Source organism: Hemiscyllium ocellatum, chromosome 2, assembly GCF_020745735.1.
Source record: "Hemiscyllium ocellatum isolate sHemOce1 chromosome 2, sHemOce1.pat.X.cur, whole genome shotgun sequence".
Lineage (NCBI taxonomy): Eukaryota > Metazoa > Chordata > Chondrichthyes > Orectolobiformes > Hemiscylliidae > Hemiscyllium > Hemiscyllium ocellatum.
Genome location: NC_083402.1, coordinates 144,737,523 through 144,809,611, shown reverse-complemented (window position 1 = coordinate 144,809,611; position 72,089 = coordinate 144,737,523).

The window sequence follows — 72,089 nt, the reverse complement described above, 5'->3', positions numbered from 1 at the left end:
TTGCCTCTCTCTGCTTTGTCTTCATGTCTTCACTTTACATTTCCAGTGACTGTACCTCTCCTTTCTGTCTGGCAGCATGCATTCTAATTTGCTTATAACTACTGCTTTCAGGTTTAGGATTACTAAATCAAATGGACTAATGAATACTCAAGAAAGTTACAATTGATCCCTTTACAATTGCTGCAAACTCTTCAAAATGCCTTACAAACATTCTTAAAAATCAACAGTTTCCACAGACATTCTGCTGCTTCCGGTTCAAATAATGTCATAAACTAAATAGAGAATTTGTGAAACTTCTGCAGAATTTCAATCTGCTAATCTTTTCATTCTTTAAGTTAATCTTGATTGCATACTTATTTCGAGTAAAAAATGAGGTCTGCAGATGCTGGAGATCACAGCTGAAAATGTGTTGCTGGTCAAAGCACAGCAGGCCAGGCAGCATCTCAGGAATAGGGAGTTCGACGTTTCGAGCATAAGCCCTTCATCAGGAATGAGAGAGAGTAGCCAAGCTGGCTAAGATAAAAGGTAGGGAGGAGGGACTTGGGGGAGGGGCGATGGAGGTGGGATAGGTGGAAGGAGGTCAAGGTGAGGGTGATAGGCCGGAGTGGGGTGGGGGCGGAGAGGTCAGGAAGGAGATTGCAGGTTAGGAGGGCGGTGCTGAGCTGAGGGAACCGACTGAGACAAGGTGGGGGGAGGGGAAATGAGGAAACTGGAGAAATCTGAATTCATACCTTGTGGTTGGAGGGTTCCCAGGCGGAAGATGAGGCGCTCCTCCTCCAGCCGTCGTGTTGTTATGTTCTGCCGGTGGAGGAGTCCAAGGACCTGCATGTCCTCGGTGGAGTGGGAGGGAGAGTTAAAGTGTTGAGCCACGGGGTGGTTGGGTTGGTTGGTCCGGGCGGCCCAGAGGTGTTCTCTGAAGCGTTCCGCAAGTAAGCGGCCTGTCTCCCCAATATAGAGGAGGCCACATCGGGTGCAGCGGATGCAATAAATGATGTGTGTGGAGGTACAGGTGAACTTGTGGCGGATATGGAAGGATCCCTTGGGGCCTTGGAGGGAAGTGAGTGTGGAGGTGTGGGCACAAGTTTTACATTTCCTGCGGTTGCAGGGGAAAGTGCGGGGGTGGAGGTTGGGTTGGTGGGGGGTGTGGATCTGACGAGGGAGTCACGAAGGGAGTGGTCCTTGCGGAAGGCTGATAGGGGAGGGGAGGGAAATATATCCTTGGTGGTGGGGTCTGTTTGGAGGTGGCGGAAATGACGGTGGATGATACGTTGTATGCGGAGGTTGGTGGGGTGGTAGGTGAGAACCAGTGGGGTTCTGTCTTGGTGGCGGTTGGAGGAGCGGGGCTCAAGGGCGGAGGAGCGGGAAGTGGAGGAGATGCGGTGGAGGGCATCGTCGATCACGTCTGTGGGGAATCTGCGGTCCTTGAAGAAGAAGGCCATCTGGGCTTGCGGTGTTGGAATTGGTCCTCCTGGGAGCAGATGCGGCGGAGACGAAGGAATTGGGAATATGGGATGGAGTTTTTGCAGGGGGCAGGGTGGGAGGAGGTGTAGTCCAGGTAGCTGTGGGAGTCAGTCGGTTTATAGTAGATGTCTGTGTTGAGTCGGTCGCCCAAGATAGAGATGGAAAGGTCTAGGAAGGGGAGGGAGGAGGCTGAGACAGTCCAGGTGAATTTCAGGTCAGGATGGAAGGTGTTAGTAAAGTTGATGAACTGTTCAACCTCTTCGCCTCGTGCTCCCACAAGGAGGTTGAACAGTTCATCAACTTTACTAACACCGACCTGAAATTCACCTGGACTGTCTCAGACTCCTCCCTCCCCTTCCTAGACCTTTCCATCTCTATCTCGGGCGACCGACTCAACACAGACATCTACTATAAACCGACTGACTCCCACAGCTACCTGGACTACACCTCCTCCCACCCTGCCCCCTGCAAAAACTCCATCCCATATTCCCAATTCCTTTGTCTCCGCCGCATCTGCTCCCAGGAGGACCAGTTCCAACACCGCACAGCCCAGATGGCCTCCTTCTTCAAGGACCGCAGATTCCCCACAGACGTGATCGACGATGCCCTCCACCGCATCTCCTCCACTTCCCGCTCCTCCGCCCTTGAGCCCCGCTCCTCCAACCACCACCAAGACAGAACCCCACTGGTTCTCACCTACCACCCCACCAACCTCCGCATACAACGTATCATCCGCCGTCATTTCCGCCACCTCCAAACGGACCCCACCACCAAGGATATATTTCCCTCCCCTCCCCTATCAGCCTTCCGCAAGGACCACTCCCTTCGTGACTCCCTCGTCAGATCCACACCCCCCACCAACCCAACCTCCACCCCCGGCACTTTCCCCTGCAACCGCAGGAAATGTAAAACTTGCGCCCACACCTCCACACTCACTTCCCTCCAAGGCCCCAAGGGATCCTTCCATATCCGCCACAAGTTCACCTGTACCTCCACACACATCATCTGTTGCATCCGCTGCACCCGATATGGCCTCCTCTATATTGGGGAGACAGGCCGCTTACTTGCGGAACGCTTCAGAGAACACCTCTGGGCCGCCCGGACCAACCAACCCAACCACCCCGTGGCTCAACACTTTAACTCTCCCTCCCACTCCACCGAGGACATGCAGGTCCTCGGACTCCTCCACCGGCAGAACATAACAACACGACGGCTGGAGGAGGAGCGCCTCATCTTCCGCCTGGGAACCCTCCAACCACAAGGTATGAATTCAGATTTCTCCAGTTTCCTCATTTCCCCTCCCCCCACCTTGTCTCAGTCGGTTCCCTCAGCTCAGCACCGCCCTCCTAACCTGCAATCTCCTTCCTGACCTCTCCGCCCCCACCCCACTCTGGCCTATCACCCTCACCTTGACCTCCTTCCACCTATCCCACCTCCATCGCCCCTCCCCCAAGTCCCTCCTCCCTACCTTTTATCTTAGCCTGCTTGGCTACTCTCTCTCATTCCTGGGCCGTGCGGTGTTGGAACTGGTGCTTATGCTCGAAACGTCGAATTCCCTATTCTTGAGATGCTGCCTGGCCTGCTGTGCTTTGACCAGCAACACATTTTCAGCTGCATACTTATTTCCACAATAACACCAAGGTTGGTGAGTTCACAGTAATACTACAACATTTTCTCTTGCCAAATCTTAATGGCTGAGTGAACTGAAGTACCTCTGGATGTTGGAAATGGTTTTGAGTAAGTTAATTCTCCACTTTGTGAGTGGTTGGTTGATCTATCACAGGTTGCTGAGGGAAGGACTGATTCAACTTGAGGTAATTGTGACAGTAATCTTCCAATCATCCTGAGATATGAATTTAGCAATTATTGCCTGACAATAGAAGTAGAGAAATGTTTAGAGAGAAAAAATGTGTAATTATAATTTGGAAAACTAATGGGCTAATAAATAAGTGCCAACACAAATTTAAACATGATTATATGAAAGCACCAAATAGATACATTACAACGCTTAATATAACTGTTAGAGGCTGACCCATCATCTACGGTTTTCTTTAAAAAAGTCAAAAATAGTGTCAAGCTCAAAGAAAACACATGCCACTGTGCAAGAATAGATGGCCGGCCAGAAGATTGAACTGAATATTTTAGGAAGTATCTAATTAGAAAAAGATTAATAAGAGGAAAACAGAGCATGAGAGAGAAAGTTAGCCAAACATTTCAAAATAGAAAGGAAAAGTTTCTTCAGACCTTTCAAAATGAAAAGAATTAAAGTAAGTTTCAGTCAGATGGTAACTGAGTCCAGGAATTAATGGAGCGTAAGGAGATTGCTGATTAATTGAATGGACATTTTGTCCCAGTGTTCACTGGAGAGGATACAAGTATTGTCCTCGAACTAGGTGGAAATCAGGAATTGAAGGGAGAAGAAAATCAAGAAAATTGTGATTACCAGGGAATTAGTGCTGAGTAAATAGTTGGGATTGTGTGTTACCAAGTTCTCTAGACCTGATGGTTTTCATTCTAGGGCCTTAAAAGAAGTAACTAATGTGATAATTGATACATTTGTCCAAAACAAGTTGGATTCAGGGGAGTTTTCTTTGCATTGGAAAACAGCTGATGCATATTCTTTATTCAAAAGGTGAGGGAGAAATTTTCTAAAAAGTGCAATTAGCTTAACATCTGTCATAAGGAAGATGTCAGAAGCTATTATTAAAGAAATTGAAACAAGGCACTTTGATGTATTCAAGGTAATCTGGTTGAGCTAATATGGTTTTGTCAAAAGAGAAATCATGTTTTAATGAATTTATTGGAGATCTCTAAAGAAGTAACTTGTGTTGTGGATAAAAAGTCATCAAGTGAATGTACTGTACACAGATTTTCAGAAGGCATCTGATAAGATGTTGCCTCAATGCTTATTCTGAAAAACAAATGCTGATGGTGTTGGGGATATCGTTCAATTGATAGAGGTATAGCTGTTTGACAAGAAGCAGAGAATAGGAATAAATGGGTCTTTTTTCAGGTTGGCAGGATGCCACAAGTGGTGTGACACAGGGTTTGATGCTAGGGCCTTGGATCTTTTGCACTGTATATAATTATTTAGATTAATGGATCGAAGGTTTGGTAACTAAATTTACTGATGACAAAGATAGGCAGGAAAGTGAGTTGTGAAGAGAACGTAAGGAGTCCACAAAGTGAGGTAGATAGGTGGAGTGAGTGGGCAAACATTTGACAAATGGAATGCAATGTGGTAAAGTGTGAAATTGCCAATTATGGCAGAAATAATGTTCAAACAGTGAGAGGGCAGCGCTCTGAGTTGCAATGAGATTGGGTATCCTAGTGCATGGATCATAGATTTATATGCAGGTCCAGTAAATAAACCAGAAAGCTAATAGAACATTATATTTTATAACAAGAGGAACTGAATGCAAAAGTGTGGAGATTATGCTTCATTTATACAGTGTTTTCGTCATATTACATCTGGTGTACTGTGTACAGTACTAGTCAGCATACTTGCAGAAAGATGTTAGTGCATTGGAAATAGAGAAAACAGGAGCAGGAGAAGGCCATTTGGCCCAATGAGCTTCCATCCAGTAATCCTTTGATCCCTTTGGCCCTAAGATCTACACCTAACTCCTACTTGAAACATTCAATATTCATTTACTAGACTAATGCCTGGAATGAGCGATTTGACTTATGAGGAAAGGCTGGATGAGATAGGCCTGTATCCTCTGGAGCTTAGAAGAGTCAGAAGTGACTTAATTAAAATGTATAAGATCCCGAGGGAACTCGACCAGGGGGAATGTGGAAAGGATGTTCCTTCTCGTGGGAGAGCCTAATTTAAAAATAAGGGGTCACCAATTTAAGACAGAGATGAAGAAGCATTTTTTTTCTCTCTCAGTGGGTTGAGAATCCTTGGAATTCCCTTCCTCAAAAAGATGCAGAATCTTTAATTATTTTTATTGCGGTGTGAGTTATATTCTTGATTCCCGTGGGATAAATAATTATCAGGGATATGCAGAGTTCAGCTTAAAATCAGATCAGTCATGGTATTATTAAATAGTAGTGCAGGCTCCAAGGGCTGAATGGCCTACTCATTATCCATAAGTAATTTGTTAATATGTATGGGGTGGCATGGTGGCTCAGTGGTTAGCACTGCTGCTTCACAGCACCAGCGACCTGGGTTCGATTCCCAGCTTGGGTTACTGTCTGTGTGGAGTTTGCACATTCTCCCTGTGTCTGCATGGGTTTCCTCCCACTGTCCAAAGGTATGCACGCCAGGCGAATTGGCTATGCTAAATTGTCCATAGTGTTAGGTACATTATTCAGCGCTAAATAGGCTGGGTGGTTGCTTTTCGAAGGGTCGGTGTGGACATGTTTGGCCGAAGGGCCTGTTTCCCCACTGTAGGGAATCTAATCTAAATTATTGAAGGTGACTTAAGTTGATTGGGTTTATGCTGAAGTAATGGAGAGGTTCCTTGAAGGTAGTGCCATCATATAATGCCTTTAGTTGCAACAGGCACTTTGTAAAATGTCACATAATAAACTTATCAAAATGGAATCCAATGGGATTTGCAAGAGCTCATGACTCACTGGATACAAAATGGGTAAGGGCTAGAAAGTGGTGGGTGGTGGTAAATGATCAAAAAGTGGAATTTCTCACCGGTTGGTATGAAACCCATTTTTTGATACATGTTAATGAACTGGCTGTGGGTACAGGGAGGGCAGCTTCAAAGTTCCCAGGTAACATTAAACTCAGAAATGTAGTAAACAATGAGGAGGATAGTAACAAACAACAGTAGAACATAAGCTGACTGGTTAAATAGGTGAACAGCTGACAGCTGAGATTGAACATGTGAGCATGAGAAATATAAAGAGGAGAAAGCTATCTGGATCTTTGGCATTGCTCTACTCATGAATAAGCTCACTGTCAATTTTTGGCCTTAACGTCACCTTCCTGCACTTATCACCATTCCTCAAATGACTTAAAAAGATCTATCAACTTTTGTCTTCTTTAAGCTGAAATACTCAGTATCCACAGCGATCTGGGACAAGCAATTGGAAAAATGCAAAATTCTGAATGACCAATTTAATTTTTAAATGTTTTGTCCTGAGACTGTGACCCATGATCTTAATTCCCCAGCGAGCAAACCAGCACTTACTTTGGCTGGTTTCTGAAAAAGCTATTATAACTTTTGATTAGATCATCTCTAATTCTTCTAAACTTAATAGATTATAGCCTACTTGATTGCTCCTTATCGGAAGATTCCTTCATAACAAGAACCAGTCAAATGAACCTTTGCTGCAGCTTTTCTAGGGTTGGTAAGTTTCTCCTGAAGTAGACCAAAACTGCATACAGCCCTCCCAGTGAAGCCTGATTGATTCCATTCACAGTAAAAAATGAGGTCTGCAGATGCTGGAGATCACAGCTGCAAATGTGTTGCTGGTCAAAGCACAGCAGGTTAGGCAGCATCTCAGGAATAGAGAATTCGACGTTTCGAGCATAAGCCCTTCATCAGGAAATCTATACCTTTATATGTCAATCCTTTTGCAAGAAAATGGTAACTTCCTAGTTGCATGCTATGCATGGATGTTAATTTTCTATGATTCTTGTATTACAAGAACATTAGGCAAGTTGTTGGAGGGAATCCTGAGGGACAAAATGTACATGTTTTTGGAAATGCAAGGACTGATTAGGGATAGTCAACACGGCTTCGTGCGTGGGAAATCATGTCGCACAAAGTTGATTGAGTTTTTTGAAGAAGTAACAAAGAAGATTGATGAGGGCAGAGCAGTAGATGTGAACTAAATGGACTTCAGTAAGGCGTTCGACAAGATTCCCCATGGGAGACTGATTAGCAAGGTTAGATCTCATGGAATACAGGGAGAACTAGCTCTTTGGATATAGAACTGGCTCAAAGGTAGAAGACAGAGGATGGTGGGGGAGGGTTGTTTTTCAGACTGGAGGCCTGTGACCAGTGGAGTGCCACAAGGATCGGTGCTGGGTCCTCTGCTTTTTGTCATTTATATAAAGGATTTGGATATGAGCATAAGAGATACAGTTAGTGAGCTTGCAGATGACACCAAAATTGGAGATGTAGTGGACAGCGAAGAGAGTTACCTCAGATTACAACAGGATCTGGACCAGATGGGCCAATGGGCTGAGAAGTGGCAGATGGAGGTTAATTCAGATAAATGCGAGGTTCTACATTTTGGGAAAGCAAATCTTAGCAGGACTTTTACACTTAATGGTAAGGTCCTAGGGTGTGTTGCTGAACAAAGATACCTTGGAGTGCAGGTTCATAGCTCCTTGAAAGTAGAGTCGCAGGTAGATAGGATAGCGAAGAAGGCATTTGGTATGCTTACCTTTATTGGTCAGAGTATTGAATACAGGAGTTGGGAGGTCATGTTGTGTCTGTACAGGACATTGGTTAAGCCATTGTTGGAATATTGCGTGCAATTCTGGTCTCCTTCATATCTGAATGATGTTGTGAACCTTAAAAGGGTTTAGAAAAGATTGACAAGGATGTTGCCAGGGTTGGAGGATTTGAGCTATAGGGAGAAGTTAAACAGGCTGGGGCTGTTTTCCCTGGAGCGTCGGATGCTGAGGGGTGACCTTATAGAGGTTTACAAAATTATGAGGGGCATAGATAGGATAAATAGACAAAATTGTTTCCCTGGGGTGGGGGAGTCCAGAACTAGAGGCATAGGTTTAGGGTGAGAGGGGAAAGATATAAAAGGGACCTAAGGGGCAACTTTTTCACGCAGAGGGTGGTAAATGTATGGAATGAGCTGCCAGAGGAAGTGGTGGAGGCTGGTACAATTGCAACATTTAAGAGGCATTTGGATGGGTATATCTATAGGAAGGGTTTGGAGGGATATAGGCCGGGTGCTGGCAGGTGGGACTAGATTGGTTGGGATATATGGTCGGCATGGACGGGTTGGACCGAAGGGTCTGTTTCCATGCTGTACATCTCTATGACTCTACTGTTTCTTGTAGTATACTGTTAACTAAAGCCAATTAAGATCAATCCTATCACCTTGGCCTCTTCTAAACTTCAATGAATACAAGCCCAGACTGTCTAATATTTCCCCAGATCATATCTTGGCCATTTCAGGTATTAGATGGCAAACTCTGAACTACCTCCAATGCATTTACATTAAAGTGACCAATGCTGCAGACAATGCTTCAGATGTGATCTCACTCGTACCTCACATGACACCTCCCTATTTATGTATCTTTTTATATCCTCTACTTGTGCATCCAACACCCCTCAGATTAAATAAAGATGCAATTAGCTTTCCTAATTGTCATTACCCATGCACTAACCTTTTGCAATTCATGTAGTAGGAAACTTCGATCCCTCTTCATCTCCGAGCTCTCAATCTTTCCCCCTTTAGAGAACATGCATAATTTTTATTCATCCTGCCAAAATTTCTGCATTTCCTACATGATGCACTATTTCTCACTTCCGTAACCCATCTGCATCTTTCTCTAGCTTCACTATGTCCTCTGCACAATTTACTTTCCTACCTAGAAAATTTGGTAATCGTATTTTCAGTCCCTTCATCAAAGTCGCCATAAATTGAATGTGGTTGCGGCCCCAGGAAAGCTACCTATGGCTCAGTACTCATTGCATCTGACACCTTGAACAGAACCCATTAATTTTACCCACACAACAACCCAAATATTCCCCGCTTCTGGTTCACCAGCCAACCTTCTATTCATGCCAACACTACCATCTACATCCTGAGCTTATATTTTATGAACAACCTTTGATGAGAAACATTATCAAATGTGGAAATCTAAATAGAGTATAAAGTTATAAATCACACAACACCAGGTTATAGTTCAACAGGTTTATTTGGAAGCTCTAGCTCCTTCATCAGGTGGTTGTGGAGTATAAGCTCATAAGACACAGAATTGAAAGCAAAGGTTCACAGTGTGATGTGACTGAAATTATATATTGAAAAAGACCTGGACTATTTGTTAAGTCTCTCATCTTTTAGAATGAATGTGTTAGTTTCAGCTCTTTCATATGTAAATCACAGAACGTTCCTAAAGTTCCATTCTCAAGTGAACTTTAACAATTAATGTCATGTCGGTCCAGAAGATGCATTTACAGAATCTAACATGGATTCATGCAGTTTTTGAGCAAAATAAAATGTAATTCTGCAAGTACAAATTCACCCCACAAACGTGTGTGTGTGTGAGTGTGTGTGATATAGGTTTGAATGAGAGGTGAGGGTGTGAATGTCTGTGAGAGAGTGTGTGCATATGTGTGAGTTTAAGTGTGAGTGTAAAGGGGTATATGCCTGTGAGAGGGTGCGTGCGTGCGTATGAGTGTGGGTGTGTATACGTGAGCATATGAGAGAGACCTTGTGTATGAGAGAGGGTCTGCATGAGTGTATGGGTCTGTATGAGTGTGCGTGTGTCTGTACAAGTGTATGTGTGCAGGAGTGTGTGTGTGTGTCTGTCTGTCTGTGTGCGTCTGTGCACCTGTGTGTGTGTGTGTGTGCGCGTCTGTGTATTTATGTGTGTCTGTGTGAGTGTATAGTGTAGTGGGATCACCTGTAGTGTGAAATGAACCCAAGGTCCTGGTTGAGGCCATCCCCATGGGCACCAAACTTGGCTATTGATCTCTGCTTGGTCACCTTGTATCGTTGCCTCCCCAAAGTCCAGCTTGGAGGACGGTCACCTGAAGGTCCGAGATTAAATGCTGAAGCGTTCCCCGACTGGGAGGGAACACTCCTGTCTGTTGATTGTTGTGTGGTGTCCATTTATCCGTTGCCATAGCCTCTGCTCGGCCTCGCCAATGTACCTTGCCTCAGGGCATCCTTGCCTGCAGCGTATGAGATAGACAACGTTGGCTGTGTCATATGAGTACCACCCATGTACATGGTGGGAGGTGTCCCCACATGTAGTGGTGGTATCCATGTCTGACACGTCTTGCAGCACCTACCGTGATAGAGTTGTATGGAGTTGAACTGAGAGCCGGGCAGTTTGCTACGAACAAGGATCTGTTTGAGATTTGGTGGTTGTTTAAAGGCGCGCAATGGAGGTATGGGGAAGGTCTTGGCGAAGTGCTCATCCTCATTGATAATGAGCATCAGGTGACCATCCTCCAAGCTAGACTTTGGGACAGGCAATAACTTAAAGTGGGCAAGCAGAGGCTGATAGCCAAGTTTGGTACCCATGGGGATGGCCTTAACTCGGACCTTGGGTTCATGTCACACTACAGGTGGCTCCACTGCATTACACACACACACACACACGTGCACACACGTGCACACACACTCTCACAGGCAGACACACAGAGACCCTGACACACACACACTCCTACACACACACATACACATGCACACACACTTGTACAGAGACACGCAACAATCGTATAGACTCATACACTTATGCAGATCCTCTCTCATACACACGGTTTCTCTCATATGCTCACATATACACACCCTCACCCACACTCATATGCACGCACGCGCCCTCTCATAGACTTATACCTCTTTACACTCACACTCATACACATATACACACTGCCTCACAGACACTCATACCCACCCCCAACACACACACACACACACACACACACACACACGTTTGTGGGGTGAATTAACACTTGCAGAACTACATTTTATTTTGTTCGAAACTGCATGAATCCATGTTAGATTCTGTAAATCCATCATTTGGATTAGAATCAGTCTGACCATTGTGGCACAGACAGCCTCACACAGGGCAGCTCACTCCTTCAATGCATTTTCTGGCCAGAGAACTCCAACAGATTTTCAAAAATGGTTTCCCTTTTACAAAACCATGTTAACTCTTCCTGATTTCCTTGAATTTAACATTTCACACAGCAAATTATCCCTATGGCTGAAGCAATCTCTAGATCTTGGAGCTTGAGATGCAGGTGAGGCCACTATGATGCATCTATGAAGCTAGGAGGATTGTGAGTAGCTATGTGTCAGGAAGTCACACTCAAGAAGATACAGGCAGAGAGGGAGTGGATGCCCACCACAAGCAGGGGGACAGGCATGTAATGAGGGAATCTTGCTGGCAAACCATTTCTTGGCCTTTGAAAGCAGTGAGAGTGGTGTGGAGGCCAATCAGAGCTGAAGCAGAAGTGGTCCACACGCTCAGGAGGGAGAAGGTGGGGTATAAAGTGTGGAAAGGCAACAGTCTTTTAGAATAACACCCAGCAATATCTCTGTGATATATGTTAAACTAACTGGCCTGTAGTTTATTTTCTGTCTCTCTCCCTTTTTGAACAAAGTTGTTATACTTGCTATCTTTCAATCTATGGGAACTTAGCTGAATTGGATGCATTTTGGACAATGTACCAATTCTTTTAATAGCCACTTTGGTTAAAACCCTAGGATGAAGTCCACCAGGACCCATGCATTTGACAGCTCACAGCTCCAACAATTCACTCAGCACCACTTCACTGGGTATTGTCATTTACCTGAGATTCTCCCTCCTTTCCTTGTTTTGGAGCTTTTCCCCATTCACAGAGTCACAGAGATGTACAGCACGGAAACAGACCCTTCGGTCCAACCCGTCCATGTCGACCAGATTTCCCAACCCAATCTAGTCCCACCTGCCAACACCCGGCCTATATCCCTCCAAACCCTTCCTATTCATATATCCTCTTAAATGCCTCTTAAATGTTGCAAATGTACCAGCCTCTACCACTTCCTCTGGCAGCTCATTCCATACACGTACCACCCTCTGCGTGAAAAAGTTGCCCCTTAGGTCCCTTTTATATCTTTCCCCTCTCACCCTAAACCTATGCCCTCTAGTTCTGGACTCCCCCACCCCAGGGGAACAGTTTTGTCTATTATCCTATCCATGCCCCTCATAAGTTTGTAAACCTCTATAAGGTGGGTGCCTCTGACGCTCCAGGGAAACACCCCCAGCCTATTCAGCCTCTCCATACAGCTCAAATCCTCCAACCCTGGCAACATCCTTGTCAATCTTTTCTCAACCCTTTCAAGGTTCACAACATCTTTCTGATAGGAAGGAGACCAGAATTGCATGTAATATTCCAACAGTAGTCTAACCAATGCCCTGTACAGCCGCAACACGAGCTCCCAACTCCTATTATCAATACTTTGACCAATGAAGGAAAGCATATTAAAACGCCTTCTTCACCATCCTATCGACCTGCAACTCCACGTTCAAGGGGCTATGAACCTGCACTCCAAGGTCTCTTTGTTCAGCAACACTCTCGAGGACCTTACCATTAAGTGTATAAGTCCTGCTAAGATTTGCTTTCCCAAAATGCAGCACTTCGCATTTATCTGAATTAAACTCCATCTGTCACTTCTCCCTTTTTGGATATTCTCTGCTGTTTTAAGTCATCTGCCCAATTCTCTGATTTAAAGTTTGATATTTTCTTTTAACTTTTTTTAATTTAATGATAAGTGATGGCTCTAACCCTTGGAACTTTTCTTATATGTTGGAATGTTTTTATTCTGTGTATTTTAAAATATTGCCTTAAATGTCAACTGTATCTCTGTTGACCTAATCTTTGACCTAACTTGCCAATTCACTTTAGCCCACACTGTTTTTCATGCCCTCATTATTGCACTATTGAAGTTTTAAAAAAATTCTATGAAGCACTTTTCTGTCTAAAACAGAATGTGAAGTTCAATTATATTTTAGCCACTGCTACCTAGAGATACCTTCACTGTGGAGATCATTAATTAATCCTATCTCATTGCATAAAATCAGGTCAAATAGCAGATCTAAATGGCTCCAGACCACATTGTTCCCAGAAACTATCCGAAAACATTATTGGCTACGTTGGCATATTTGACCTTTGTAGATCAATTTCTCCCATAATTTTTGCCATGCCTTTCTGGCAAGACCCATTATTTCTTCCTTAATGCACTACTTATTCAGGTGGGCACTGTTATACTCCTGTACATGATATCCAATCCATTACCAATCCTGGTTTCTTAAGCTTAGGTCATTCTTCTGTATTGTTATATTAAATTAACAGAGCCACCTTCCACCTTTTCCTAGCTTCCTTTCCTTTCTAAATGTCCTGTGTCCTTTAAAATTCAGGTCCCTATCCAAATCATGCTACAGTCATGTCTCTTTAATAATCACCAGATTGTTCTTATTTCATTCTAGTTGTGGTCTCAGATAAGATGTTTCTTTTTTAATGACATGCACATTCAGGTACAAAGGCTTTAGTTTTATTCTTCTGTTTCACCATTGCTTCAAGTCTTATCAATAAGTGTATTCTTAAATTTATACTCTCTATCCCTCCCATCCATGGTCTGTTAGGGTCTCAATTGTAGAGGGATTGTCACTTCAAATTTTCAATTCCCTCTGTGTTAGTTGTTTTGGGATTTCTGCAAAGATTTGACATTAACTTCAATCCATGCGGCTGAATGACTTTGTGGCCATGAGAATATCTGAACCCTGAGCTTATTTTAGATGTAAGGGTGTTACTGGATGACAAGGAAATTATGAAGCTATACACTTGTTTATGAAAGCATGTAAAGGTAAGCCTGGCTTGACCTCAATGATAAGGTAGCTTAAGTGCAGAACAAAATTAAGAATCTATTGGACAAATGTGGACTAACAAAGGAAAGCCAACTTTGATTTGTAAGAGCAAATTAGTGTTCAACTCATTTGATTGAGTCTCTTGATGAATTAACAAAAGAGGGTTGAGGGTAATGTAGTTAATGTGATGTATATGAACTTCCAAAAGGCTTTTCATAAAATGGCTTATAATGGGCTCCTCAGAATGTCAAACGTGGTTGAGAATAAGTGACAGTGACAACATGGATATGGAATTCGATGAGCGGCAGGAATGGGAAACTAGCTCGTCATGCCGTCATGGAATCATACAGCTTTGAAATTGGCCCTTCTGTCCATCATGTTTATACCGACCAGTAAACACCAAATTATAGTGCTCTCATTTACCTGTACTTATTCCATTGTATACAATGCCCTGGCATTTTAATTCTCTGCATCACAAAATAGTTATCTACTCAACCGAACTGTGAGCGTGTTGGCTCATTTGGCTGGATGGATGGCTGGTTTGTGATGCAGAGTGATACCAAAATTGTGGGCATATCATACCATACAAAGTGCGTTAGGGTAATAGAACAGAGTGAAGAACACAAAGTTACAGCTGCAAAGAAGGTACACAAAGAGCGAAGTCAACTTGAGATTTGAAATTTGAGAGGTCAGAAGTCTAATAACAACGGGCAAGAAACTGTTCTTGAATCTATTGGTACAAGTGTTTAAGATTTTGTACCTTTTGCCTGATGGAAGAGGTTGGAAGAGATTATAACTGAGGTGGAAGGGGTCTTTGATGATGTTGTCTTTTCAAGGCAGTGAGAAGTGTAGGTGGAGTCAATGGATGGAAGGTTGGCTTGCGTGATGGTCTGGGCTGCGTTCACAACTCTCTGTAGTTTCTTATGGTCCTGGGCAGTGCAGTTACCATACTAAGCCATTGATGCAGCTGGTTAGAACACTTTCTCTGGTGCATCTATAAAAGTTGGTAAGAGCTGAGTTGAATTCAAAAGCATGGATGTTCACTTTGAAATGGTGAGTGTGTTCTGAATATTGAATTAAACTTAAAGGGCAGGCTCAGCTGCCTGAATGGAAAGGAAGGGAGACAGCATGTTCCACAACAGATACATGTAAGAATTGGCTGTTAAATGGATACCTGAGTTTTGCTTGCTGTTTTGATAATGATTCAAATTTAACCAATTAATTTAAATTATGTCCAGATAGCAGAAGCCAATGAAATTTGAATTTTATTGTTTTGACACCTGGAAACCAATCAAACATAAGAATTTAAATATAAGAATCATGGGGGTGGGGGTGTGGGGGGGGATGGTGTATAAACTTGGCATTTTGAAAATTATAAGGAGAGCAACTGCCACTGAACAGCAGAGCCACTGCCATTGAGCTGCTAAGCTAACTTCTCAACTAGCGTCTTGTTCTCAAAAAATGAAAAATTACTCTCTATTAAAAGGTACCTTTTCCTGTAAAACATACCCTTTGTAAAAAGAAAGAAGACTCAGCAGACAGATGATTGAAGACAGCAGAGAAGGCAGAGACTGTGTGGGCTTGAGATTAAGTTAACGTAATGTTTAATAAGTGCGTTAATGGAACAGCATGTTAATAGGATTGTGTTCAGTTAAAGATAAGAGTGTTCAGTTTGATCATTGTTCTGTTTAGTATTTGCTATTAGAGTTAGGAAAATAAATTGTTATTTTTCTTTAAGTAGTGGAAATTAGGAGTCCTTTGTTACTCACTCAGATTTTAACAGATTACGAGGTGAGGCAAGCTTTTCTGGATGTTCAGTTTTAATAGACAGAGAGGGTTTGACCTCTGCGTTGTAAGAGAGTCTTTATGGACATACTGAATTTCATTTGCCTGCTGAGGAAATTGAGGCACTGTTGTGCATCAATGTGGCTGGTCCAGGAGAGATTGTTGCTGATCGTCACTCCTAGGAACTTGACAGTCTTGGCCATCTCCACCACAGCTCCACTGATTTAGATAGGGGTGTGTCCTCCCGCTTGCTTCCTGAAGTCAATGACCAGCTTTTTAGTTTTGCTGACATTTTGGGAGAGATTGTTATCTTTAAACCACACCATGCCATGCATAATTTGAGTGTTGTTGCCAGAGTCCTGCTATAATTGCAACACAAATCCAACCGAACATATATGGCAAGTGAAGAAGACTTAATCATTCATATAGTATGTAACACTTCACAAAATTATTTGCACAGAAGGCAGGTTTTATCTGTCTTGCTTTCCCAATGACAGGCAGTTGCTAGACTTATTTGGAACAAGCTGCCAAGATGTATCCATGGACATCTGTCCCGGGTCAGTGGTGGCACTTCTTTGTCAAGTCTTATTTTAAGGCTTTCAGACTTGAATTTCAATCCAATTTTGAGAACCGATGTTTGGAGCCTGGGACCGTAATGTATTTTGTCACTTATGGAATACAAGTTACAAATATTTAACTCAGCTGAGTAGAAGCTCAGAGCCCAAGTCACAATACCAAGATACCTGTGAAACATGAACAATGAAGGCAGATGGCAGCAAGACAAGACCTGTCATTGTCCCATTGAAGAGAGAAGGGAAGAGGCAGAACAATGGATTGTCAGCAGCATCACTCTGCAGAAAAGTGAACAAACAGCTAATTGAAAGTTACTACAACAGATCTCATGTTAAAAGCCCTGAGGCAAAAGATTCTTCTCAAAAAAATTACTTGCAGTTTCTCCTCTTCGAACCCAATAGTGGTGCATAAACATAAAACTGGTTGTTCAAGATTGGTGATTAGGGAATTAAAAATTGCCCCTGCAACTGATTAAAATCCCTGGACATAAACTCAAATTCTAGGCTTCGTTGTCCAGCGTGAGACTGAAGGGACAGTACATAATTCCAGGCAATGGCTGAATGGTGTTTCCACTGGACTATTAATCCAGATACTCTGGCAATGTCCAGGGGACCCCAGTTTTGAATTTTGCCAGGGCAGATGGTGGAATTTGAATTCAGTGAAAACAATCTGCATTAAGGGTTAAATGATGACCATGAATGTGTTGTTGATTGTTGGACAAACCCATGTGATTCCCTAATGTTCTTTGGTGAAGTAAATTGCTATCCATGCCTGGTCAGGTCTAGATGTACTCAGACCCACAACAATGTGGTTGACTCCACAACTGCCCTCTGGGCAATTAGGGCTGAAATTGTGTTGCTGGAAAAGCGCAGCAGGTCAGGCAGCATCCAAGGAACAGGAGAATCGATGTTTCGGGCATAAGCCCTTCTTCAAGAATGAAGAAGGGCTTATGCCCGAAACATCGATTCTCCTGTTCCTTGGATGCTGCCTGACCTGCTGTGCTTTTCCAGCAACACAATTTCAGCTCTGATCTCCAGCATCTGCAGTCCTCACTTTCTCCTCTGGGCAATTAGGGACAGGCAAGAAATGCTGGTCTATTCCGTAATGCCCTCATCCCGAGAATGAATAAAAAAAAAATCCCATTTGAAATGAGACAGCAAACAGAAGTTGTTTTTGTTCTTACAGCTGATGACAAAATATACCACAGGAGCATTAAATTAAGAGCAGATTAGTTGACCTGCTCCGTTGCTCAATATTTATTCCTCAACCACTACCATCAAGAAATCTTTTGCTATTATTTCATGCCATTTGCCTGCTATATTTTCTAAATTACATTTCCAAAGTACCTTATTGGCGATGAGACACTTTGGCACATCAGATCATAACTGACAGGAAATAAATGTAAATTCTTTCTCTCTTTCATCGAATCACACGTAAATGAGCTTTCTTCCTACTGACTGGAAACTTCAGTGGAATCAGCAGCTAAAGATGTGGAAGGCAGAGGCAGTGATAACAGGGGTGAGGAACAAAAAATGTTTGCAACTCATACACTAGTTTGGGAGTTGAACCTTCCCTTTGTTCAAGACCCAAGACCAGTAATAACCAAAGAAATAGATTTAACCATTCTATTATCTAAGTTGTTATTAGCAAAGATTAAATTCTGCAGTATTTGTTACACTGCTATCCTGTTTCATTTGTAATCTGGAATCCAATTCAGTGCAAATTGATGGGATGGATGTTGGTCTACTCTGATAGCTATAAGGAGCCTAAACTCAATGGATCTGAGCAATCTAAACCATTTCGAAGGGAGCACCAACCCACAGCACAAAACTGCCCTTAATTCAGCACAAATTGCTATTAAATTGGTTGTGTCAGTCAGAAAGCCCAAAAGGATATGTATTGTGGGGATATCTGATAAATGCAGTAAAGGCCCCTCTGATAAAGAGCTGAAGCATATTATTAGAGGTAAATACATTGAATTATATCCTGTAACTGACCTGTGCTACAACTAGTATGTGAGCACTTGATGTCATTATCTAGTGCAGAAAATAAAAGTTTTATTTTTTGACATCTGTCACTGTGTGCAGAGCAAAATTAACTTGAAGCATTGTAAATATATTTTTGCAGCTGAGGTTTCAGGCTCTTTGTTTCCTATTTGAACTGCATATGGTAAGTGCAAAAAATTATATCACACTTGAGTCTTGGTGAGTAGTCCATGGAAGTTTAATTTTGACAGTTTAAAACTGGGTGTCATAATTTTTAAGCAGGATCAATAGTTTAATTTAATCAGTTCTCCTCAAGGAGGATTAAGGTCTGTGGTGAATTATTTGAAATTCAGAGCTATCTGGAGACAAGGGTATCTGAAAATGCCACTTTATGGCAATGTGGAGGACAGAAGCATTACAGTGCAGTGATGCTGACACCAGACATTTACTCACAGGAAGGGTGAAAGCCATTGAAAAGACAGTCTTTACCAAGATAACCTTCCAAAAGCCTGGATTTAACAAATACTACAGTCTAAGCATCTACAATATGAACTTACCATAAATTAGATGAGCACCAGCAAGTGGACAAATTTTAAACCTCCTTATGGGCAGAATATATATCACAGGGATGTTCTTTCTGAAGTGAATGATGATATGAGTGTTTGTGTCAACCAGGTGAGCTGAGTGAGGCCAGGACATTAGATTTCCTGACATATAGAGGGAATGCGCCTGTATATGTACTTCAGCAAGCAATGTCACATGGGTCACGTATGAGGCATCTGTGCTCCACACGACTCTCAAATTGGACCCTACCTACCTCTATTAATGGTGCTATTTAAATGGATGCAAGATGGTATCGGATATGGTCAACTCCTTGTGAATTCCTAAGTGCAGATCTAAGCTTCCAATTTCCTATAATCATTCTCCTTGTCTATGCTACTTCACTGTGATCTGCCTGTATTGCTTGCAAGACAAAGCTTTTCACTGTGCCTTGGTACATGTGACAATAAATTCAATTCAATTCAATTCAATACACAAGACAATTTTTGAGACCAGAGTGTTGCTGGAAAAAGCACAGCAGGTCAGGCAGCATCTGAGGAGCAGGAAAATCAACGTTCTGGGCAAAAGCCCTTCATCAGTAGATTCCTGATGAAGGGCTTTTGCCCAAAACATCGAGTTTCCTGCTTCTCGGATGCTGCCTGACCTGCTGTGCTTTTCCAGCACCACTCTAATCTTGACCCTAATATCCAACGTCTGCAGCACCCACGTCTGCAGCACCCACTTCTGCCTAAGCTTTGAGACTATACAATTCACAGTCCAATCTGAATTCACTGGTTGTATATGTTGTGAATTGCATAGGTAACACATGCTTAGCTACAGGCAACCATTATTAAATAACTTTAAATGCACCTCCCGATCAGGTAGGGTAAATTAACAAAATACTCACATTCTGCACTGCACTACAATTCCTAAGAACACTAATAGCTATTATTACTTCCACTTTTCTAATATTCTTGTAGGTCTAGCCCTTTACCATTAGCAGGCTAATCTTGAATGCAGAATTAAAAATATTTGAGATTGAGTTGCAAATCTGACACAGAATATGTAACAACACTGCTGTCATCCACAAAGTGTAGACCCTGTAGGCTTACTTACAATCAGTTTAATTTCAGCGTGAAGGTTGCTAAGGCTAAACAGCTTTCCATCTAGACAGAATTTAACACTGACACTGCGGAGAAGTGAACAGCCAACATACATTTCAAACATTGAGAGAGCTATTGCCGAACCCTGCCGGGCCACGCTCTGGGTTTCGAGTGCTCAGATCTCCCTCTTAAGATGATAGCAGTCATATCATCATGAAAGAATCGTGGGATTTTGAAGAATGATCCACAGATCCTCATGATTTACTGAGGCAAATGTCTTGGTTAACTCTTTTAAATGAAGAGCACCTGGCGTCGCTCTTGATATTTTTCTTAGATTTGTCCAGCAACAAAGACCTGAAGTTCTCCTTGAAACACAGCTGGATTGATGTTAATGACTGGAATGAGCTAAGTATCAATCATTCAGGATGCTGATAATGTGTCCGTAAAGATTCATCATACTTTGTGTTGCAATGTCTCAATGAGGATGTACAGTACTAGCAGGGAAGAAGTGAATAGGGAGGCACAGTGGTTCAGTGGTTAGCACTGCTGCCTCACACTAGCAGAGACCTGGGGTCAAAACTTGCCTCGGGAGACTGTCTGTGTGGAGCTTGCACATTTTCCCTGTGCCTGTGGGGATTTCCTCTGTGTGCTCTGCTTACCTCCTGCAGTTTGGGTGTATTGGCCATGCTACATTGCCCATAGTGTTCATGGATGTGTAAGCTAGGTGCATTAGTCAGGGGTAAATGTAGAGGAATGGGTCTGGATGGGATACTCTTCAGAGGGTTGGTGTGGGCTTGCTGGATCAAGTGGCCTGTTTCCACACTGTAGGGATTCTATTCTATAGAGCAAACCCTACAAACTGGATCCCACTTTGTAGGATCTGCTGCCACATTACAATTAATAGCCAGAGGCAGGAAGGATGTTTTCTGAAACCTGGTGCTCACTATTGCAGAGTCATTGGGGACAAGCAGAGTCATTGGGGACATCTAAGCGACTTCTCGACGTGCACGTGGATAGCAGTGAATTGAGGGGTGCGTAGGTTGTTACTATATTTTAGATGAGGATTAAATATCGGCACAACATCGTGAGCCAAAGGGCCTGTTCTGTGCTGTACTTTTCTATGTTCTATGTACTCTCGTTTTTGTGCAATAAGGATTAATCATTGGTGTTTATAATGGAGAAATAAAATCCTTGCAGCAAAGATCAGGGCAAAGAGCAGGCCTCACTGACCAAATGTTTTTACATTTTCTGTCTATTATTTCATACCTGGGATAGGGAGCCAGAATTCCTTCTTAAAGACACTATTTGAATGTTCCAATTGTTTTTACCCCTGGTTATCAGTTTGATCTTGCAGAAGAAATAGAATCTTCCTAAACTATAAATGCTATTGGACTAGCTGTAATCTTCTTTAACCGCACCTAGATCTCAACCTCTGCTTGAATAATTGCCAATGCTGAATATTTGCATAAGACTGTGAGACATAGAAACAGGAGTAGGCCCTTCAGCCCCTCAAGCCTGCTCTGCCATTCAATAGGAACATGGATGATCTGACACCTCTCCTTGTAATACTTGGACCCTCCACCAATCAAGAATCAATCTCAGCCTTAAATATATACAGCAAATCTGCCCCCTTCCACAGCTGTCTGAAACATGGCATTCCAAATATTCACAACCCTCTGTGAGAGGAAATTCTTCTTCATCCCAGTCTGGAATTGATGACCTTTACTCTAAGATTTTGGCCTCCGATTGGAATTTTCTAATACAGAAATGATATAATTTTCATAAAAAAACTTCCTTAACCTTTTATCTTGTAGGTTTCCAACTGCTCTTAGCCCTTTAGACCACCTAGCAGCCATAGGTTTAACAGTTACTAAGAAATAAAAATTAAGTGTACGTTCAAGATTTTAAATTTTGCAACACTGAATTTTAATTAGGGAAACAATTAACTATCAGAATTTTAAATGAACTCTCATGGATTGGGGATTTACTTAAATTAATTAAATCACCAGAGACTCTTCTAGGAAGTATTTTCTGCAGATATTATGAGTTAACATACCCAATTTGTCATTTACCAGTGTTGGACTCAACTGTCAAGCATAGATCGTTTTCTCCTGATAGTCTCCTTGATGATTTGAAGCCAGCTGAACCAATGCCTGAGTTTGCTATGGGACACAGTCAGGAGGTAGACAGCAAGTTCTGGCACAACTAGGGCAGGAATTGAACCCTGTGCTGTTGGCATTATCCTTAACCACTAACCAATTGTCTAGACACCTGGGCAAATTGCCCTGGAGCAAGCTTCGTTTGGATTGTTTGACAGTGTTGCTGCTGCCATTGTAGATGTTCTGAACAGTTTCACTTAATACTCAGATTCTTGTTGCATGTGCATAACATGTCATATAAACTCATCCAGCAACATTCGGTTAAAATCTTAATTAATTGTCTCTTTGAATGTTTTAATTGTTTACCCAATGGCTGCACATAGGTTTCCCTCGTGATGATCATTTTCAAACCATAGGGTTAAGCATAGAGACTGGATTATGTCAAGCTCCCAATCTGTTAGTATTTTTGGAGTTATTATCCCATACACATACTGTACCTCCACGCACCTGTTGGCAGTTAAAATTCTGTCCATTGCACTCCTAAGAAACAGCAGGTTATACCACTATGAAGTTAATACAAATTGTTTAACATATTAATTTGCTCCATCTACAGAGGAACCTTGATTTTCCGAAGGACACGGGCAGAAGTATTTTTGTTCAGTTTAATTGAATTCCAGATAATCAAATGCTGGATCACATAGTTTAACCAAGTATTGTGACCATGTGATCTTACCGGATAATCCAAAATTCGGATACTTGAATGCCAGATAATTGAGGTTTCTCTGTACATGTTAAGGGTAAGCAATGGCCTAGTGGTATTGTTGGTAGACTGTTAATCCAGAGATCAAGATAACGTTCTGGGGACCTGGGTTCGATCCTGCCACAGCAGATGCTGGAATTTGAATTCAATACATGTCTGGAATTAAGTTATCAAATGACAACCATGAATCTATAGAAGGAAAAGCCCTCCTGGTTCAAAAAAGGTCCTTTAGGAAAGGAAACTGCCATTCTTACCCAGTCTAGCCTACGTGGGATTCCAACCCACAGCAATGAGGGAGTGTGCAGGGCAGTGAGCGTGGTGATGGAGGAGTATGCTGGTGAGTGAGAGTGACCTCTAACTGCCCTCTGGGCAATTAATGATAAACAATAAATGCTGCCTGACCGCGAATGAATAAAGAAAAAACATACAAAGATGCAACTTCAACATCGCACTGGTTTAGATTACACATTAAAATGCATGAATAAAGATTAAGCAACTCCCATTAAAAATCATAGCCCAACTAATTCAAGCCACAATGTCAAGGCCCTGAAACAATTATTGAATAATAGAGCCAATTTTAATATAGATCCCATCATGCTGTCAAACCATCATCATGTGCTGTTTCGCTCAGTTCATCAATTTATAGCTAGCACTGCAGTGCAGATGTGAACTCTGTCAAATTACCATTCACATTTTTTCGGTTCACTGATGGCTTCCTTACATTGTCATATTTTCTCCTTCACCCTGATACAGCCTCCACTGCTGCTCTTCACAGGTACATCTTCTCCAGTTCTGGCATTTGGCTCACCAGTTCTTTCACTTCCTCCTGTTTTTCAACGTTTTGTTTCATTGCTGTGCAGCACTTCATCTAATGGCACAGTTAGTATCTGCTGAGACTTATTGCTGAGTGGAAGGAGACTTGAAGCTCAACAAGGACTGAAGAGTAGATTGATGGCCTAGTAACCCTGATGAAGGGCTCTGGCCCGAAACGTCGAATTTCCTGTTCCTTGGATGCTGCCTAACCTGCTGTGCTTTAACCAGCAACACATTTTCAGTAGTAATTTGATTTGCAATGCTGCATTACTGGATCTAGCAGACTAGCTAATATTAATATTCAACTATAAATTAGAATAACCGGTTATTTTAATCAAAAATAGCAACCAAAGCTGCAGAGCACTGATCAACATTATTGTAGTTATCATAGAACATAGAACATCACAGCCCAGTACAGGCCCTTTGGCCCTCGACGTTGCGTCGACCTGTGAAACTAATCTGAAGCTTTTAAATGTCCTTAAAGTTGGCGAGTCTACTAATGTTGCAGGCAGGGCATTCCACACCCTTACCACTCTCTGATTAAAAACCTACCTCTGACACCTGTCCTATATTTATCAGCCCTCAATTGAAAACTATGTCTCCTCATGCTAGTTATCACCATTCAAGGAAAAAAGGCTGTTACTGTCCACCCTACCTAATCCTCTAATCATCTTGTATGACTCTATTAAGACACATCTTAACCGTCTTCTTTCCAAAAAAACTAGCCTTAAGTCCCTCAGACTTTTCTCATCAGACCTTCCCTCCATACCAGGCAACATCCTGGTAAATCTCCTCTGCCCCCTTTCCAATGCTTCCACATCCTTCCCATAACGTGGCAACCAGAACTTTATACAAAACTCCAAGTGCGGCTGCACGAGAGTTTTATACAGCTGCAACATGACCTCATGGTTCCAAAACTTAATCTCTCTACCAATTAAACCTAACACAATGTACACCTTCTTAAAAATGCTATCAATCTGGGTGGCAACTTCCAAGGATCTTTGCACATGGACACCAAGATCTCCTCCCTGGCTTCCCAGAGAATCCTGGATAAATCCCATCCGGCCCAGGGGACTTACCTATTTTCACACTTTTCCAGAATTGCTAAAACCTCCTCCTTATGAACCTCAATCCCGTCTAGTCTAATAGCCTGTAGCTTAGTATTCTCCTCAACAACATTGTCTTTTTCTTGTGTGAATACTGAGAAAAATATTCATTTAATGACTCTCCTATCTCTTCGGACTCCACGCAGAACTTCCTACTAATGTTCTTGATTGGCCCTAATCTTACCATAGTCATTCTTTTATTCCTAACATACCTATAGAAAGCTTTAGGGTTTCACTTAATCCTATCTGCCAAAGACTTCTCCTGTCCCCTCCTGGCTCTTCTTAGCTCTCTCTTTAGGTCTTTTCTGGCTAACCTGTAACTCTGAAGCGACCTAACCGAGCTTTCATGCCTCATCTTCACATAATCCTCCTTCTTCCTCTTGACAAGGCATTCAGTTTCCTTATTAAGCCATAGTTTCCTCACTTGACCACTTCCTGCCTGGTACATACTTATCAAATACTCGAATATAAATTTGTTGCAGTGTAGTTACAAGGATACAAACACAGTGTGTTTATCAGTAAGCCATTTCCGAGTGTGCTGACCAGTTTGTCTTCCTAAAACAGGCATTTGATAGATTTATCTTTCAGTCATGGACAACTGACTTACTGGCCCCAAACTAGCCAAGTGTCTACACCTAGGATAGTTTCCCAACAAAGCTGGGAAATTTCTCAGAGCAACCAGTCTTCCATTCCGCCCACATTCTTTAACAATACAACAGATCATCAGGAATTGGAGCTGGCCATCTGAGCTTGCTCCATACACAGCAAGATCATGGTCGATCTTCCGCCACAACTCTACCATTTCATCACGGGATGTAGGCATCGATAGCATTTATCACTCATCCCTAAATTGCCCTTGAGCTGAGGGTCATTAAATAACAGCCAATGTTGCAGAAGGTCTGAATTCACATGTGGACCAGATGAATATGGACAGCAAACTTCCTCCCTTAAATAACCCTAGAGAACTATATGGGTCTTCACAATAACCAATAATAGGTGCAATTCTGAGACTCAATTTATGTTTCAGTTTTATGAACTGGATTTAAACTTCTCCAGGTATCAGCATGAGGTTTGAACCCATTCTGCCCAGAACATTAGCACCAACCTGAATTATTAGTTCTATGACATTACCAATAGGCAACAATTGCCCTCTTTAGCACTATGTCTATGAGAAAACGCATAGATGAATCCAAAGTGAATGTCCCCTGTAAATTATCTCCACAGCAATGTGGCGTACTGGGTATCGCAGAGGGGGTATCAACCTAATTTTCTGCAAATCACAAACCTGACCATTGGTACAAATGGAACATAGACACTTTAAGATCTTCCCTTGTGTACTATTTGCAATTCAAACTTGCATTGATCTAAGAAAAAGATTCTTAATGGAGACAACTACAGTCTTATGAGAATTTAGCTCCATTATAAAGGTAAAAGAAAACCATCATTTTTTTCACATGTGTGCCCCCTCCAAATAAACATGGACAATTCTTTGCACAGTAATTATCTTCAAGTGTTTACCTATTTCTCAAACACAGCTTTTTCCCTATTCGTATTCCATGCAAAACATTAATTCACAAGACATAACAAATATTAAATAAGATAATTTTGCAAGAGGCTGTTAAATACTTTTGAAATTGTTATTATATTAAAAAATGTGGCAGTTGGTTTGCACTGAGCAAACAATAAGACATAGGAGTGGAAGTAAGGCCATTCAGCCCATCGAGTCCACTCTGCCATTTAATCATGGCTGATGGGCATTTCAACTCCACTTACCCACAGTGACAATATGAGACTGTTCAGATAGTCTGTCTTTTTGTCATGTTTATTGAGGTGTAAATGTTGACCAGGACATCAGGGAAAGCTCAATATTCCTTTAAGGTAGGGTCATAGGATCTTTCTTCCCTCTGAAATGGAGGTTTTACATTTCATCCAAAAGATAATACATTTGTGAATATGGAACTCCATAAGTATTGGACTGGAAAGTCAAATAAAGAGGAATGGGAGTTTCTGACTCAGAAGTGAATCCTAAAGCAGAAAATGTGTAAAATCAGGCATCCACTGATTTACACTTTAAACTACCAACCAAAACAGAACTGAGAATAATTCAAGTAGTTTTTTAAAAATTGCTGATCTGCATATTAATCTTTCCAAATTAATTGACAGCTATCATATCAGTTACAAACAACACTGTCTATAGCTTGCAGCTTGCTCAATGATAACAGGCAAAGTGTGTTTTAACTGTTGCCGTCATAGTAAGGTTAATCAAAGGGAAATAACTATTGAAACACTTTTGTATACTCCTAATTGCATTGATAGCACAACCAAATACGGCAGCTCTTTGATTTTCCAAACATATTAATTCTTCCAGAAGATGATTTATAATTTAACCAATACAAAAGGATGCAGTAGCATTTGTCTCAACTATTCAGGGACATTTACAACAAAGCCATATCGGTTGACTGTGTACTTTTGCAAACAGAAAGCATTAAGACAGTATCAGAATGTCAAAGTGAAGAAATATCCCAGCACTGTCAAACTATCATTCTTAGATAATAAAATGTCACTCCCAAAAATTGCAGCTTGTTAATGTGTCTCAACTACATTTCTGCAGTGACATTTGGGTAATTGTTTCACATTATACTTTCTGTTCTTCAGACATGACATCAACCATTTTACTCTTCATCTGTATTTTTTTCTTTAATTAACATTTTTGCTTTTCCTATATATTCAAGTCTTTTCCATTTTCAAACAGTAATGTCTCCCTTTGACAGATTTCTTCATGTTTCATTTACATAATGAGTCATACCGCAGTATAAACTAAAATGCTGAAGGCTTCTTTACCTACTGACGGTCAGTGTTTGATGATGTGAATAGGACGTATTTTTTTTAACAGCTGTAACACACTCAAACAGGCTTTCAGAGAGCTGATTTTAGATCTGCATTGTTGTGATTGCACGAAGTAGCTAGGTGGACCTCATAGAATTTGACTTCTCTGACTGGGGCTATTAATCTGGTCCAATCAAGGAGACCTGGCTAACAGATAAGAGCAGGAGTGGAATAAAGATTTGCACACTTTGTGTCTCTCACTGTGTCTCACACCTGCACACACACACCATGGGTGCTGGGGAAAAAAATAAGCACTACCGCAGTTAGGCGGTAGTGTGGGGTTATATAAAAAAAAACAAGAAAGAAAAAAAGAAAAAAAAGAGCAGAAGTGTTTGGTAGGGTGTGGGGTCTGGCTTCGCTGCTCCTCTCCCTTGTAAAATTACTGTGGTAAACAGCTGTAAATGTTAACTTTTTTTGTAATTTGTTTTGTAATCTATTTAATAAGATATAATAAAAAAGAACAGGAGTGTTTCCCCCTCCAATTCTATCTTGATTTAATCCCTGCCCTCCCCTTCACTGTTTGATCACACAGCATTGCCCTTTGATGTGAAGGGCACTGCTTGTCACTGGCCACCCGGGTGTTTTCCTATCTTCCTGGTGGTGGAAATTGAATAAAGATTCGTGCACTTTGTGTCTCTCACTGCGTCTCGCACTTGCACACACACCATGGGTGCTGGGGAAAAAACGCACTACCGCAGTTAGGCGGTAGTGTGGGGGGGGTAAAAAAAAAACCCAGGAGTACCAGACAACCTGTTCACTCTGAAAGCTGGCTCTGAGGAAGCTAATCAATGTCAAGGACTCTCCAAATAAAGAGTGGCTTGGTGGTATCCCAGCCCCTAGAAAAAAAGAAAAAAAAGAACAGGAGTGTTTCCCCCTCCAACTCTATTTTGATTTAGTCCCTGCCCTCCCCTTCACTGTCTGATCACACAGCATTGCCCTTTGATGTGAAGGGCACTGCTTGTCACAGGCCACTCGGGTGTTTCCTTTCTTCCTGGTGGTGGAAATTAAATAAAGATTTACACACTTGCTGTTTTTCATTGTGTCTGACACCTGGACACACACAACATGAGTGCGGGGGAAAATAAACACTACCACTGTCAGGCGGTAGTGTAGGGACAGAAAGGAAGAACAGGAGTGTTGCCAAGGACAGTCAGGTCAGTATGTGGTGTGAACAGGTGTCAGGTGTCTTTGTTTTGTTATATTGGGCCTGTGCACTGTTTCTAATTTGATTGTACTATTTTGTCTGTGTTTGTTGTTGTTATCTTTGTGATGAATGGAAGTGGGATTTGAGGTTTGTCCTCATCTCCTTGAAAACTGGTTGAACGGTGGGGTTTGGGGTTTGGCTTTGCTGCCCTTCCTTTGTATATTGTGTTTTTTTTTGTCAACTGCTGCTTTCTGTTTATTGTTAACTGTATTTTGGACTGTTGAATCGAATTTTTTACAAAGTACAGGAGTGTCAGAGGTTCTGCTCACTCTGAGAACTGGCTCTGAGGGAGCTGGATCAGTGTCATGGGCACTCCACATGTAAATAAAGGGTGATCTGGTGACAGGATACTGGGCTCTGTGGAGTTATTTCAATGACAATGAGAGAAAAACATGCTTGTGAATAAACTCACTCACAACAATCGTCTTTGAGTTGGGGTTAAGTCTTTCATGCTGTTATTTGGGAAGCTTGACTTGTTTGATTCTGCCATCAAAGACTCGGCCCAGTACGTGGAAAGATTTTTTTTCAGGCAAATGACATTGGACCAGATGAAAAGCAATGAGCAATTCTCCTGACAGCTTGTGGACCCATAGCCTTTTTGGTTATTAGAACCTTATCTTTCCCCGAGGCATTCAAAACTAAAACCTTTGAAGAATTATGAGGGACCTGGATAGGATAAATAGACAAAGTCTTTTCCTTAGGGTGGGAGAGTCCAGAACTAGAAGGCATAGGTTTAGGGTGAGAGGAGAAAGATATAAAATGGATCTAAGGGACAACTTTTTCACACAGTGGGTGGTGCATGTATGGAATGAGTTGCCAGATGAAGTGGTGGAGGCTGGTACAATTGCAATATTTAAGAGGCATTTGGATGGGTATATGAATAGGAAGGGTTTGGAGGGATATGGGCCGGGTGCTGGCAGGTGGGACTAGATTGGGTTGGGAAATCTGGTCGGCATGGACGGGTTGGACCAAAGGGTCTGTTTCCGAGCTGTACATCTCTATGATTCTATGACTCTATGATATAGTTAAGGAACATTATGACCTCAAGCCTCCTCTAAATCTGAGATGCTCCTGGTTTTACTTGGCAATTCAAGAAACAGAGGAATTGATATCAGGATTTTTGACTATGTTAAGGTGACTGACAGAGACATGTGAATTTGGTTTAACACTTAATGAGATGCGGAGAGACTGTTTGTAATGTGGGGTTAATGATGTAACCATGAAAAAGCTCCTATTAGTTGAAGCCTAACGGGACTTCAGACAAGCCCTATAACTGGCATTATCATTGGAAAAAGTAGCAAGTGGAGCAATGTGCTGTATTCCGATGGAAGTGGACACCCTCATCAGTTCCACTGAGCGTGGAGAAGACCACACTATGGAAGACAATAGCACCGCCTCACTCAGGGCATTGCCTGAACAGAGGGACTCTAGGTCAGCCGACAGCAAAGCCCTAAAACAAAGCCAGGCCTCGGCCAAGTGGTTGAAACATTTTCAGGATTTGGGCCAACAAGTCATTGTAGTTGCTGCCAGTATGCTGATTCTAGACAGCAAAAGTGTCCAAATAGACCTAAATAGAGTAAGAGAACTCATAGGCCAGTATCCAGGGGAGTGCACACCCTGAAAAGTCCGCCTACGTCTGGTTAGGATTGGTTAAATTGTTGAGGAGCATCCAAATCTGAACCAATCAAAATAAACATCTTGTACGAGGGGGCATAGCTACAAATTGAGGGGTGATAGATTTAAAACAGAGACAGGTTCTTTACTCAGAGAGTGGTAAGGGCATGGAATGCCAATATAGTTAACTCAGTCACATTAGGGAGGTTTAAAAAATCCTTGGATAAGCACATGGATGATGATGGGATAGTGTAGGGAGATGAGCTTAGTTGATGAGGTCACAGGTTGGCGCAACATTGAGGACCGAAGGGCCTGCTTTCTGCTGTATTGTTCTTTGTGGGCGGCACGGTGGCACAGTGGTTAGCACTGCTGCCTCACAGCGCCAGAGACCTGGGTTCAATTCCCACCTCAGGCGACTGACTGTGTGGAGTTTGCACGTTCTCCCCGTGTCTGCATGGGCTTCCTCCGGGTGCTCCGGTTTCCTCCCACAGTCCAAAGATGTGCGGGTCAGGTGAATTGGCTATGCTAAAATTGCCCGTAGTGTTAGGTTAGGGGTATGGGTGGGTTGCGCTTCGGCGGGTCAGTGTGGACTTGTTGGGCCGAAGGGCCTGTTTCCACACTGTAAGTAATCTAATCTAAGTAATCTAATCTATGTTCTATGTTCTAAATGGTCACCCAGTTCTAATGGAGGTTGACGTCAGTGCAACTGCATCAGTGATTGCAAAACCAATCTTTAGCAAGATTCGCTCTGACCTCCAATCCTTTGGTTTGCACACAAGACCTCAGCTAGACTGAGAACATATTCTGGGGAACCGTTACAGATAAGGGGTACAACTTCAGTTCCAGTATCTTGTGAGAAGGGAAAGTGAGGACTGTAGATGCTGGAGATCAGAGCTGAAAATGTGTTGCTGGAAAAGCGCAGCAGGTCAGGCAGCATCCAAGGAGCAGGAGAATCGACGTTTCAGGCATGAGGAAGAAGGACTCATGTCCGAAACGTCGATTCCCCTGCTCCTTGGGTGCTGCCTGACTTGCTGCGCTTTTCCAGCAACACATTTTCAGCTCAGTTACCACAGACTGTGGTAAAGGACTTGGGCCCAAGCTTGTTGAAGCGAGATTGGTTGAGAAAGATTCACCTATATTAGTTCAACATTTTTCGATTAGAAAATGACTGGCCAAGTGAAGTCTGAATTAAAAACCAAGAAGATTTTCAGGAAGGTCGAGGGATTATCAAAGGGAGCTAAAGCCACCTTCCATGTTGACCAGGAGGCAATTCCATGATTCTGCAAGGCCTGCCCAGTCTCATTTGCATTTTGGGCAAAAAAATAGAGACAGAAATCAGGAGGCTGGAAAGCGAAGGAATCATTGAACCAGTCCAGTTTGCAGATTGGGCAGCACCAGTCATACTAGTTCGATAAAACTGACAATTTAGTTCTCCTTTGCGGGGATTTTAAACAAATGGCAGCCAGCTTTTCACAGCTGGGTGGATACCCAATCCCTTACATAGAGGATTTATACGCAAAGCTGACAGGGCGGCTGTCCTTCACAAAACTGGACATGAGCCACGTGTACCTGCAACAGCTGAGAATTCCCAGAAGTATGCCACAATTAATTCGCATAAGGATTTGTACCAATATACAAGACTGCTCTTTGGGGTATCGTCAGCCTGTGCAGTTTTTCAGCAGAAGATGGAGAACATTTTAAAAGGTCGACCCCAGTTTGCCATTTATCTAGGTGATGTCCTGAAACTGGAAAGGCCAATAAGGAGCACTTAGAAAACTTGGACATCATTCTCAGATGTTTCGCCCAGGTGGGCATAAGCCTTAAAAGTGAAAAAATGCATTTCAGGTACCCCAAGTGACCTACTTGAGCTATAGAGTCGCCAAGACTGAGTTACACCCATTAGAAGATAAAGTGAGGGTGATTACATGAAAAAAAGAGTGATTTGATTGTGGGATACTCGGCTCCTTTAGAGTTATTTCTGCATCAACAATTAAAAATGCATTTTTCTTGTTTGAATTCACGCACATTTCTTCCATTTGACCTTTAGAACAAAGAAAATTTACAGTCCAGGAACAGGCCCTTCGGCCCTCCAAGCCTGAGCCGATCCAAATCCAGTGTCTATCGCCCAATTTATAAGCATTTGTATCCCTCTGTTCCCCACCTACTCATGCATCTGTCCAGATGCACCATGAATGAATCTGCCGTGTCTGCATCTACTACCTCTGCTGGTAACGCGTTCCTGACACCTACCACCCTCTGTGTAAAGTGGGCTGACAATTGCAAAAACGTATTACAGCAGTTGAATTTACTATCTGCCCCATTTCTGAAATAACTTGATTTCACTGAAATTGTTGGCTGGACAGAGGACTTTTAAATTTTCTTTCAGAGCATTTCATTTCAAAAGCAATTTTGCCACTTTAAAAAATGTTTTTGATTTATAGAATAAATCCATTTTTTTTGATACACGACACATCTTAATTCCAAAGCTGTATTAAGCAAGGCGATTAATCTTAATGCTGAATTTTAATGAGTACTTTAGCTTGCTAATGCTTGTTATCTCATTATAGTTTTTTTTTCCACATTAATTGTGGGCTGTGTCAATGTGGGCGAGGAAAACACTAATTTGTTGGAAAAGGGAAAATACATCTAAACTGCTAAAATCATACCAGGTTCATTGTTTCTGACTAGTGCTGTGCAATGTCTCACCAGGTTCATAGTTTACTTTCAACATGTAAGTCAAGAGTTTTCAAAGTGCTTTTAGAGGTTGTTCAAATTTACCTGCCTCAGCTGGATAGATATTAGCAGGTCTGAGACCTGCCACAGGATGGAGCACCACATGAGCTGATCCATTTCAATAGGAACAATAGCTGACAAGATCTTGCTTGAACTCACTTGAATCACGCTCCTTGAGATGTCACATCACAAAGTGCCACTTATAACAGTGTCAGTGGCATGTAGAGTTTGGACCAATCTCCCAGTCCAATTTAACGACAACCTCATCAGCAGTTTGCAAGCGAGCATTCTTTAAAAGCACAAAATTGAGCCATTCTGAACGAATGCTAAAAAACACATCTTTGCGCAGAGAGTTGTGGCAATCTGAAACTCCAGACAGACTCTTTCCAGCCCCTACACAATGTCAGCATTGGTGAGATCGGCAGAAATAATATTCACAACGCTGAGAGAACGAAGTCCCTCTTTTAAAGCAACTTTTCGACCGTAAGATGAGAAACTCACCAGTGAGCGGTGAGAGGCCTACTTGCATGCATTAGCCTACAATTTTACCCAATATAACCCTTACTGATTTGCAGTTTCCTCTCTTTCCATTCATCAGAGAGAAGTTAGACAGTGACAATTGCTGACACATAAAACAGAGGCAGAACCTGCATCTCCAGCTTTCTGGCCTCTACTCCCAGCTTCCTTTGTTGAAAGCAACCCCCAACATTTCAGGGCAAGCAGCATAGCAGGCAACTGTCCACACCATCCCATCCACTGAGATTAGTGGTGGTCACATTCTAGTCTCACTGCATCCTCATGGCACATCTCCCATTAATGGGTCAGCACAGTGGCTTAGTGGTTAGCTCTGCTGCTTCATAGCACCAGGGGGACCCAGGTTCAAGATTGGAGTGGTGCTGGAAAAGCACAGCATGTCAGGCAGCATCTGAGGCGCAGGAAAATCAACATTTCGGGCCAGAGCCCTTCATCAAGAATGAGGCTGGAAGCCTTGATGTTAGAGCGATAAATAGGAGGACATGGGGCTGGGGAGAAGGTAGCTGAGAGTGCAATAGGTGAATGGAGGAAGGGGTAAAGGAGATAGGATGGAGAGGAGGGTGGAGCGGATAGGTGGGAAGGAAGATTGACAGGTGGGACAGGTCATGAGGATGGTGCTGAGCTGGAACTTTGTAGCTCAGCTAAGGTGGGGGGAGGGGAAACGAGGAAACCGGTGAAAACCATATTGATGCCCTGGGGTTGAAGGGTTCCGAGGCGGAAGAGGAGGCGTTCTTCCTCCAGGCGTTGGGTGATAAAGGACTGGTGGTGAAGGAGGCTCAGGGCCTGCATGTCCTTGGCAGACTGAGAGGAGAAGTTGAAATGTTTAGCCACGGGGTAGTGGGGTTTCTTGGTGTGGGTGTCCAGATGTTCCCTAAAGCACTCTGCTTGGAGGCGTCCAGTATCCCCAATGTAGAGGAGACCGCATCGGGAGCAACGGATACAATAAATTACATTGGTGGATGTGCAGGCGAAACTTTGATGGATGCGGAAGGCTCCTTTGGGGCATTGGATGGAGGTGAGGGAGAAGGTGTGGGTGCAGGTTTGGCAGGGGAAAGTACCAGGAGGGGAGGGTGGATTGTTGGGGGGCGTGGACCTGACCAGGTAGTCATGGAGGGAAAAGCGGAAAGGGTTGGGGAGGGAAATATATCCTTAGTGGTGGGGTCTGTTTGTAGGTGGCGGAAATGTTGGTGGATGATGTGGTTTATGCGGAGGTTGGTAGGTGAGGAACAGGGGCGTTCTGTTCTTATTGTGGTTGGTGGAATGGTATTCGAGGGCTGAGGTGCGGGACGTGGATGAGGTGCATTGGAGGGCATCTTTAAACATGTCGGAGGGGAAATTATGGTCTTCAAAGAAGGAGGCCATCTGGTGTGTTCTGTGGTGGAACTGGTCCTGGGAGCAGATACAGAGGAGGCGGAGATTTGGGAATATGGGATGGCATTTTTGCAGGAGGTAGAGTGGGAGGAGGTATAATCCAGATAGCTGTGGGAGTCAGTGAGTTTGTTAAAAACGTCAGTATTGAGTCAATCTTTGTTGATGGAGATGGAGAGGTCCAGGAAGGGGAGGGAGGTGTCAGAGATGGTCCAAGTGAATTTAAGGTCAGGGTGGAATGTGTTGATAAATTGATTAATTGCTCAACCTCCTTGCGGGAGCATGAGGTGGCACCGATGCAGTCATCAATATAGTGCAGGAAGAGGTGGGGAGTGCTGCCAATGCAACTACGGAAGATGGACTGTTCTAGGTAGCCGACAAAGAAACAGGCATAGCTGGGGCCCATATGGGTGGTCATGGCTACCCCATTCATCTGGAGAAAGTGGGAGGATTCGAAGGAGGAATTGTTGAGGGTGAGGACCAGGTCAGCCAAACGAATGAGAGTGTCGGTGAAAGGGTACTGTTGGGGACATCAAGAGAGGAAAAAACGGAGGGCTTGGAGGCCCTAGTCATGGTGGATGGAGATGTAGAGGGATTGAATGTCCATGGTGAAGATGAGGTGTTGGAGGCCGGGGAAACAGAAGTCTTGGAGGAGGTGGAGGGCATGGGTGGTTTCCCGAATGTATGAGGGGAGTTCCTGGACTAGGGTGGATAGGAGAGTATCGAGGTAGGAGGAGAGGAGTTCAGTGGAGCAGGAGCATGCTGAGACAATGGATCGGCTGAGGTGGTCAGGCTTGTGGATCTTGGGAAGGAAGTAAAATGGGCAGCGCGGGTTTCCCGGACTATGAGTTTGGAAGCTGTGGGTGGGAGATCTCCTGAGGTGATGAGGTTGTGTATGGTCTGAGACTTGATGGTTTAGTGATGTGGGGTTGAGGTCATGGTCAAGGGGGCGTCCTCGAAGAAGAAGTGTCCTCAAGTTGGCGTTTAGCTTCAGCGGTGTAGAGATCAGTGCGCCAGACTATCACTGCACCCCCTTTATCTGCTGGCTTGATGGTGAGGTTGGGATTGGAGCAGAGGGATTGGTGGGCTGCGCTTTGTGAGGGTGAGAGATTGGGGTGGAGGATGGGCGTAGACACGTTGAGGCGGTTAATGTCTCAGCGGCAGTTGGAACTGAAGAGATCGAGGGTGGGCAATAGACCGGCATAGTCGCTGTTTGATGGTGAGGTTCAATACTGGCCTTGGGAGTTTGCACTTTCTCCCTGTGTCTGCGTGGGTGTTCTCTGGGTGGTCCGGTTTCCTCTCACAGTCAAAAGATGGGCAGGTTAAGTGGGTTGGTCATGCTAAATTGTCCATAGTGCCCAGAGATGTATAGACTAAGTGGATTAGCCATGGGAAATGCAGGGTTACAGGGATAGGGTGGGATGCTCTTCAGAAGGTTACTGAGGACTTGTAGGGATTCTACTGCAATATGATTCGGCTCTTCAGTGCGCACACCAACATTTTTCATTGCAGTGCTGCTGCAAAGACACTTTAGCTTACAGGGACAAGACAAAATTCATGGATTGGATACTGTTCATCTCCAGTTGTTCTCATTGGACTCAATCATTTTATACAGTCACAGAGATGTACAGCACAGAAACAGACCCTTCAGCCCGACACGTCCATGCCGAACAGATACCCAAACTCAATCTAGTCCCACCTGCCAGCACCCGGCTCATATCTCTCCAAATCCTTCCTATTCATATACCCATCCAGATGCTTTTTAAATGTTGTAATTGTACCAGCCTCCACCACTTCCTCTTTCAGCTCATTCCATACATGTACCACCCTCTGTGTGAAAAAGTTGCCCCTTAGGTCTCTTTTATATCTTTCCCTCCTCATCCTATAACTTGTGCCCTCTAGTTCTGGACTCCCCGACCCCAGGGAAAAGACTTTGTCTATTTACCCTATCCATGCCCCCCCCATAAGTTTGTAAACCTCTACAAGGTCACTCCTCAGCCTCCAACACTCCAGGGAAAACAGCCCCAGCCTGTTCAGCCTCTCCCTATAGCTCAAATCCTCCAACCCTGGTCCTTGTAAATCTTTTCTGAACCCTTTCAAGTTTCACATCTTCCCAATAGGAAGGAGACCAGAACTGCACACAATATTCCAACAGTGGCCTGAACAATGTACCGTTCAGCCGCACCATGACCTTTCAACTCCTGCACTCAATACTCTGACCAATAAAAGAAAGCATACCAAACACCTTCTTCACTATCCTATCTACCTGCAACTCCACTTTCAAAGAGCTATTTTGTGTCTCCTTGGACCCTGACAGCAACTCTGCATTGTTTAGTTGAGATGACCAAATGCAAAGGTTCAGAATACTTCTATCTTGCCTTGAGCTTTTATGCAAAACGGACATCATGCAGATAGTCATGATTGTCAGTAATCAGTCAAGGGGTGACTTGTCATTGTGTGGTACTGTGTTGTATCAATCTCACCCGTGCACCATGTGCTAGCAGTGAATGCACAGATGCACTGGCTGTGCAGCGACCAGATGGCCCTATCATAAAGTCTAAGCAGTGTAGTCCCACGTCAGGCCGAGTTAGACTGTCTTCAGGAAGGGATTAAATCAAAGGCAGTGTCTGATATCAGTCCAGGGACTCACACAAGGTTGGAGGTTCAAATCACGCCAATTGAGGAAGTCGGCCACAGTTAGTCCCACATGAACACCTTAACCACTCTGGGGAGTCAGGTTACATCAGTCTGGAAGCTGCATATACATCAATCAGGGGTCTAGTCAATCATCAGTCAGGGCTATCCATCCAAGTCAATGAGAGGGATTGGCCACAATCAATCCTGGAGTCAGTTCCATGAAAGTAAAGAGCATTTATTGGATGCCAAGGGAAAGCAATCTGGGGATTGGCTGAAATTTACCGAGATGCAATCAGGACCACCATTGTGAAGAGGGGAAATTAAATACACACCTTGGGGGGCACGTTTGGGAAGACAATTGGGAATTCAAGGTTACAGTGAGAGAGGGGGTCATTGATGGTCTCAACCACCCTATACAGTCGGGGACAGTGCAGCACAATGATTGACATGACTAAGCTGTAGGATTCTTGATTGGTCAGGGGTTCAAGGGTTAATGGGAGGAGCAGGATTAAGGCGTTGAGAAACATATCAGCCATGGTCGAATTCTGGGCTAATTCTGACTCTACATCTGGCATTGTGGGCCGGTGCTCAGGAAATAATCATAGTATCATAGAATTTTACAGCACAGGAGGTGTCCATTCAACTCATCGTATCTGTACTGGCTCCCAAAACAGCTATCCAGGTAGTGCCATTCTCCAGTCTTTATCTCCACAGCCCTCTAAGCTCATCACCTTCTTTTATACACATGTTGGAAGATGAAGTTGTATCTTGAAGAGGTGTGTAGGGACAACATGGAAGGTCAGAACTGCAGGGTTTGATGAGGAGTGCAAGGAAGTGAAGAACATGGAGATTGGTGTGGGTGCTTGATTACTAGGCTGCACTGGTGACCCTCCATGCTGAAGGTGACCTGTGTTGCCTTCCTTCATTGTGATTTGTACAACTGCACTAGAAATGGAAATAAAAACTGTGACCACATCCAGAGTGAGCACATTGGGTCAAAACCTTGGTATTCCCTCCCTCAGGTCAACTGATAACATGTGGATTAAAGTTCAGACTGGCAGCTCCCCATCCCCTTCTCAAGGACATCTAGGGACAGGCAATAAAATGTTGGCCTAGCCAGCGACACCCACATCCCACGAGTGAATAAACAAAATTATGTTCTTTTTTCTGTCTGAGCACGTGAACTCAATTTGTGAGTGATGCAGGGCCTTCAGGGGGAGTTAGCGTGAATCAGGCACTTTCACTGTATAGATTGACATCATCTATAATTATAGTATGCTATATGTGAACTGAACCTGAAATGAATGCAGTGACTAACTGTGCTGGTTATAAATCCTGCTCATTTGCTGTAGTGATTGAAATAAGGTTGGGCAAGTGGGTTTCATTCACACTCAATCACACTCAATCAGGGAGCCCTGACTGACAGATATAAACAGGAATCTGAGGGAATCTCCTCACTCTAGGGACTGGCTCTGAGCTGGCCGATTAGAGTCCATATAATGTACGTATGTAAATAAAGGGTGACTTGGTGACAGGATACCAACCTTCATGGAATCATTTTACCAGTAATCTTGACCATGTCAGTGGTCATTGCAGATTGTAGATGGTAATCTCTGTGAAGCATACACAATCGCAGGTGACCTGAAAAGGAGCACCTACCAGCTTTGATTCCCATGGAACACACAAATGAATGGAGCTGACTTCCTCTCACCTTGAACTGCAGGTGTTCACCAACATGCTCTCCTTTGCAACATTGTCCTTCTTGGTTCTTATCGGGGAGTGAACAAATCAATAATCATATGGCATTAATAGTAGGACATTGTATTTGTGCAACATTGACTTGGACTGCATTGACCTGCACAAGGCGCTGGTACCAATGATCAGTGTCAAGGCATTAATGGCCCTTGTTAGAATCCTTGCTATTCCAGGCTGTGGGGCAGAATGTTAAATTGTTGTTTGTGAATGATGCAGATATTGACCACTCACACTCCTTCGGTTCAGTGGAAGTGGAACAAGGAATCCAGTGACAGCAGCCATTGCTTTCACTCTGGCCATGGCACAATGAAAGTGCAGAGAAATTGAGGATGACCAGATGCGCCAGCAAGTGTAGGAGCAGCAATAACCGCTCCCCCCCCCTCACCGTCAGAGTTGAAGGTGCCCTCAGGACGTGGAAGAAGGATAGCTGGCCCAATATCTGTTGTCCTCAATGCCATTTCTACCAGATGGGTGAGGTACATGCCGCAGCAAACCAGGGATGGCTCAGGACTGTGTCACTGAATGCTCAAGCTAGAACCATGTTAAGAAAGATAGGGTTCTTAGATGGGATGGTACTAAGAAAAGGTATTGTGTGGCTTTGTCCCTAAACATTGTCTCAGACGTCCAATTTTTCAAAACCTCCTGAACATCAACCTCCGGCAGCAAAGAGCAGAATCCGTTCTCAAAAAAATTCACCCAACCAAGCCCTGTTTTTCCTTCACACCCAAATGATTTGTGCACCATGGTCAGTTGGCCCACCCACCCTGCTCTTTTCTGTACGAGGTACATATTAGTAGTATGTACCTCAGATCTGTTGAAAATGTGTTGCTGGAAAAGCGCAGCACATCAGGCAGCATCCAAGGAACAGGAAATTCAACGTTTCGGGCATAAGCCCTTCATCAGAATTCCTGATGAAGGGCTTATGCGCGAAACGTCGAATTTCCTGTTCCTTGGATGCTGCCTAACCTGCTGCACTTTTCCAGCAACACCTTTTCAGCTCTGATCTCCAGCATCTGCAGACCTCACTTTCACCTCAGATCTGTTGCTCAGTGTCAAGGGATAAAGCTCTTCAGCTGCTACATTCTGGAGCACAGTACATTCCTAACTTGTAGTCACAACCTCTTGCTCCCGTTCGCTAGCCAACCATAAAGTTCAATTTAATCCAAAGTGCATAACTGCCTCCTGGAATTAAAGACTGGATTATTGTGGCATCATAAGGACTCCAGAGCCATGTAAAAAATGCAAGTGGTACCTTATCTCAGGTTTTATGCTCTCAATGTTTCATGGCATTGGATGAAATACATGTAGTGAGCCCACACCCTGCCTTCCACAATAATCCAGTCTTTAATTCCAGGAGGCAGTTATGCACTTTGGATTAAATGGAACTTTATGGTTGGCCAGCGAATGGGAGCAAGAGGTTGTGACATTGGGTGAAATACATGTAGTGAGCCCACACCCTGCCTTCCAGACCTGCCTTTGCTGGGATAGCCATCTCCTAGTACCCTGGTATTTGTGGAGTTGAACTATCCACAGCTCATAGGGACTTCCACGCTCATCTAGACTGTAAACAAACTACACAGAACGAATTAAATCTATGGTCACAATGGCATATGTAGCACTGCTTAGAGAGTAATAATTTCCTGGAAAGATATCTGTTGTTACAATCCTATATGAGTGTCAATCATGCAAAACAGAGTAAAAGCAAATTACTGCGAAGGCTGGAATCCAAAACCGAAAGAGAAAATGCTGGAAAATCTCAGCAGGTCTGGCAGCATCTGTAAGGAGAGAAAAGAGCTGACATTTCGAGTCTAACTGACCCCTTGTCAAAGCTTTGAGAACCCATGATTGTGTACCCATGCCAATAAAGTTTTATGAGAGTCCGGGCTCTGTAGCAAACATTATTATGCACAATGCTTCTGGATGGTTGGAAAATAACAGTTGATTAGATTATCTACAGTGTGGGAGCAGTCTATTTAGCCCAACAAGTCCACACTGACCATCTGAAGAGTAACCCACCCATACCCATTCCCCGAACTAATGCACCTAGCACTACGGGCAATTTAGCATGGCCAATCCACCTAATCTGCACATCTTTGGATTGTGGGAGGAAACCCACGCAGACACGGGGAGAATGTGCAAACTCCACACAGACAGTTGCCCGAGACAGGAATCGAACCCAGGTCCCTGGTGCTATGAGGCAGCAGTGCTAACCACTGAGCCATTGTGCCACCCTAAAGTTGCCCAAGACACTGATGATCAATCCCTCTGTTCTTTGAAAATAATAGGGTGTGGTTATTCTCCCTTGTGATCTGAAAGATGGCATTGCCGATTGGAGAACTTCCTCAGTAGTGCACTGGACTATCACCATTATGTGTGATCACTACGCTCCCCCCTCCCCCCTCCCAGTGCAATTCAATTGAGGGAATGCAATTCAAGTTAATGCACATGTCCTTAAAGACTCACTTTTTAAGCATTGGAATAATTCTGCTTAAGCTGTACTGTACATCCTAGAAACGCAACTCATTGCTCTGGATATTGGGCGCTGAAAGCTGAATTCAGTATTTCAAATGAAGTTTTACACTGGCTCTTCATGACTAAAATATCATTTCCACACTAACAAAAGCTGCAAAACATCTATATGTTAAAAGCTAACATCCCAATTGCATTTTTTGATCTTCTGTTGTTTACCTGTTGAATTGTGTGTATTGTCACCTCATGCTGAAATTCACAAGCTCTAGGAGCTTGATGCTAAGCCAAGCTAAGTGGGGTATTTTTGGAGTGATTGATAGAGCTGAGTGGCTTGCTCGGCCATTTCAGCGGGCAGTTGAGAATTAATCACATTGTTGTGGGTCTGGAGTCACATAAGAGCCATACCCCTATGTGAATGACCAATTTCCTTCCCTGGGGACAGTAGTGAGCCAGGTGGATTTGTTTCAAACAATTGACAATGGTTTATTGGTCATCGGTAGATTATTCTTTCCACATATTGAACTCAAATCCCAGCAGTTGCTATGACAGGATTTGAACCCAGGTCCCCAGAATGCTTTGAGTTTCTGGATTCATAGTCTTGCAATAATATCACAAGGCCATCACCTCACTGAACAGCAGTGGGACAAATGTGAGGTTTTTTTTAACTGGTGGTCACCTCTTGATTGGCTGATTGTGGTCTCACCATACAGTCAGGGACACCACATGGAATCCTGATTCTGCCTGCCCAGCCAATCAGAGGGCATGCAGCTGTGGAGCACAAACAGAAAATGCGCACGCTGTTGGTGCAGTGAGGTAGAAATAATAACTTTAACGTATAAGATTGGATTCAGGATGGCTGAGTGCTGAAGGTTCCAGCAATGGAAGGGGAAACCTCTCAGTGCTTCCTTGTAGCTGCGTTTCCTGTGGGCAGTCACTTCTCTGGGCCTGGATTCCCCCAGCTGTGCTAGCTCTCCAAGCTGAAGCAGTGGGGCCATCACCATGAGGTTGGTGGGGACCCACATAAGGAGGCGCTATTCCCCTGTCAGAAAAATGCGAGTCGCTCCATAAAATGCCTTTGATTGGAGTCTTACTTTAGGCTTCCTTGAAGCAGGCAAAGCTATCAGTTTTGTAGCCTACTATTAATGTCCTTTTTTTAAAAAATTAGAATCCCTACAGTGTGGAAACAGGCCCTTCAGCCCAACAAGTCCACACCCACCCTCTGAAGAGTATCCCACCCAAACCCATTGCTCTACATTTATCTCTGACTAGTGCACCTAACCTACACATCCCTGAACACTATGGGCAATTTAGCAGAGCCAATTCACCTGACCTGCACATTTTTGGATTGTGGGAGGAAACCGGAGCACTCGGAGCAGGCCCATGCATGCATGGGGAAAATGTGCAAACTCCAGACAGTCACCCGAGGCTGGGCTCCAACCCGGGTCCCTGGTGCTGTTGAGACAGGTGTGCTAACCACTGAGCCACCATGCCTCCCCCAGCAGTCAATGAAGCCATTCTCCTTTTACTAGCTCCTCTCAGTAGGCAGTGCCTTCATAGTGAGAGGATTCGCATATAGGAACAATGATGCGTTGTAGCAAGTATAAAGGGGCATTGATGAGGCCACACCTGGAATATTGCATGCAATATTATCACAAGACTATTAATCCAGAAACTCAGTTAATGGGGACCCAGTTTTAAATCCTGCCATGGCAGATGGTGGAATTTGAATTCAATCAAAAATCTGGAATTAGGTGTCCAGTGATGACCATGAAACCATTGTGGATTGTCAGAAGAATGCCCATCTGGTTCACTAATGCCCTTTAGGGAAGAAAACTGCCACCCTTGCCTGGTCTGGCCTACATGTGACTACAGACCCACAGCAATGTGGTTGACTCTTAACTGCCCTCTGGGCAATGAGGGATGGGCAACAAATGCTGGTCAAGCATGAGGTGCCCACATCATGTGTGAGTGGATAAAAATAAAGTTTTGATCTCTTTATCTAAGGATGGATGTACTTGCTATAGAGGGAGTGTAGCAAACATTTGCCAGATTGATTTCTGGGATGGCAGGGCTGATGTATAGGGAGAGATTAAGTCAATTAGGATTATGTACAATGGATTTTAGGAAAAAAATGAGGAGATCTCATAGAAACCTATATTTTTTCATTATTCATTCAAAGGATGAGGGTGTCACTGGCCAAGACAGCATTTATTGCCCATCCCTTTTCAATTTTATCAATCATAAAATTGACATTAAATGTCCTAAAATTAGTTAAGTATTAATGTGCTGTATTTAGTCAATTTTATATAAAGTAAGCCAAGTACAATATTTTAATGAACAATTGCTCAAATACACATATTTCGGTCTGAAGAACTTTTTATTGATTTGCACTTTCCTCATTTTTCTGAGATGAGACTGCATTTTCAAAAATCTGGATTTGACAGACTATTGATTTGAAAGCCAAACAAATTCTTAGATAGCAACAACTTGATTAAATATGCATACAAAACGAGCATGTGAAAATTTAATCAGAACCTTTCTGCAGACTGCACAGTACGCTGAGAAAACTTACAGGAAACTTACAGAAAACAGCCTGCTCCTGCCTAATTAAGTAGTGCCTTTGGGCATAACAATGGTCAAGTTTACTGGTCTCCTATAGTCAGATATAGGAACATTGCTTCTAGCAGTAATAAGTCAACTGATGTGCAAAAAAAAATACTTTATTACTTTTTTACTATAAATGCTGGTGATTTTATTAATGGAAAACCAACATGAATAAATAATGCTGATAAAGATTGATAGAACAGTAAGATACTAAACCAGGAATGTTAAGAGACACTCAGTCAGTTTATGGAAAACCTAAAAATCAGAGGAGACAGAAATTACATGACTGTAACTAATGTTGGAATGACCAGTTGTGCATATTTATGATGTTTTTCTCTCAAAAATGAACTATGATGATGCCATAATGGTATTAATAATTGTAATATTGGGAATAGGCCTTGTTATATTCGAGAACACGGTGATGGGTAAGGTGACCCTCAGGTGAGGATTGTGTGGAGAGAAATCGTCTGCTCAGATATTAATTCTCCAGACAATGGGGTAGACATGTTAGAGAAATGACGTGGAGGTGCTGCTGTTGGACTGGGGTGGACAAAGTCTGAAGTCACACAATACCAGGTTGTAGTCCAATAGGTTTATTTACAATCACAAGCTTTTGGAGAGCTGCTTCTTCATCAGGTGAGGTGATGGAAGGAGCAGCGCTTCAAAAGATTGTGATTGTAAATAAACCTGTTGGACTATAATCTGATGGTGCATGGCTTCTGAGTTTGATAAAGAAATGTTCGAGCAGCTTATTCTCAGAGATATATTCTCCTTTTTCAGGCCAACAGACACTTTACAAGTTCAACTTGCTTTTATGTTATGGATAAAGAATTGCAAGGTCATGTTAGGATATCCTTACGGAGTGACAAACTATCCAGGCTGCAGTGGATGCAAAGTAACCTAAGGTCTGAGATTGCAATCACAAAAGCTAATTTTTTATTTATTCTTCCATTGACAGTTATGGAAGTGTGGGTGTAACTCAAAAATATCATAATCACCAGAGAAGGAATGCTGAGTAAATTGTGGGAGATGCAAGCTGACAAGTGCTTGGCTTCTGTTGGATTTTATCCTAAAGACTGAAAAGAAGTGGGTAGTGAGATAGTTGATGCATTGGTTTTAATTTTGCAAACGTCCTTTGATTCTTGGATAGTGCCATTAGATTGGAAGATAAAAAGAACCATAGGCCAGTTAGATTAACATCTGTCATGGGAAAATGTGAGAAGGTATTACTAAAGAAATTGTTATATGGACCGAGCCGGTGTTGGACTGGGGTGGACAAAGTTAAAAATCACATAACACTGGGTTACAGTCCAACGGGTTTATTTGGAAGCACTAGCTTTCAGAGTGCTGCTCCTTCATCAGGTGGTTTCGATGATGAAATAATCCTGTTGGACTATAACCTCATGTTGTGTGATTTTTAAAGAAATTGTGACAATGCACTTGGTAATGTTCAAGGTAATGAGGCAGAGCTAACACAATTGTTTGAATAGGAAATAATGTTTGACCAAACTTGGAATTTCCTATTCCTTGGATGCTGCCTAACCTGCTGTGCTTTAACCAGCAACACATTTTCAACTGTGATCTCCAGCATCTGCAGACCTCATTTTTTACCCGTCTTTATGGAAATGTAACACTTATTATGGATAAAGGGAAAGCAGTTGATGTAGTGCACCTAGGTTTCAAGAAGGCATCTACTTACGTGGCACATCAAAGGTTACTGCAAAAAATAAGTTCAAAGGGTAGAATGCTGGTATGGATTGGTATAACTGGGTTTCTCTAAGGATGGCAAGATATAACAAGCAGTGTGCCACAGGGGTCAGTGCTGGGACCTCAACTGTTTACAACTTAATAGGAAATTACTTTAAGTGACTTAAATGAAAGGATGAAACATTTGATTGCCAAATTTGATTACAACATGTAGGAACGTTCGATGAAAAGAGGACACAAAAAGGCTACAAAAATATAGATAAGCTAAATGAGTGGGCAAAGATATTGCAAGTGAAGCATTATGTAGGATTGTCCATTATGGGCGGCACGGTGGCACAGTGGTTAGCATTGCTGCCTCACAGCGCCAGAGACACGGGTTCAATTCCCGCCTCAGGCGACTGACTGTGTGGAGTTTGCACGTTCTCCCTGTGTCTGCGTGAGTTTCCTCCGGGTGCTCCAGTTTCCTCCCACAGTCCAAAGATGTGCGGGTCAGGTGAATTGGCCATACTAAATTGCCCGTAGTGTTAAGTAAGGGATAAATGTAGGGATATGGGTGGGTTGCGCTTCGGCGGGTCGGTATGGACTTGTTGGGCTGAAGGGCCTGTTTCCACACTGTAAGTAATCTAATCTAATTCCAGCAGGAAGAACAAAAAATAATTATATTATCTAAATGACGAGAGATTGCAGAGCCGAGATGTGGAGGAAACTAGGTACACTCTTGTGTGAACCACAAAAGATTAGTCTGTAGGTACAGCAAGTAATTAGGAAACATAATAGAATATTATCATACATAACAAGGGGAATAGAATATAAAAGTGGGGGGTTTATGCTTCTGTTATATAGGGTACTTGGGAGACTGCTTCTGGAGTAGTGTAAGCAAAAGTGAAGACTGCAGATGATGGAGATTAGAGTCAAGAGTGTCATGTTGGAAAAGTACAGCAGGTCAGGCAGCGTCCAAAGAGCAGGGAAATCAATGCTACGGGCAAACGCCCTTCATCAGGACTTTTGCCCGAAATGTTGATTTTCCTGCTCCTTGGACGCTGTCTGACCTGCTGTGCTTTTCCAGCACCACACTCTCGACTTCTGGAGTAATGGGCACAGTATTAGTGAACTTATCAAAAGAAGGATGTAAATTCATTGATGCAGTCAGAGAAGGTTTATGCAACTAGTAGCTGAAGTGGAAGTTGGATTGTGCTTGTGTCTGCTCGAGTTTCGAAGAGTTAAGAGGCCAGCTGAGTGTAACTCGATGTCCTGAGTAATCTCGACAAGCAGATGAGGAGTGGATATTTTCTTTTTGGTGAGAATTATAGAAGTAGAGGTCAATGTTTAAAAATTTCTCTCACATTGAGATTACATAGTTCAGCACTATGTGTGACTCCTAATATACTGACGCAATATGTCCATACACATTATGACCTGGGCAATATTCAGACTTAGGCTACCAAGAGGCAAGTAACATTTGTGCCACACAAGTGTCTGACAATGATTATCTGCAAAAAAGAGAATATCCATCCATCACCACTTGACATTCAATAGCATTATGATAATTGGATCCCCTACTGTCAACACCCTATAATTTACTAGTGACCAGAAACTGAACTGGTTAGCCATATAAATACTATGGCTAGAAAACAGATCAGAGGCTAGGAATTCCGCATCAGGTGCCTCACCTCTGGTTTCCCCAAAAGCTTTTCCAGCATCTACAAGTTGCAAATCAGGGTGTGTTATAATACTCCTCCCTTGTCTGAATGAGTGCATTTCCTCCAACAATCAAGAAGCTTGACTCTCCAGGACAAAGCAAACCACTTCATTTTTCCCTCATCCACCCCATCCTTCAACATTTACTCCCTTTACCACCGATGGCACAGTCACAGCAGTGTGTACCATCCACAGGATGCACCTCACTATGTAACTCATTGAGGCTCCTCTGACAGCTCCTTTCAAATCCACAGCCTCTATCAACTAGAAGCAAGGGCTGCATATGGATAGGAGGACAACCAGTTAAAATGGTCTTCAAGCCACTCACTGTTTCCTTGCCTTCAGTGTCACTGGAAACCCTCCTGAACAGCATTGTGGGTATACCTACACCAAATGGGCTGGAGCAGTTCAAGAAGGTAGCTCACCACCACCTTCTCAAAAGCAATGAGGAACAGACATTATGCTGCCCCACCAAGAAAGCGCACATCCCATGAATGCATTAAAAAAACAGATTTACCAGAACTAACTTCCAATATTTTTCAAAGCCTTCAATGTCAAACTATTGTAAAGTGTGAAGAAAATTGAAAACTAAAGATATTTTTCACAGATTTTTCATGTTTGTATTTTCATCTTTTTTTTACATAGAGTACATTTGGAGGCAAATTGTGTTAGATAGGGGCCTTCCTCAGCTATCGTGAAGCTCCGTTTAAGATGAATTCATGCACGGGTCTTTAACTATTTTCCTGCAATATCAATCATTTGTCTCCTCTGTGGCAAAGGAAAGGGAATTAACTGGACTTTCATCTGATTGCCCCCTTGGGGAGAGTTGCTACAGCACAATGCCTGTTATATTTTTCTCTTTTCACAGTCACGATGCTATAAGTAATTACTTGTGTCAACATTTGAAAAAAATGTTTTGGCATAATACAGTGTTGCATAAATACAAGTATTATTGATGCATTTTGCATTTTTCAGTCCATAGTTGCACTGAATTATAAGACTATGGCTCCAAGACTAACTCCAGACACTTTATTGACTAGAAAGTGCTTTGGGCCAGACTGATATTATGAAAACAAAAGTTTTATTAATACATGTTTTCTTTCAATACAAGTTTGCGATAATTGATTAAGTTGACCCTCTGTACTTGATTCAATGCAATTGCCATTTACTGCTCCAACAGGCCATCAGAGCAGTAACATGTTAATATTATTGGCATGGATTTGAGTACTACTGGGCAAAACTTCAATATTCCCCACTGACCGGTCTGAAAGTAGGAGGTTAGGGGTGGGGGAAGACTGTAAAGTTGCCAAAGTAGACTTTTCACCATTTCCCACCCACCTCTCATTTATGAGGCCTAGAAGAGTCCGGGGGTCTCATGATACAGTCTGTAGGCTATGCTTTTGGTTTTAAGGTGGAAACTTTGAGATGGGCCAAATTCCTTCATGGTTAACATTACATATTGGCATCCTCTGCACCCATTTCTGAAGGTCTGCCCCTGCAAGTGCTTTATCTGAACGTGGCATCTATACCTCTCTCTCCAAACACCTTCCTGGGCTCATCTCCTATCCCCATCATCAGACAGCCACTTCCCATCACAGTTTATCTGATCCTGAACTCTGGGACTTCCAGTTGGGGGCTGCTTAAAGTTCCAGCCCAGCTATCACTGTCATTGGCATTACTGAAACTCAAGAACTGCTGCCCCATCAGCTTAGCGGGCAGTTCTTTGAGTTGGGTTTTTGGATTTCTGGCTGGGTAAAGGGTGCAAAGTCCCGTCTCTGGCCCTCGATGTTCCCGTGAGAGCTGAATGGCTGCAATTTTGCCAATATCATCACGGACTCTTGGATAGGGGAGATCCAACATCCTAAAATTCTTCCCAGCTGTTGTTCATGTGTGAGAAAATGTCTTGTGAACTTTAGAATTGAGATCTTAGGAATAGCAATTTAATGATAATGATAATGAATTAGTAATCCAGATGATACATCTAGAGGTATGCATTCAGATCTCACCAGGACCGAAGGGAAAGTTAAAGTTCAATTAAATAATAAACCTTAGGAAAACATAGTCACAGGAATTATGATTATGAAAAAATAGGATAATTCTAAAATCTCCCCTGCTTCACTATTGTCCTTTACAGAAGGAAATCTGCCATCTATACCTGGTCTGACCTACATATGAATCAGACCCACACTCATGTGATGAATTCTTAACTGTCTTCTTAAGTGGCTTTGCAGGTTACCTAGCTGGAACAAATCACTACAGAAAAGTTGAATAAGAATCAAACCAAATTCACCTCCCAGAATTGACCTATTATCGTGATATGATAAAGGGACCCTGTTGTATATGTGTCTGGAAGAGTCTCAAAGGCTTAATACTTGACTGAAAACAATAAGCACTGCCTATTGTAATTATACCATGAAGATTTCATGAGATAGAAAAGTAACATCTCACAGAAGACAGACCCAAGGCTCGGTCATCCTAAAAGTTATGGCATAGTGTAGTTCTGCTACATAAATAGGCGTTGAGATGCAATAAACTATACTGTTTAAAGCCCTCAGAAATTCAATGATCTGGTTCAGGGGGCATCACACTTAATGTTGAATGTATGCTCCAAGCAACATGCCAACGGAGCGAGTAACAATTACTAGAAAATCTGTATTCACTTCACAATAAGGAACGCTCACTTTTGAGAAGAAACACATTTCATTCAAAAGGTGGGGGTGGGGGGGGGAGATTAAGGGACAGAAACGGAAAAGTTTCTTCGAAAAGGAATATACCAGCTTGTTCAAAGGTTTAGGAAGGCTAAATAAAACTGAATATAATATTTCAGTGATGAAAATGCAAAATGTGGATGTCTTTATATATTCAGAGAATTACCATCAACTTGTAAAAAATGGCAAAAATAAACATTGTTTCTATATTCATAAAACCAACAGTTTGGGTAAGTTTACTGTACTTAAGTCTAATGGTATTATATGAATTATATTGACAGTACACAACCCAATGGGAAAAATTCACCCTATGTCCACAGTTCATAATAGTTAAGCTAAACTACCCAAAAACAGAGTTTGCACAAAACTCAATACAGATAGTGATTCTGGACAGTGCCATTGACTGTGCAGTCAACAATTGCTCACCACATTTATAACCTCTTTGGACAACTTTGATTTAATGGTTTTTATTTCAAATTTGTATCTGTCCCTGAGATCTTCCAATGAATCATGTCAAACAGTTTGCAAGAGTCATATGCCACATGGACAATATACTGATTCATGGGGCAATGTTTGAAGAACGTGGAGTTTAAAGCATTCACAAGCAGAGAGCATTACATGTAACATTAGCTCTGAATTCTCCAGAGAATCTCTTAGTGTTTTTTGGGACCCACAGAGTAAAGGAATAATGGCCAGTCCTCAGAACACTAACATTATTATTGCATTCTCCACTGCAAGACTAGGCCTGAAACGTCAGATTCTTTGAAATGGTAAATCTTTGACAAGGTATTTGCCTAACTTATCAGCCATTGCTGAAACCTTAAGGTCATTCCTTCAAGAAATAAAAATGGGATTGCAAACCACATGAAGATAATGCTTTTCAGAAGGTTGAAAAAGTGTTGATGTCTATGCATGTCTTAGCACATTACATTCTGTCATTTCCAAGAATTATCTAGTTATTTCCATGGAACAGATATATGAACACATCAACCACGTAAATATTTTGGTCCCAGTGCAAGCCAGAGGCTGGGAATACTTTAATGGGTACTTCATCTCCTAACACCACAAAGCCTATTCACCATTTACAAGGAGCAGCAAAATCAACGTTTCAGGCAAAAGCCCTTCATCAGGAATAAAGGCAGTGAGCCTGAAGCGTGGAGAGATGGCTGCTCCTTGGATGCTGCCTGAACTGCTGTGCTCTTCCAGCACCACTAATCCAGAATCTGGTTTCCAGCATCTGCAGTCATTGTTTTTACCATTTACAAGGACCAAGTCTGGAGTATGAGAACATCTGTGGAGAGAAAGCAGGGTTAATGTTTCAGGTTCAGTGACCCTTCATCAGGGTCACTGGACACAAAACGTTAATGCTGCTTTCTCTCCATAGATGCCACCAGACCTGCTGAGCTTTTCCAGTAATTTCTGCTTTTGTTTCAAATTTCCAGCATCCGCAATTGTCTGTTTTATTCTGGAGTATAATATTTGTGCTTGTTAGATGAATACAAATCCAGCAACGCGTGGAGGATATTGAGATACAAGTATAAAATAACACATGTTTTAGAATAATGAAGTTGTTGGAGTTGAAATGTTAGACATAAGATAAATAGAAAACTGATCTGTGTTTCCTTTGCAAGAATCACAGTAGGAAGTGCATAAATTTAAAGAAGGGATGACCCACATCTGGACCTCCTAGTGTATCTAGAAAGCTTGGAAAGACAGCAATTATATCCATTAGACCATACATTATTCATGAGGGTGGTAGAATCAAAGTGGGGAGGTTTGACCGTGGTGCACCATTTCAAACAATGGAAGAGAAAGCATGCACCAATTCTGCTCTCTTGGCATTTTCCCTTACCCACATGACTGAAGTTAATATTTAATGCATTGGTGGTTTGCAGAAGAAAATTATACTGTTCCATAATGGGCGATGTTTTCCGTTATTGAAACCCGCTGTCAGTTGACCATGCTGCAAATGTGGGTGGGCTATGAAAAAAATGTTCAGGTCAAACAGAGTTTCTATATCACGAGCAATACTTTTATACTCAACTCCAATACCACTAACATAAGATTCATTGAGAGTATAAAGGTAGCAGATGTTTACTAATTTAAATCTCACATGTGAAGAATTCACATTATATTGGTCTTACTATACTCAGAGAGAAAGTGAGGACTGGAGATACTGGAGATCAGAGTCAAAAAGTGGGGCGCTGGAAGAGCACAGCAGGTCAGGCATCATCTGAGGAGCAGGAAGGCATAAGTTCTTCATCAGGAATGTGGGGGTGTGGTGTGGGAGTGGAAGGGGGCTGAGAGATAAATAGGTGCATGAGGGTGGGGCTGGGGAAGGTAGTTTGAAAGGCGATAGGTAGATGCAGGTGGGAGATGATAGTGATAGGTTAGAGGGGAGGGTGAGCAGATAGGTGGGAAGGAAGATAGACAAGTCAGACAGTTCAAGAGTGCCAAGTTGGAGGGTTGGATCTGGGATGAAGTGGAGTGAAGTGAAACGATGAAACTGGTGAAGACGACATTGATATGGTGTGGTTGGAGGGTCCCAAGCTGGAAAATGAGATATTCCTCCTCAAGTCATCAGATGGCTTGGATTTAGTGATGGAGTAGGCCCGGGACTTGTATGTCTTTGGTAGAATGGGAGGGGTAGTTGAAGTGTTTGGCACAGGATGGTGGGCTGATTGGTGCGGATGTCCTGGAGATATTTCCTCAAACGTTCCGCGAGGTGATGTCCTGTCTCTGACGTAGAAGAGACCACATTGAGAGCAACAGACATAGTAGATGAGGTGTTTGGATGTGCACGAAAATCTCTGTCGGATGTGGAAGGATCCTTTTGGACCTTGGATGGAAGTGAGGGGTGGGAAGGAGGTATGGGAGCAAGTTTTGCATCTCTTGTGGTGGCAACGGAAGATGCCAGGAATGGAGGGTGAGTTGGTAGGGGACGTGGACCTAACAAGTGAGTCGAGGAGGGAATGGTCTCTGTGGAATGCAGATAGGGGTGGGGAGGGAAATATATCTCTGGAAGTGAGGAGTGACTGTAGGTGATGGAAATGGTGGAGGATAATGCACTGTGTCCAGAGATTAGTGGGGTGCAAGGTGAGCACTGGGTGTGTTCTATCCTTGTTATGGTTGGAGGGGTGGCGTTCAAGTGTGGAGATGTGGGAAATGGAGGAGATACGCTGGAGATCATTGTTGAGCACATGGATGGGGAAATTGTGGTCCTTGAAGTAGGAGGCCATCTGGGATGTCCTGGCGTGGAATTGCTCCTTATGGGAGCAGATACAGTGGAAGCAGAGGAATTCGGAGTAAGGGATAGAATTCTTACGGGGGAGTTGAGAGAAGGTGTTGTCCAGGTAGCTGTGGGAGTCAGTTTGAAGTAGATGTCTGTGATGAGTTGGTCACTGGAGATGGAGACGGAGAGGTCCAGGTAGGGGAGGGAGGTGTCCGACATGATCAAGGTGAACATGAGGTCAGGGTGGAAGGTGCTTGTGAAGTTGATGAACTGTTAAAACTCTCATGGGAGCACGAGGAGGTGCCAATGCAGTCATCAATGTAGCTGAGGAAAAGGTGGGGGATGGCGCTGATGTAACTGCAGAATATGGACTGTTCAATGTAACCAATGAAGGGCCAGGCATAGCTGGGGCCCATGCACGTGCCCATGACTACCCATTTGGTCTGAAGGAAGATGGAGGATTTGAAGGTAAAGCTGTTGAAGATGAGGATCAGTTCCACCAATCAAATGAGTGCGTCGGTGGAGGGGTACTGGTTGCGTCGGCGGGAGAGGAAGAAACTGAGTGCATGGAGGCTTTCATCATGACGGATGGATGTGTTCAGGGACTGGATGCCTGTGGTGAAGATGAGGCATTGGGGGCTGGTGAAACGAGGTGGAGCGTGTAGGTGGTGTCCCGAATGTATGTACTTCATGCACATCTTGCACCTAACATCAAATTCACCTGGACTGTCCTGTGGCTGGCCACTTCAAATCTCCCTCCCACTCCAGCCAGGATATGCAAGTCCTGGGACTCCTCCACCTCCAAATCCTAGCCACCCAGCACCTGGAGGAAGAATACTGCATCTTCAGCCTTGGAACCCTCCAACCACTTAATATCAATGTCTACTTCTCCCGTTTCCTTAACATCCTTCCCCCACCTCATCCGAGAACCAACCCTCCAACTCGATACCATGCTCTTGAACTGTCTTACCTGTCCATTTTCCGCCTATCCGCTGCACCGTCCTCTCCGACCCATCAGCATCACCCCTCCACCTGCATTTACCAATTGCCTTCCCAGCTACCTTCTCCCCACCCCTACCCCACCCTGCTATTTACGCCTCAACCCCTTTATCCACATCACATTCCTGATGAAGGGCTTATGTCTGAAACATCAACTGTCCCGCTCCTGCTGTGCTTTTCCAGTGCCACACTTTTCAACTCTTACTAGATTCATGTATACATCATTGTTTTTAATCAGTTACAGGATGTGGTGTGTCATTGGCTGGATCGATGTTGATTGCCGTTGAAAAGGTAGTGGTGAGCTGCATTCTTGAACCTCTGAAGTCTACTTGGTATAGGTAAATGTAGAATGCCAATGAAGAGGAGTTTCCAGGATTTTAACCCAGCCACGCTGAAGGAACAATGATATATTGATACAATAAACTTCAATCTGCAATTTGAGAGGGAGAGGGTACAATCGGAAGTGACAATACTTCTGTTGAATAAAGGGAACTATGGAGCTATGAGGGAGGAGCCGGCCAAAGTTCAATGGTGCAATACCTTAGCAGGGATGACAGTGGAGGAACAATGGCGGATATTTCTGTGTATAATGCAGAAGTTGCAGGATCAGTTCAGTCCTAAAATGAAGAAAGATCCTAGGAGGAGGCATGGGTGGCCGTGGCTGACGAGGGAAATTAAGAAACATATAAAGTTAAAAGAGAAAAAGTATAACATAGCAAAGATAAGTGGGAAAACGGAGGACTGGGAAACTTTTAAAGAATAACAGAGGATTACTAAGAAGGAAATACGCACAGAAAAAACTGAGGTATGAAGGTAAACTGGCCAATAATATAAAGGAGGATAGTAAAAGTTCTTTTAGGTATGTGAAAGGCAAAAAAATGATTAAGACTAAAATTGGGCCCTTGAAGACAGAAACAGGAGAATATATTACAGGGAACAAAGAAATGGCAGAAGAATTGAATTGGTACTTCAGATCTGTGTTCACCGGGGAAGACACAAGCAATCTCCCTGAGGTAACAGTGGCTGAAGGACCTGAACTTAAGGGAATTTATATTTGCCAGGAAGTGGTGTTGTGGAGACTGTTAGGTCTGAAGGTTGATAAGTCCCCGGGGCCTGATGGTCTACATCCTAGGGTACTGAAGGAAGTGGTTCTAGAAATCGTGGATGCATTGGTGATTATTTTCCAGAGTTCGATAGATTCGGGATCAGTTCCTGTGGATTGGAGGGTGGCTAATGTTGTACCATTTTTTAAGAAAAGTGGGAGAGAGAAAGCAGGAAATTATAGACCAGTTAGTCTGACCTCAGTGGTGGGAAAGATGCTGGAGTCTATTATAAAGGATGAAATTACGACACATCTGGATAGTAGTAACAGGATAGGTCAGAGTCAGCTTGGATATATGAAGGGGAAATCATGCTTGACTAGTCTTCTGGAATTTTTTGAGGATGTAACTCTGAAGATGGACAAGGGAGATCCAGTGGATGTAGTGTACCTGGACTTTCAGAAAGCTTTTGATAAAGTCCCACATAGGAGGTTAGTGAGCAAAATTAGGGTGCATGGTATTGGGGGCAAAGTACTAACTTGGATTGAAAGTTGGTTGGCTGATAGGAAACAAAGAGTAGTGATAAATGGCTCCATTTCAGAATGGCAGGCAGTGACCAGTGAGGTACCGCAGGGATCAGTACTGGGACCGCAGCTTTTTACAGTATATGTTAATGATATACAATATGGTATTAGTAATAACATTAGCAAATTTGCTGATGATACAAAGCTGTGTGGCAGGTTGAAATGTGATGAGGATGTTAGGAGATTACAGGGTGACCTGGACAAGTTAGGTGAGTGGTCAGATGCATGGCAGATGCAGTTTAATGTGGATAAATGTATGGTTATCCATTTTGGTGGCAAGAACAGGAAGGCAGATTACTACCTAAATGCAATCAATTTAGGTAAAGGGGCAGTACAGAGAGATCTGGGTGTTCTTGTACACTAGTCAATGAAGGTAAGCATGCAGGTACAGCAGGTAGTGAAGAAGGCTAATAGCATGCTGGCCTTCATAACAAGAGGGATTGAGTATAGAAGCAAAGAGGTTCTTCTGCAGCTGTACAGGGCCCTGGTGAGACCACACCTGGAGTACTGTGTGCAGTTCTGGTCTCCAAATTTGAGGAAAGACATTCTGGCTATTGATGGAATGCAGCGTAGGTTCACGAGGTCAATTCCTGGAATGGCAGGATTACCTTACACTGAAAGACTAGAGCGACTGGGCTTTTATACCCTTGAGTTTAGAAGACTGAGAGGGGATCTGATTGAGACACATAAGATTATTAAAATATTGAACATTCCGGAGGCAGGAAATATGTTTCCGCTGATGGGTGAGTGCCGAACCAAAGGACACAGCTTAAAAATACGGGGTAGACCATTTAGGACAGAGACGAGGAGAAACTTCTTCACCCAGAGAGTGGCTGTGTGGAATGCTCTGCCCCAGAGGGCAGTGGAGGCCCAGTCTCTGGATTCATTTAAGAAAGAGTTGGATAGAGCTCTCAAGGATTGTGGAATCAAGGGTTATGGAGATAAGGCAAGAGCAGGATACTGATTAAGGATGATCAGCCATGATCATATTGAATAGTGGGGTAGGCTCGAAGGGCTGAATATCCTACTCCTGCACCTAATGTCTATTGACTATTGATGAGTCGCTTGGAGGGGAACCTGTAGTTGGCCACCTACCCATGTATATGCAGCCTTTTCCCTTCTTGATGGTAATGGTCATGGAATTGGAAGATGCTGTGGTAAGGGAATTTCTGCAGTGCAACTTGTAGATAGTACAATACACACTGCAGCTACTGAGCGTTGGTGGAGGAGGGAGTGAATGTTTGTAGATATGGTGCCAACCAAGTTTGTTCCTTTGTTTTGGACAGTGTTGACTTTCTTGAGTGGTTTTAGAGCTGTACTCATTCAGATGAATGGGGAGTAGTCCATCACACTCCTGACTTTTGCCTTGTAGATGGTGAATAGTTTGGGGGAGTCAGAAGCTGAGTTACTCGCTGCTAGATTCCGAGCCTCTGACTTGTTTTGTAGTCACAGTACATGTGTGGATGGTCCAGTTGCGTTTCTGGTCCCAGGGCATTGATAGTTGGGGATTCAGTGATGTTAATGCCCGTGAATGTCAAGGGATGATGATTAGTTTCTCTCTTACTGGAGACGGCCATTGTCTGCTGCTTCTGTGATTCAAATTGCACTTACAACTTGTCAGCACAATTCTAGATATTGTCCTCATTTTGTTGCATTTGGCTATGGAATGCTTCAGTATCTGAGGAGTCACGAAGTACGAATACTGAACACCATACATTCATCAGTGAACATCCCTGCATCTGACTGATGATGAAAGGAGCATCATTGATGAAGCAACATTCATTGAGACTAACTTAGTCAATAAACAAAATGTATGACATACCTCATGGATATTGCATTTTGATGGTTAAGGGGGTATTGTTTATACAACAGTATTATGTTTTTTGGTTTACTCTTTCTTGAATGTCTCTGTTTGTGTTCAGTGCCCATTCCCACCAGTGTATGGAACGTGGACTCAGCTGGTCCACTCTTCAATCCATTCCAAGAGATATTTTTCAAGAACATTCTCCATGGATATATCTGAAATACTTCAGGTGCCTCATAATTCGGTGAGAACTCTGTCAGCCACCATCCTTTACTGGACTCTCATTTGGACAGCAGTGACAGTGCATTTTAGGCCCCTCAGCTTCTTTCCTGACCAACTGTCCCCACCAGCTTTATAAACACCCTGGATGTCTCGGCTATTCACACTACATTCTTCCATACCCAAGACCCCACTCTCTTTCTTCCCTGGGATCTATCTTCCGTTCATATGTTCCAACCTCCATCTCTCATCACTGACATACCTTTATTAATGCCAAACTTCCCTGACATTTTCCTGCATCCCTTTTGCCATGGAGTTCAGCAAGGGGAACCCCTGAACTCAGATATAACTGTGAAAAGACCTGTTCACTTTATCCCTGCATCTAAACCTGCCACTGGGAAATCAATATTTCGCATCCTGCCTAATTCAGTCATCCAACACAAAGCATTTCCTATCTTTGTGGCCTGTATTAGCATACCCCTGCTGTCAGGTACTTAGCTTCAATTGAAATCTCGCACAATTGTCTCTATGGAGTTTGCACGTTCTACCTGTGTCTGTGTGGGTTTCCTCCATGTGCTCCAGTTTTCTCCCACAATCCAAACATGTGCAGGTCCTGTGGTTTGGCCAAGCTAAATTTCCACATAGCGTCCAGACAAACTAGGTGGGTTAGCCAGGGGAAATGGAGGGTACAGAGAGAAGGTGGGGGAGAATGCTGTTTGGAGGGGTAGTGTGGACTCGATGGGCCAAATGACCTGCTTCCACACTGTAGGGATTTGATGATTTCCCACTCAAAAACAAGAGAGTGACAAATGATTAATAATGAAACAAAAAAAATCTGTTCATAAAAAATAAAATGTTAAACTAAGAATTATTATTTTAATTTGTAAAATAAAGCTTAATATTGAGCATGTGCATTTGGAAATAATTGGGAGTGTGCACATGCAGTCAGCAATAGTGACTGGCTTGTTGGAGTCAACAAACATATCGAAAGCATAATTGGTTTGCATTTCCATTTTGGAACATGCCAAAGCATAATGTGTTTCCATAGAGATGGGTGATGTGGATTAGAACATTGATATGCTTAACTTATCTGTGAGATTTTCCTGGTGATCAAACAGAGGAAGCTGTATATTTAGTCTCGTGTAATTCACAGCTCAGTGAGAAAGAAGGTTCACTGAACTCAAAATTCTGTTTTCTCTCTGCAGGTGCTGCCAGACCTGCAGTGTTTCTCTAACAATTTCTGTTTCGAGGGCAGGGTTTGGTTTAAAGGAATGTTAGTCAGGTCTACCCTCAAGCAGACAAAATGCTAATAGAACAGAGTACACTATCATTTATTGCCATGTGTACTCCAGTACAGGAATGCAGGATTACAGTGAAAAGGTTTTGCAATGGCTGCCTTTTAGGGTGCCATCTTAGGTACAAGTCCAACAGAGTAAAAAACATAGTGTTGTTACAAAGTAAAAAAAAATACAGATTAGCATGAAACAGTGAAAATATCCAGAATGTTCTCGTTTATGGTGCAAACTAAGATTAGATTTTAGATTAGACTTACAGTGTGGAAACAGGCCCTTCGGCCCAACAAGTCCACACCGACCCGCCGAAGCGCAACCCACCCATACCCCTACATTTACCCCTTACCTAACACTATGGGCAATTTAGCATGGCCAATTCACCTGACCCGCACATCTTTGGACTGTGGGAGGAAACCGGACCACCCGGAGGAAACCCACGCAGACACGGGGAGAACGTGCAAACTCCACACAGTCAGTCGCCTGAGTCAGGAATTGAACCCGGGTCTACAGGCGCTGTGAGGCAGCAGTGCTAACCACTGTGCCACCGTGCCACCCTAAGATGGGGACTTGTGTTTAGTTTGGAGGTTGAGGGGGTGGGGAGAAGAAATCTCGAAATTTTGCCTTGCTGAAGCTAGAGGAGAAACTTTGCAATAGTCCACCCAGAACCTTGTGACAGCAAGGAATCAAGAGCTTTAGTTTGAAAGTTTCAGTTTTGAGAAGGCAGCTGGATAACTGGTGCAGCCAGGACAAGGTGGACAAACAGGAGGTTGGAAGAACACAGCAAGCCATGGAGCATCAGGAGGTGCAGAAGTTGACGTTTCGGGTGTAACCCTTCTTTAGGACTGAGGGTGGGTGTGGGGGGACCTGCAAATAAAGGGGATGACGGGGCCCTGGTGGTGAAGTGGGGAGAGGTGAAATCAGGGAGAGGGTATGACCTGGTGGTCAATGAGAGGAATAAATCTGGTTGTTGTATAGAATAGTAGAAATCCGACACATTTGGAAAAGGGAGGCTTTGAGCTGGGGGAGGGATGAGGAGGCGGAATGGAGGTGCTTCCCCACAGCTGAGAGGATGGAGCGGAGAAGGAAAGGACCTGAAGTGAGCGCAGTTGTGTGGTCTTTTCGGAAAGGTCAGAGGATCATTTGCAAGATTCCTAGAACTATTGTACCTTGGAGAAAGCTGGAATGCTGATGAGGATTAAAGTAATTTCCAGAGTTAAGTGGCCTAAATTTTTGATTGGTCCCTAAAAAGATGAATGAAACTGAGGAAAGGAGGGAAGGTAAGAAGTTAAGTAAGTTCTCAGCCTGAGGAAACATAGAAACATAGAAAATAGGTGCAGCAGCAGGCCATTCTGCCTGTCCAGCCTGCTCCACCATTTAATATGATCATGGCCGATCATGTAATCTCAGTATTGCATTCCTGCTCTCTCTCCATCCCCCTTGATCCCTTTAGCTCCCTCTTGAATCTATCTAATGAACTGGCTCCATCAGCTTCCTGTGGGAGAGAATCCCACAGGTTCACAACTCTCTGAGTGAAGAAATTCCTCCTCATCTCAGTCCTGAATGGCTTACCCTTTATTCTTAGACTGTGGGCCCTGGATCTGCACTTTCCCAACATTCTTCCCACATCTAGCCTGTCCAGTCCCATCGGGATTTGATGTTTCTATGAGATCCTCCATCATTCTTCTAAATTCCAGTCAATCCAACCTTTCTTCCTATGTCAGTCTGGTGAGCCTTTGCTGTACTCCTTCAATAGTAAGGATGTCGTTGCTCAGACAAGGAGACCAAAATGCACAAAATACTCAAGATGTGGCCTCACCAAGGACCTCAATAACTGCAGCAAGTGACCTTTACTCCGTTAAGTAATTATAAGCAATACTGTCAGGTTGAAATGTTTTTTTTATGTGAAATAAAATTCCTTTGAATAAAACGTCCAATGGCATAGATCTGTCAATTTAATCATAAGACCATAATGTATAGCAACCAAATTAGGCCATTTGGCCAAGCCTGCTTCATCATTCGATCAGGGTTGATATGTTTCTCAATCTTGTTTGCTTGCCCTCTCTCCATAACCTTTGCTCCACGAACTAATCAAGAACCTGCCAAACTCTGCCTTAACTACACTCAATGACTTGGCCTCTACAGTTTCCAGTTGTAATAATATCCACAGATTAACCATCCTCTGGCTGAAGAAATTCCTTCTCATCTCAGTCCAAAGGGTCATTCCTTCACTCCACTGTCAACTCTATTCAGGCCTCTCAGTATTCTGTCATCTTCAATGAGATTCCCGTCATCCTTCTAAACTCCAACAAATACAGGCCTAGAGTCCACAACTACTCCTCATATGACAAGACCTTCATCTCTAGGATTATTCTTATAAATTGCCTTAGGATACCCTGCAATACCAGCACATCCTTCCTTCGATACGGTGTCCAAAACTGCTCATAATCCCAAATACGTTCTGGTGAGACCTTTATACAGCCTCAGCAGTACATTCTTGCTCTTGTAAACTAGCCGTCTTGAAATGAAAACCAACATTGCACTTACCTTCTGAACTGCCAGTTAATCGTAAAAGAATTAGGACTCCCAAGTCCCTTTGTTCTACAGATTTCCAAAGTCTTTCCCCATTTAGAGAATTGTCAATGCCTCTATTCTTTCTACCAATTCACCATCTCCTTGACCCTACACTTATCCCTAGAACATTTGGATAACAAGGATACCTACGTTAGGCTCCTACCTACTGACTTTATCTCTGCTTTCAACACCGCAATTCCAAACTAACTCATCTCCAAACTCTGAGACCTAGGACTTCACTCTCCCCTCTGCAACTGGATCCTCAACTTGGTACCCACAGATCACAATCAGTAAGAGTAGGTGACAAAACCTCCACCACAATAATCCTCAACACCAGCACTCTGCAAGACTGCAAACTCAGCCCCTTACTATACTCCTTATACACTCACAATTATGTGTCCAAATTCTGCTAAAACTCCATTTACAAGTTTGCTGATGACCCCACCATGGTGAGTGGGATCTTAAACAATGATGAGAGAGTACAGGAAAGATAGAGAGTTTAGTGCCATGGTGTCAAGACAACAGCCTCTCTTTCATTGTCAGCAAAATAAGGAGCTGGTCACCAACTTCAGGAAGTGGACTGGAGGTTACACCCCTGTCTGTATCAATGGTGCTGAGGGGGAGGTGGTCGAGAGCTTCAAGTTCCTGGGGCTAAATATCACCAATAATCTGTACTGGTCCATCCACCTTGTTACTACGGCCAAGAAAGCACACCAACACCTCTACTCCCTCAGAAAATTAATTAAATTCAGCATTGCCACAAAGAATCTAACCAACTTTTATAGATGCACCATAGAAAGCCTCCTGTCCGACTGCATCCTAGCCTGGTATGACAATAGCTCTGCCCAATGACCACAAGGAATTACAGAGACCAGTCCACTATCCAAACTAGCCTTCCATCCGTTGGCTCTGTCTACACTTTCCACTGCCTTGGGAAAGCAGCCAATATCATCAAAGACCCCTCCGACCCTCGGTATACTCTCTTCCACTCTCTTTCATTGAGCAGCAGACACAAGAATTTAAAAACCTGTACCAACAGATTCAATAATAGCTTCTTCCCTGCTGTTATCGGACTTTTGTGTGGACCTCTCATTTATCAAAGTTGATCTTTCTCTACACTGTCTCTGTAACTGCAATACTATATTCTGCATTCTGTTCTATTACCCTGATGTACTTATGGAAGGTATGATTTGCCTGGTTAGCATGCAAAATACCACTTTTCACTGTATCTCAGTACATGTGACAATAATAAATCAAATAAATATAGTGATTACAGAATCACCACCAGTCCTTCTACAATCTCCTTAGCTTTATCCTTCAGAACCCTGGGGTATAGTCCATCTGGTCTCGGTGATTTATCCATCTTTTGACCTTTCAGATTCCACAATACCTTCTCCATGGTGATGGCCATTGCACTCTGTTTTGCCTCCTGACTCTCTCTTCTGGTATGCTATTTGAGTCTTCCACCTTGAAGACTGATGCAAAGTTCCACCATTATATCATTGGTCCCTATCACTACTTCTCCAACCTCATTTTCCAGTGTTTCAATGTCCACTCTAGCCTCTCTCTTTCCTTTGAAATAGCTAAAAAAAATCTTGCCATCCACTTTTAGGGTCATTTTTCCTTTGAGGTTCCTCATTGCAACCCACGCAAATCTTTTCTGTGAGCCCACAACATCATAACTGGTAGAAGCTCATTTACCTTGTTTCATATACATGCATTTATGTACAGCACCCTCAGTCCTGTGTTGACTTCCTCCCTCACATATTTATCCTCTTATCTGCTGTATCTGAAGATAGACCCCTGAGTCCATGTGGACCATGACAACTAGATCTTTGCTCTCCCATTCTCAAGCTCCAATGCAACCCAGATGAGATATCCTGAACCTGGGCATCTGGGCAGGTAACTCAACCTCTGGGACTCTCGATCCTGACCAGTTAAACTATATCTCCCTTTTCACCCATCCCCAAATGTCTCCCTGTGCCATGGTGCTCTCGTCAGTTTGCTCATTCTCTTTCCTGCTGCCCACTCTCATCCACACAGAGATGAAGAATCTGCTCAACAAGTTCCGTTAGCGCCTGCTTTTTCCCTCTACCTACCTCACTTGTAGTCATACCCTCCTGTCCCTGACCACTGACTGAATTAGAGGCAGTTAATCTAAGGGATGTGACTGCCACCTGAAATGCAGCATGGAAGTAACTCTCCTCATTCCTGATTTTTCACAGTTCTCGAAGCTCAGTCTTCGAGCTATAGTTCATCAAGCAGTGAACACTTGCGACATAGAGTCATAGAGATGTCTCACAATGGGGTTCACCAGCTCCCACGTCATGCCAATACAACACATTGCCAGGCCCTGCACCTCTATTTTATTTTCTTAGGTTTTAATCTGAGTTTTACAAAAGTTCCAACTGGTCTTTTAATTTGTAACCTGTAAACTTACCTTTAATGTTTAAGTAACCTATAATTGATAGTCAAATTATCAGCTATTACCAACCAATTAACCTATGGTTTTCCTGTAATGTTACTCTTTTTTTTGTACTGGAGCCTGATCCTGAGCTTCACTTTAACCTGGATAAAGATGTTACAGACTGACCAAAAAAGCAAGCAAAAAGTACCTCTTCCCCTCTGCACTGAATTTCCACACTGCCTCCAAACTCTCCGAATTACATAGTCACTGCGGCTCTGTCTCACTCTTGATGTGATTTCTCCTTTCTGATTTGCATAGCTCAATGGATATCTTGGGGTATTTGGATTTCTCTTTAAATATTAATGGTCTCTAATATGATTTAACACACAAAAGTGGCTCAAACCAATCCAAACCAAAGCAACCCACTTTATTGGCAATAAAAACCAAAAGAACTGCAGATGCTGTGAATCAGAAACAATAATCAAAATTGTTGGAAAAGCCCAGCAGGTCTGGCAGCATCTGTGGAGAGAAATCAGAATTAACGTTTCGGGTCTGTTGACCTTTCCTTAGAACCGCACTTTATTGGCACCCCATTTATCTGCTGAAATATTCACCTCCTACACTACTACTGACACACAGTGGCATTGGTGTACACTATATACAAGATGCACTGCAGAAACTTGCCAAGTCTCCTGCAATAACACATTCCAAAGTTGTGACTTGTGGCGTCTTTAAAGCACAAGAACAGCAGATGCATGCCATCATCACAACCAGCAATTTCCTTTCCAACCATAATCGCTGTTCCTTCAATGTTGCTGAAACGAATCCCTGAAACTCCTTCCATAACAGCACTCTGGGTGCATCTACAACATATAGACACCAAAAGTTCAAGGTGGTGGTGCATGATCAGCTTCATTAAGGATGAGCTATAACTGCTGGCTTTGTCAATGATGCTCAAATCATATGAATAAAGAACAAAAAGTCTCCTTGTGATGAATGCCAGTGTTGTTTTTGAATATCTTTGGCTCCATTTTATGCAGATAGCATCTTACTTTCCCCATGCAAAATAACAAAAAATTGAATGATGACTGTTAGGTGAATGTGTATTTGGTCTCTGGAATCTGATTTGATTAATTACATTCACATTGAATGTCAATTGCTTTCTGTCAATTAAATTATAAATCTAATTGAACCCTTGAAACATTGGTAATAATGTCACATTTGGAAACATGCATGGACATCTCTGCTGTCACTAAGCATTACCTTGCTACATTAAAAGGTACATTCATGCCTTTATGTAACTACAAAACAAAACAATTTTTTGACATTGATTTTTCTTGTTGAATATATTAGCACTCCATCATATGATGTTATATCCTTAATATATAATTAATCTGGAAAGAATCTGATAAAATATGACTCTGAGCTATTATATTGAACATTTTATTTCTTTTTTTCTTTCCAACATATTACTGAGATTTTGTACTTTTGAAGATCTGTCATGCTGGACTTGCTATTTCTTTATTTTTCTATTTTTTTTCCTCAGAATTTTATTTGAGAATCTGTAGTCAGGTGCCTTTGTACCGAAGGTGACACCATAAGTGGTGATTTGTAAACATTTCACTGTACTCATGTGAATACATGTGATAATAAAACTAATTCAATTCAGTTCAAAATAACTAAGACATATAAAGTGCTTAACTTCAATTAAGAGTTGTTGATGCTCTGAAATAAATAGTTTTAAAATTTAGACAATGGTTGTATTGCTGATTTAAACGAGACATTCCAGAATGTTTCATAGAAGCATAATCAGGGAATAGATGTTAATCATAAATCCAAGATTGTAGTTAACGGAGATTTTTAAAAAAACAGAGTCTTAAGGGACAAGGTAAAAACCATATGATGCAGGAGTTTAGGCAGGGAATTCCAGATGACTTGAGATGATGATGACTGGAACTTCAAGCAATTATAGTGAAGGAAATGGAGTTGTACATATTGATATGTAATTTTACAGCAAAGCTTGGGATGTCAAAGAAAGCTCCGTTTTCCATGCAGTTACAGCAATGCAGGGAAACAAGGAAGAAAATGAAGACAAACCCAACTCCTTGGGTAAATCAGACCAAAAGATAATGACATGATGCATGACTGACCTGTCAAAAGAAAGTGTCCTCATTTGAACATCAGCTACTCCTACTCCTCAGCTAACACCATCACCCTACCAAGTTGTCTCATTTTAACCAAGCAAGCTGGGCATTAGTTAAAGGATAGAGCAACAAATTATTCCATGCCCTAACGTATAAATGTAATAATATGTGTTACTACAGCACTCATTGTAAACTTTAAGCCAAATCGGAAATATATGTATGGGTGTATATGAGATGGATAGGAAGGAACAGGCTGCTTGAAATGAGTTACAGAATTGGAATACAGTTCATTATGCTGTTACCTACTTTGCTAACTTTCCTAATTTTGTCAACATAAGCAATATGTTGTAATATATGAGTGAAAATAAAACTCTTGACATCTGAACTCCAAAATTTAGCCTTTTGTTAATTTAAAGAAATATGTTTTATGTATGAATAATGTAAACCTTCAGAAATACAACAATTAGAAAATCAAATTATGCCCCCAAAATTGGGCACAACAGCAAGATGTACAATATTTCTGAACCTTTTTGCAGTAATGAAAATAGAAATTGCTGGAAAGGTGTGGCAGGCCTGGTAGTATCTGTACAGAAAAATCAGAGTTAACCTTCTGGGTCGAGTGACCCTTCCTCAGAAACCATTTGTAGTTAGTGAGCAGGCAACCTTCATGTTGTCTACTCATTTCGACGATTGTAGTTTGTAGCTCAGTCCTAAACATGTTGCTGATAGTGGCTGCATACCTCAACAGGGAGCCCACGTTTATGTCAGGTTGGTTTTACATTCTTGGCCTCCAGAACCCTGAGGGGAACACCACCCCTGGTCATGACTCCATCCCATTCACCCCACCATCACACCCACTCCAGATACTGGCTCCCACACCACTCCCAGCTCCACACCCACATCAGATCCCAGCTCCCAGCCCTGCTGAGTTTTCACCATCCCTCCAGACCTCCCCCTCACTGAGGACAAATGATCAGTCCTCAGCAAAGGACGCACCTTCACCCCCCTCCGTCCATGCATCAATGAATTTAATACACGCTGTGACGTCGAACACTTCTTCCGTTGCCTCCGCCTCTGAGCTTACTTTCACAATCAGGATTCCCACCCACCTTCCGAGGACCCCTTCGCCCACCTCCAACACACTGCATCCACCTGGACACCCCGCGCTGGCCTATTACCTGCCCTCGACTTCTTCATTTTCAACTGCCGCCGAGAGATTAACCGCCTCAAACTGTCTACCCCCCTCCCCCACTCCAACCTCTCACTCTCACAATGCACAGCCCTCCAATCCCTCTGCTCCAATCCCAATCTCACCATCAAGCCAGCGGATAAAGGGGATGCAGTGGTAGTCTGGCGCACTGACATCTACACTGCTGAAGCCAAATGCCAACTCGAGGACATCTCTTCCTACCGCCCCCTCGACCATGACCCCACCCCCCCATCACCAAACCATCATCTCCCAGACCATACAGAACCTCATCACCTCAGGAGACCTCCCACCCACAGCTTCCAACCTCATAGTCTGGGAACCCTCCATTGCCCAGTTCTACCTCCTTCCCAAGATGCACAAGCCTGACCACCCTGGTCGACCCATTGTCTCAGCATGCTCCTGCCCCACTGAACTCATCTCTACCTACCTCGATATTGTCCTATCCCCCCTAGTCCAGGAGCTCCCCACATATGTTCGAGACACCACCCACGCCCTCCACCTCCTCCAAGACTTCCGTTTCCCCGGTCCCCAATGCCTCATCTTCACCATGGATATCTAATCCCTCTATACCTCCATCCACCATGACCAGGGCCTCCAAGCCCTCCTTTTTTCCTCTTCTGATGTCCCCAACAGTACCCTTCCACCGACACTCACATTCGTTTGGCTGAACTGGTCCTCACCCTTAACAATTTCTCCTTTGAATCTTCCCACATCCTACAGACCAAAGGGGTAGCCATGGGCACACGTATGAGCCCCAGCTACGCCTGTCTCTTTGTTGGCTATGCAGAACAGTCAATCTTTCATAATTACACTGGCACCACTCCCCACCTCTTCCTCCGCTAAATTGGTGACTGCATTGGCGCCACCTCCTGCTCCCTTAAGAAGGTTGAGCAATTCATCAACTTCACCAACACATTCCACTCTGACCTCAAATTTACCTGGACCATCTCTGACACCTCTCTCCCCTTCCTGGACCTCTCCACCTTCAGTAATGATGACCGACTTGACACTGATATTTTTTACAAACCCACCGACTCCCACAGCTACCTGGATTACACCTCTTCCCACCCTACCTCCTGCAAAAATGCCATCATGTATTCTTGATTCCTCCGCCTCCGCCGAATCTGCTCCCAGGAGGACCAGTTCCACCATAGGACACACCAGATGGCCTCCTTCTTTAGAGACCACAATTTCCCTTCCCACGTGGTTAAAGATGCCCTCCAATGCATCTCGTCCACATCCCGCACCTCCGCCCTCAGACCTCACCCCTCCAACCGTAACAAGAACAGAAGGCCCCTGGTGCTCACCTTCCACCCTACCAACCTTTGCATAAACCAAATTATCCGCCACCTCCAAAAAGATCCCACCACCAGGGACATATTTCCCTCCCCACCCCTTTCTGCCTTCCGCAAAGACCGTTCCCTCTGTGACTACCTGGTCAGGTCCACGCCCCCCCTACAACCCACCCTCCCATCCTGGCATCTACCCCTGCCACCGCAGGAACTGCAAAACCTGCGGCCACACCTCCTCCCTCACCTCTATCCAAGGCCCTAAAGGAGCCTTCCACGTCCATCAAAGTTTTACCTGCACATCCACTAAAATCATTTATTGTATCTGTTGCTCCCGATGCAGTCTCCTCTACATTGGGGAGACTGGGCGCCTCCTAGCAGAGCGCTTTAAGGAATATCTCCGGATCACCCGCAACAATCAACCACACCGCCTTGTGGCCCAACATTTCAACTCCCCCTCCCACTCTGCCGAGGACATGGAGGCCCTGGGCCTCCTTCACCGCCGCTCCCTCACCACCAGATGCCTGGAGGAAGAACGCCTCATCTTCCGCCTTGGAACACTTCAACCCCAGGGCATCAATGTGGACTTCAACAGTTTCCTCATTTCCCCTTCCCCCACCTCACCCTAGTTCCAAACTTCCAGCTCAGCACTGTCCCCTTGACTCGTCCTACCTGCCTATCTTCTTTTCCACCTATCCACTCCACCCTCCCCCCTGCCCCCGACCTATCACCTTCATCCCCTCCCCCACTCACCCATTGTATTCTATGCTACTTTCTCCCCACCCCCACCCTCCTCTAGCTTATCTCTCCACGCTTCAGGCTCTCTGCCTTTATTCCTGATGAAGGGCTTTTGCCTGAAACGTCGATTTTACTGCTCCTTGGATGCTGCCTGAACTGCTGTGCCCTTCCAGCACCACTGATCCAGAATCTGGTTTCCAACATCTGCAGTCATTGTTTTTACTTGGTTTTACGTAAAGCTAGTGTGTGCTAGTTAAAACCATCTTATGTATGATAATAGTTAATGCTTTACAGGCCAACCACTGTATTTGTGGAATTGTTTCCTGTTGTTTCAGTTACCCATGGTTTACTGTGGCCTGAACACATTACAGGGAACATTCCAGAACCAGGGTCTGGGAGTTGATGGGAAGGTAAACTTCCCGTTTAAGTGAATAGGTTCGCTCCTATCTGCGGTTCGGGGCTTCAGCAGTTGGTCTTGGAACGCATCTTCCACGGGTTCTGGGGAACTATTGTGTATCAGTGAATAGATCTGTCATCAATAATGCCCAATTTCCAGAGACTAGAATTAATCCAACATGGTTGTGGTCATTAAAAAGAAAATACAATGACTATGGATGATTAGATTAGATTAGATTACTTACAGTGTGGAAACAGGCCCTTCGGCCCAACAAGTCCACACCGACCCGCCGAAGCGCAACCCACCCATTCTCCTACATTTACCCCTTTACTTAATACTACGGACAATTTAGCATGGCCAATCCACCTGACCTGCACATCTTTGGACTGTGGAAGGAAACCGGAGCATCCGGAGGAAACCCACGCAGACACGGGGAGAACGTGCAAACTCCACACAGTCAGTCGCCTGAGTTGGGAAATGAACCCGGGTCTCCAGCGCGGTGAGGCAGCAGTGCTAACCACTGTGCCACCGTGCCGCCCACTAATGCTGGAAATGAGAAACATAAACAGAAAATTCTGGAAAAAACTCAGCAAGTTTGACAGTATTTGTGGAGAGAAAGCAGAATTAACATTTTGGGTCCAATGACCCTTCTTCAGAACTGTAATGGTTCTAGTAATGGCCTCTCTCATGTATCCCTGAATATAGAGCGGGCGGTAAATAAAGGTCTGATGTTCATTAGTATGAAGACTGATGCACTTCATTCTGTACAGCCTGAACACTATCTCACCAAACCTACATCTTTTGAAGGCAAAATATATTCTGGCCCCAGAGAGGTTTAAAATTGTTTGGAGAAGTTTGGGAGATCTGGTAGAAGGATGAGGAATGTCACAACAGAACAAACAGCATACTCTCAAGGTACTTGATGCTGGTAGCCTTCGTGTAAGACGTAGTCAGGGAGAAAGAGAGGTTCTCTTCACTCAGAGAGAACATCAATGCTAAGAAGGCAATGGGAGAACACGTGATGCTCAATCAATGTCATCTCAGGCTGAGAAACGTGACACAGTGCTGACACACACTTAATTACCCTGCATACTGGATCCTATTAAGTGCACCGCTAGCCTCACACATGTGCTCCAATCACCACATTCCCTTCAGCAGCTAACCAACAGTCAGACCATGCCAACCGTTACTCATGCTTCTCATCCATATGCTTCAGTTTCCCTAGCAATGCTAGAAGCAGCTGTGACTCATATCTCACAGCTTTCACACACTACCAGCTGGTCAGCTGGGCAAGCATTGCCCACACAGATTGCAATAATTTCTTCTCTTTCACAGGACAAGTTCTCCTACAAGAGGTAACACTAGCAGCTGACCAGTGGAGTGGCAGGCAGAACTACATGTGCTGATTCCCATTGAGGTGATTGTGCTGGGTACAGTAAGAGTGAACATCACCGAGATTATCATCAATAACAGTACTGAAGATGGTGACATGTTACTGTCTAAT